The 72,089-nt window shown below is 43.9% G+C and overlaps 1 protein-coding gene across 1 annotated transcript; it reads left to right on the top strand.

The window, feature by feature from the left end:
* The first annotated feature begins 25,591 nt into the window (after positions 1–25,591).
* VSIG10 (V-set and immunoglobulin domain containing 10) lies at positions 25,592–68,946 on the top strand. Its single transcript, XM_083151474.1, has 9 exons — positions 25,592–25,877; positions 35,972–36,250; positions 39,569–39,874; positions 49,426–49,686; positions 56,276–56,569; positions 58,140–58,250; positions 62,406–62,418; positions 65,123–65,295; positions 66,326–68,946. The coding sequence occupies exons 1-9, from the start codon at positions 25,820–25,822 to the stop codon at positions 66,400–66,402; spliced, it is 1,572 nt and encodes a 523-aa protein (XP_083007600.1). The 5' UTR covers positions 25,592–25,819; the 3' UTR covers positions 66,403–68,946.
* Positions 68,947–72,089: the final 3,143 nt, after the last annotated feature.

Here is a 72,089-nt window from a genome sequence, read left to right as displayed (position 1 = left end):
CGCAGCCCTGTGATTTCGGAAGGTGGATGATTACTGAATGACTGCACATGCATACGGATTGCAAAGCTTGCGCAAGGCCATTCAGAGAAAAAAAAAATCATATTTTCTGATTGTAAGTTAATTCTCAAGAAGCCGTCATTTGTGGGTGTCACCTGGATGTTTTCTGGGAGTGTTATGAAAAATGCAGGTCTGTGGCGTCAGCTCTGGACTCGATCAGCCTGTTTCTACCGCACAAGCAGAGTAGGCTCTGCACTACGCACGCACTACGCACAGACTGGGAAAACCATTGGGTGGTGAGTGAGCTGCGTACGGATTTGCAGCAAGACGATGATTGTCGTGAGATTTGCAAGCCATTTTCAGACTTTCACAGAGTGGCTCTTTACTGTCTGCTGTGGTGGATATCTGATTGCAGAGCTTTGCTTAATCACCTCACAGCGATCAGGTCTGCATAACCCCCTACATTCCCTACCACATGTACACCCACATTACCTAGGGTGATTTGTATTGGGCAGGGCCGGCTCTACCATTAGGCAGCTTTAGGCAGCTGCCTAGGGCGCCAGGATCTGGGGGGTGCCATAAAGTCTGCCTATCAAAAAATGAAGGATGTCTATGAGGATCCTTGTTGTACTTAATGTTGGGGGCTGCTCTGGTACTTTCCCTTGAGGCATACTTTGCTGCACCCTCCTCCATGCACTCTGCTGTGGGTGGCAAAGGTAGGCCTCCAGGGAAAGCAGGGGACTTGCCCACTTTCCCGGGGAGCTGGGAGGACCACCTGACTTTTGGGGGCATCCCTGCCATTCCGGAATGTCAGGCAAGTATGCCTTAAGCGGTTGGAAATTGGGTATTGGTGGCAGTATGGGGGGGGGGGGTAGGTTGACATTTTGCCTAGGGTGCTGAGAAGTGTTACACTGGCCCTGGTATTGGGAGCCAATTAACCTACCAGTATACAGGTATTTTTGGATTGTGGGAAGAAACTGGAGTACCTGGAGGAAACCCACATATGCATGGGGAGGATATACAAACTCTACACAGTACAGTTAGACATATGGAGCCTTATTGTGGATGACTCATTCCAATATGAATTCGCACCGGAGCACAATGTTTTGCATCTGCGCATGCGCATTTATGCACATGTGCAAATGCCAGGTGCGAACGAGCACAGTAAGCTGAAAGTTCGCCTTCCCATTCGCACCCAACAGTATGGACGGGGGTCGGTGGCAGGTAGACATGCCTATGGGAACGCCCAGCGCTTCATGGGTGTTCCCCTGAATACCATGGGCGTTCCCAGGGAAATGAGGCAGGGACGTGGCTGCCGGGGGCGGGTAGCTGACATCACTGGAAGCAGCTGCCCGCCCTGTCCTCGCACAGGGCACACACAAAGCTAAGACACCTGAGTGTCTTACTTTTGCGTGCACGTTCCACATCATTCGATGGTCGGCGATGTAAATGCACCCATGACATGGGTGCAGGGGGGGACGTCTGCCCGCCGGCTTCCCGTACAGGGCGCTGGCAGACATAAGGGTACTTGTGGAGTATCAAGGCTCCCATCGTATGGCATCGTATGCCATATGTAGTGGCATACGATGGCATACGATGGTATACGATGCGATGCGATTTTTACTGATTTTTGAGCATTTTTGGTCAAAAATCGTATGCGATCGCATCGGATGCCATACGATGCCATACGATGGCATACGATGCGATGCGATGGCATACGTTTTTAATCTTAAATGCATCCAAATGCATTAAAATTAGTATGAAACATGTTAATTGGCCCCCAAATGTAATTTTTCACTGTGTACCACCCCCAATATCAACGCCAACCCGAAGCGTGGTGAGCGCAGCGAGCCTGCGAGGGGCGGCGGTACGCGTCCTACGACATTTCATACCCCCACTATCCACGTCGGCGTGGAGTTGAGAATAGAAAGTGTGGCGAGCGCAGCGAGCCACCGAGCCCGAAGCGTGGCGAGCGCACGCGTATAGCTGTAAAGCCCGCGAGGGGACGCGTATAGCTGTGAAGCCCGCGAGGGGACGCGTATAGCTGTGAAGCCCGCGAGGGGACGCGTATAGCTGTGAAGCCCGCGAGGGGACGCGTATAGCTGTGAAGGTATCCGCGTCCCCTCGCGGGGCTCGCTGCGCTCGCCACGCTTCGGCCTCGGTGGCTCGCTGCGCTCGCCACACTTTCTATTCTCAACTCCACGCCGACGTGGATAGTGGGGGTATGAAAAGGTCGTAGGACGCGTACCGCTGCCCCTCACGTACCGCCGCCCCTCGCGGGCTCGCTGCGCTCACCACGCTTCGGGTTGACGTTGGTAGTGGGGGTGGTACACTATGAAAAATGGCATTTGGGGGCATTTCACAAGTTTACTACACATTTCAATGCATTTTGATGCATTTCAGTGCAAAATCGGGTGCGATCGCATCGCATGCGATGCGATTTTTTAGCATACGATCAAGGTCGTGGGAGCCGTGATACTCCACAAGTACCGACATAAGACACCCTGGAAGAGTCTTAGGTCTGCGAGCGCTTGCAAAATCATTCAATGGTTGGCGATCAACAAATGATTTTGTCCCCTTGTGCATGCTTGGGAATGGATTATATGCAAAACATCTATTCGCATGCATACGGGGATATTCAGAGTGCGAAGGGGGGGGCGGTAGTGCTGGCAGTATTTAACCACACGCAAAGCTGCGAAATTAGCAGCTTTGCGTGTACGCCAGAATAAGGTCCATTATCACTACTGTTAAGTTCCTTGTTGTGTTCTACTTTTTCAATCTACAATCTACATGCATAGTGCTCCCCCTGCTGGCCAAAGTGCCACAACAAACAATGGCTCACTGTTTTACGCTGAATCCAAAAGTTAGTAAAAATACTAATAAATACACATCATAAAAATATATATATTTTTTTTCAATATGTGTTTTATTGAAAAATTTGCACATTAAACACAATGCGTTTAATACAAACTGAAACGTTTTCAGGCATCACAGTAAGGATTGCAGTAATTCGGTGGTACCAATCGTTGGTGTGAAAGTTTCATCTTAAACTACAACCATATGATTACAACAGATCCAATGATATCAGTAACCTTAAAGTTTTACGTAACTAAAAAGAAAAAAGAAATTGAGAGCTTAGCCGAAGAAAGAGGGACAGTCAACACATGCTACATGTATGTTTCCATCCAGCGGTCGGCTTGTCGGCAGGATGTGTCCAAGGTAGCATACATTGTCCGTTAGCTACATTCAGAATGATCATGTGCTAAAATGCAACAAAATTAGAGCTTATGTCTAGCAGGTTTTTTCGGTACTTGTGTATTTTGGCGGCGCCCCCGATGTCCGTCGTACGACGAACAGATGCGAACAGATGCGACGCGATGCGTCAGATGCGACGCGATTTTGACCCCCTATACGACCAAAAATCGTATAAGCACCCTAAAGGGTGCTTTTGAGCACCCAAATGGGTGCTTACAATGTTAAATGCACCCCCACGCCACCCCCCCACTATAAACGTGAACCCGAAGCGTGGCGAGCGCAGCGAGCCCGCGCGGGGCGGCGGTACGCGTCCTACGACCTTTTCATACCCCCACTATCCACGTCGGCGTGGAGTTGAGAATAGAATAGTGTGGCGAGCGCACCGAGCCCGAAGCGTGGCGAGCGCAGCGAGCCTCGCGAGGGGACGCGGATACCTTCACAGGTAAACGTGTCCCTTCGCGGGCTTCACAGGTATCCGCGACCCCTCGCGGGGCTCGCTGCGCTCGCCACGCTTTGGGCTCGGTGGATCGCTGCGCTCGCCACACTATTCTATTCTCAACTCCACGCCGACGTGGATAGTGGGGGTATGAAAAGGTCGTAGGACGCGTACCGCTGCCCCTCGCGGGCTCGCTGCGCTCGCCACGCTTCGGGTTCACGTTTATAGTGGGGGGGTGGCGTGGGGGTGCATTTAACATTGTAAGCACCCATTTGGGTGCTTAACATTGTATAAGCACCCATTAGGGTGCTTATACAATGTTTAATCGCATCGCATCATATGGCATTGTATGCCATGTACAATGGCATACAATTTCAAAATTGTATGGCATCGTGCACTATCGTACGATATCGCGTCGCATCGCATACCATCGTATGCGTTATGGTATGCGATGCGATGGGCGCCGCCAAAATACACAAGTACCGTTTTTTCTATTTTCATTTTAAACTAGTAACACTAATCATCTACTACTACTATAACCTATTGCCTACCCGCGTCCTAATAAAAATATTTTAATTAGGATGTTCAGTCCATCAACCTGGGCCAGTTGCGTACATATAAGGAAAAAAAATCACACATTTTCTTTTTTTTTTTTTTTTTTTTAAATATATTTATTGGATTTTGAATTTTTTTTCGTAGTAAAACAGTGAAAAACATACAAGTAATATAGCAATCAAATAAGGCATAACGTGAAAGTTACAGAATATCTCAAGCCTCACTGGGGTTTGTAAACAGAGTATGCATTCGGCACTTAGGTGCGCACATTTTCTTTAATACATTTTCTTCACTGAAATAACCTGAAAGTGATTAAACAAATTGGTATCCAGTATTGTTTGGTCTATATTTAATAAAATCATACTTAGCATTCGATTTTTTTATTTTACAGAATATTTAATATAATTATATAAAACAAATGAAAATGGCATGAAAAAAAAAGATAGGACATTCAACCTAATATTTTGTTGCACAATCTTAAAAGATTTAAAATGGCAACTCCTGCAAAACAGCGATTTGGTATCTGGCTGATCGGTCTACAGTCAAAAGTTAAACCAAGGTGGAATTATCCTTCACCAGAAGGAATAAGACTTCCCTTTACAAATGCCAGTATGCTTGTTCTCAACACAGTAAAAAATTAAGCAAGTGACGTTTATCAAGTCTCACATTTTGGGGGTTTATTCTGATTCAATCAGAAAGGCAAAATCACTCTCTAATGGACAAAAAAACCATATGCAATGCAGGTGGGGCTGATGTAACATGTGCAGAGAGTTAGATTTTGGTGGGGGGTGTACTTCAAACTGATATCTATATTGCAGAAACAATAAAACACCCAAATCTAAAGCAGCCCATACACGCTGCGATGCGGGCTGTGCGTTCTGTGCTTTGAGGTGCACGCTCCCGTGGCACCTCATCGCACAGTATAAAAAGTATGTGCTTGCACATACTTTTTGTACTTTGTTTTAATCACATTGTATCGCATTGCATGCACAACGCATGCACAGGCAATGCAATGCAATCCGTGCTTGTTAAGCACGGAACGCACACCCGTATCGGGGTGTGTATGGGCAGATTAACTCTCACTGCATATGTTACATCTGGTCCACCTGCCGTGCATATGTTTTTGTCCATTAGAGAGTGATTGTGCCTTTGCGAGTGAATCAGATTAACCCCCATTGTGAGATTCATTTAAACTGTTATGCACTATGATATAGATAGATAGATTAGTGCATTTTCACTGTGTTGAGAACAACCATACTGGCAATCAGAGGCGTAACTATAGCACCGCAGCCCCCGCGGCCGCGGGGGGGGGGCGCTGTGCATGTGTGGGCGGCAGGGGGCTGTGGTGCTATAGTTAGCCCCCTCCCGTCCGCCGCCCATCTGCCGCCCACCAATCCGCAGCCTTACCTGTCTTGCTGGTCCCGTCCCGGCTCCCTTGCTGGCTTCATTCTTCTGCTAGTGAGACGGACCACAATAAAATGTCCGCCCCATATAGCAGACTGTTCTCTGAAACTGTCTGCTGTATGGGGGCGGACATTTTGTGTTGGTCCGTCTCACTAGCAGAAGAATGAAGCCAGCAAGGGAGCCGGGACGGGACCAGCAAGACAGGTAAGGCTGCGGGGGGGGGGCGCCCAATTTATAGTTACGCCACTGCTGGCAATTGTCCCATTGGGGCATTGTGGTTAGTTGTGGGGGAGCACTGTGTATGCAGACAGCATTTACACATTGCTGGGAGAGCCTGGGGATAGACCAGCATCTCCAGGAGTGCTGAGCTTGTCCCCAAAGTGGTGATAATGGGGGCATACCACAAGGTCACACCCCATAAACCATATGTCTCTACTACCTATGTTAGTTACCTCAAATTGATGTAGAAATCACAGATCTAAACTTCAAGGGATTGGAATGTGGAACTTTGAAATGGCAAATATTTGCAGCAAAGGAGTACAAAAATGTCGCTGTTATATCTACAGTAAAAGCCGCTGTTGATAAACATGATGGGGGAAATTTACTAAGCTAAATTCGTAAAAAAATTATTGTATTTTCATAGTAAAATACAATTTTTTTGGCATATTCATATTTTTGGCATTTACTATGCCAAAAATAAGATTATTCATATTCGTATTGATGGGACATTCCTATTTGTATTTACAAATACGAATGAATACACCATCAACTGAATACGACAGGAATCACAATTCAATAGAATGGTGATTCCTAATTTGCTCATTTTCAATACAGTCCGAAATTAGCGGGATACGCCCTCTATTTGCTGGCCAAATACGCCAGGAAAATACACTTCATTTTCCTGGCGTATTTGGCTTCAGCCTGCACGGATCAGTCAGATCCGTGCAGGCTTCAGTGTGAAAAAAATACAGCCCCCCATGGCCGTAACCAGCACCAGGCTGAAAGAGCCGGGGCTCGTATTAGAAAATCATGAAACCGGGCAAATAGGGCTTCTCAGATTTTTTTTTAAACCAGCCCCAACCTCCACGGCCAGGCTGGTCCCAAATACGGGGGACAAAATGACTAGGGGCCCCCCCGTATTTTAAGAACCAGCCCCAGGCCCAACCAGCCAGCAGAGTAATGACACAGTCAGGGGGAGACTTTTTTTATACAAGTCCCCCCAGCCAAAGCATTCATCCCTACCAAACAGTCAGCTTAGCCAGGGATCCTGGGGAAGTGGGGACCCCCCCAATAAAGCTACCCCCTCCAGGACTTACCTGGAGGGGGTAGCTTTATTCTATTTTTTACACTTCAATCAGCTCGATGCCCACCACCCAGGGGCATCAAGGACAGCACCAGGCTGAAGCCTGGTGCTGTCCTTGATGCCCCTGGGTGGTGGGCATCGAGCTGATTGAAGTGTAAAAAATAGAATACAAACTATTGTCTTATACTGTGGAACTATGAGTCCCAGCAAGCCTCCCCCGCATGCTGGGACTTGGATAACCACAAGTCCCAGCATGCGGGGCATTAAAGGGCCGCTGGCACTTGTAGTTCCACAGTAAAATAAATGAAAAATGAAAGTTTAATACATACATTACCCATACATACTGATACTTACCTTTCTTGAGCCCGTAGGTAGGTCCCTGGGTCTGGGGTCCAGATTCCAGGGTCCAGGGGACCTGTGGAAGGAAAACCTACTCACCAAGGTCCTTCGGCGAAGATCACGTCCTCATCTGTCCGCCGTAGTCCAGGTCTTCAGAAAATAAAAAAACGCGTATGGTCTGGCCGGTACATTTTGGCCCTGGAGCCTGGGGCTGGTTTAAAAAAAAAAATCAGCAAATCCATATTTGCCCGGTTTAATGATTTTTTAATACCAGCCCCGGCTCCTTCATCCTGGTGCTGGTTACGGCCGTGGGGGGAGACCCCACAACATTTTTTTTCATTTATTTTTCGATTTTCTTTTTACACATTGCAGCCGCTAATATGAATGGATATGCCATCAGGGATTACAAAGCAGTCGTATTTGACTGCTTTGTAAATTACCCTCCGGAACACCAATTTGCATACGGCTGTTTCAGCCGTATGCATTCGTATTCATTCGTATTAAGAATTCAAATACGAAGTATCGTAATTGTATTCTTAGTAAATTTCCCCCTATGGGCGAGATGTACTAAGCCTTGAAAAGTGATAAAATGGAGAGTAATAAACCACCAACTAATCAGCTCCTACTTGTCATTTTGAAAACAGTCTGTGACATGGCAGATAGGAGCTGATTGGCTGGTGGTTTATCACTCTCCACTTTTCAAGCTTATTACATCTGGCCTGTGGCATAACTATAGTGAGGCAGACCCCGCGGTGGCTTGGGGGAGCCAGTGCCGTCAGGGTCTGAGGGGAGCTCTGACAACAAAAGTGCTTGCATTCTTGGCTCCTCCACTAGTGCCGTCACTGCTGCTTGCTTTCCCTGGTTTAAAGCCACCAGCGCTGCTCCCTCCCACCCTTCCTGGCCTCTGAGGATAGCGTCTGCTATAGCAATCACCCACCTCCGCCTGTACAGGACCGGCCCATTATGGAAAGTACGCATCTGCGTACCATACAGCTCTACACCAAGGGCCCCATCTCCCCAGACAGACCATACGCGGGGAAGCACAGCACTTAGGTACTCGGGGTAGGGGGGGGGGGGGCAGATGACCCCCATCACACATCACTCACCCTGCTCTTCTGGCAGCGTGCTGGAAGCTACATACTAGGCTAGAGGAGCATGTGCTGCTTATCTTGTTGCTGCTTGTTTGATGGTGTGAGTGGTCAAAGTAGACTGGAGCATCATTTCCCTATAAGTCATTTTAAATACACTGCAATGGTTCATAATTCCTATGTTGCTTGCAAATTGCATTGAAAATAATTAGTTTATCAGGCCAAAAAGGGGATTTTTGTAAGAACTTACCGTTCTAATCCCTTTCTCTGAATCCATTCTGGTGACACAGCTCATCCATGTGATGTAGGAGGGTCCGCAGGAGTCAGGCATCTATGCTAAATGTTAGGATTCTGTGTTGAGACTCTAGGAATGTCCCTGAACCAATGCCCTGACTCCGTTGCCCCTGACCGCTGTTGACAGTTGCGTGCAATACTAGGCTTCACCTATAATAGCCGCGTTCGAAGCAGCTGGTTACGCCGGCTCCGACCCTGATGCCACCAGGTCTTATGGGTGACAACGCAACCACCAAGGCAGGAAGACAGCAAGTCTAAACACTGACTAAAACCCTGAAATGGAATGGGGTATCCCCAGAGGAGCAACAATGCTCAGGAGATGTCACACAAATAATAGCAGACTGCACCGGTAGTAATAATAACACAATACACAGTGTGGGCGCAACAATGCACAAATTATGGTATATAAATAAATGACAATAGCAACAATGCACAAATGATGGGATATAAGTAAATAATAACTAAACCCCCAATCCGCTGCACTGGTGTGAACAACCGCAGGGGGCTGCACCACCCAAGCAGTGCGGGACAATACACACTATGCAGATGGAAATGCAGGTATACAGGGAGTTAGTAAGACTGCAGGGAGAACAGTAAAGCTTTGAGAAAGGCAGGCTCCTCCCATCTGCATCCCAGCATTTCTCAGTTCAACTTCCAGAGCACACTAGGATACATTACTCAGTACAACACCTAAACATATTAATATGCCCAATCACATAATAACAACCATATAACATGACAACACATGAAATGGTAACTTACTGAGCGTAATTGCTGTGTCACCAGGATGGATTCAGAGAAAGGGATTCAAACGGTAAGTTCTTACAAAAATCCCCTTTTCTCTTTCATCCATCCTGGTGACACAGATCAACCATGGGGCGTTCAAGAGACGGTCCTTTGGTAGGGTACGCTCAGGCCCACAGTTCTCATCACTGCTCACCCAAATGAAGCATCCTCCGACGCGAAGTCATGGAACCTGTAGAATTTGGTGAAAGTATGAACAGAGGATCAAATGGCATCCCTGCATACTTGTTCCGCAATTGCCCCATCACGCACAGCCCAAGAGGAAGCAACAGACCTGGTGGTACGAGCATTAATTCTGGAGGGCACTGGTCTGCCAACTTTAGTGTATGCAAATTCTATGACTGACCTTAACCATCTAGCAATGGTCTGCTTAGAAGCTGGCCACCCTCTCTTATGTACGTCATACAGTACCAGTAACAAGTCAGTTTTACGAAACTCCTTCACTCTGTCCACATAAACACGCAGCGCGTGAACATCATCCAATTTCTTCAGTTTGTCCCTATTAAGACCCTCCTCTTGAGGACACAACACCGGGAGCAAAATCTCCTGGTTTAAATGAAAAGTGGATACCACTTTTGCCAAAAATTTTGGAACTGTTCTCAAAACAGCCCTATCTTCATGAAATACCAAAAACGGACACTTGCAAGACAAGGCCCCCAATTCAGTCACACGTCTAGCCGAAGCAATAGCAACGTAAGTTTCCAGGTCAGAAATTTAAGTTCAGTCGACCTTAATGGTTCAAAAGGTGGTTTCTGCAGTACTGCCAACACCAGTGACAGGTCGCAAGGCGCGACAGGTTGTCTATAGGGAGGTTTAAGATGAGTAACCCCCTGGAGAAACATCTGCACCTCCAGCAACAAAGCCACTTTCTTTTGAAAGAAAACAGACAGGGCTGACAACTGCACCTTCAAGGATTGCAGGCCGAAACCAGTGTAAAATACATTCTGCAGGAATTCTAGAAGTCTAGAAACCTTATATCTGGAGGTGTGAACTTTTTGTCTCTCACACCACCAAATGTACGTCTTCCAAACTCTATAATAATTTGCAGCTGAAACTGGTAATCATAGTATAACTGCCTCCGAGAAACCTTTCTTCCACAAGATGGAGGTTTCAAGAGCCAAGCTGTCAATTTGAGCCGAGTTAGGTCCTGATGGAGAAAAGGACTTTGCTTGAGAAGGACTGGTCGAAGTGGAAGACGCCATGACGCTGTAGACAAGCTCAGTATGTTGGAATACCAAGACCTCTTTGGCCAATCCGGAGCTATCATTATGATCTTTGCCCCTTGTGTCCTCACTCTCTTGAGAACCTGAGCCAGCATGGGAAACGGTGGGAAGACATAAGCGATGCTAAAGCACCACAGAACCGTCATATCATCCACTGCCCACGCCATCGGATCCCTATTTCTCGAACAGAACTTGAGTACCTGATGATTGTGTCTGGATGCCATAAAGTCCACCTCTTGGAGCCCCCAAAGACACAATTTCCTGGAACACCTCCAGATGTCACTCCCATTCTCCTTCCAGCAAGTCTGCCCTGCTGAGAAAATCTGCTTCCACATTCCGAATCCCCGGAATGAACACAGCCGATAGAGCCAGAACATTTGCTTCTGCCCACCAGAAAATCCTAGAGACTTCCTGCATCGCCATCCTGCTGCAAGTGCCCCCTTGGTGGTTCAAATAAGCCACCGCCGTGGTATTTTTCGACTGAATTTGAATGGAATCCTTCAGAAACTCCTCCGCCTTCATAAGCGTCTTGCAGACTGCCCGCAGCTCCAGTATATTGTTTGGCAATGAAGACTCCACGCTGGACCATAGACCCTGCAATCTCAGGTTCAGGGTTACTGCCCCCCAGCCCCTGAGGCTGGCATCGGTTGTGATAACCACCCAGTCCCATGAAGGGAGCATCCCATCCGTCCACCACAGTAACGAGTCCCGAGTCTCCTGAGCCAGAAGAACTGTCTCTTGCTTCATGGACTTCGGATTCCCTGACCAACTGGAAAGTATGTTCCATTGAAAGGGTCTTGAGTGGAACCTTGCATACTGAAAGGTCGCAACCATCTTGCCCAATAGTTTTAAACACTGCCATACTGAAGGACCTGGCGACTGCAGAATGGCCAATACTAACAGATTAATGTCCCTGGCCTTCGCCTCTGGAAGAATAACCCGATGAAGGTTTGTATCCAGAATTACTCTAAAAAACTGTAGCCTCTGAGTGGGACACAGCTGGGACTTTGGCAGATTTAATATCCACCCATGGCTCTGCAAGAAATGAGTTGCGGCTGCTAGATATTCCTGCAACTTCTCTGCTGACTCAAGACATCGTCCAAGTATGGGATAATTACAATTCCCTGGAGTCTGAGAGCTGCCGCCATGACTGCCATTATCTTTGTGAACACCCTTGGAGCTGTTGCCAGCCTGAAGGGGAGAGCCTGAAATTGCAGATGGAGGTCGTCTATCGTGAAACGCCGCAAAGACTAATGTTCTTTGCAAATAGGCACATGCAAATAGACGTTTTGAATGTCCACGGATGCAAGGAATTCTCCCGACTCCAAACTCAACAGAACCGTACTCAGAGATTCCATCCTGAAGTGGTCCACCCACAGGTGAAGGTTCAGCAATTTCAGGTTCAGGATAGGCCTGAAAGAGCCGTCTGGTTTGGGGACCAAGAAAATAATGGAGTAAAACCCCTTCTTCCTTTCCTCCCGCACTACCGGAATCACCACACCCTTCTCTAGGAGAGACTTTGCCACCCCCAAAAGGGCATTTCTCAAGCACACCTCCATTGGCAAAGGTGTAGGAAGATATCTCTTTGGAGGAACTCCCTTGAGACTGCTCCTGTATCCTTGAGAAACAACACTGAGAACCCAAGGATCCTGGGCAGATAGAGCCCAAACGTCCAGGTATAGCAGGAGGCGACCCCCCTCTCTGTTCTCCTCCCCCTTGACAACTCCCCTTAAAAGCTAGTGCTTCAAGAGACTTCCTGGACTTGTTATCAGCTTCCCAAGCCTTAAGCCATAAGGCCCTCCTGGCCGTCACAGAAATGGCCGACACTTTTGACGCCATCTTAACTCCATCTTCTCCAGCCTCACAAGTATATTTAGCTGCAGCCTTTAACTTTTCTGCCAAGGCAAATGCTTCAGAATCAGGCTGAAGCAGTAAACACAGGGTATTTGCTCAAACCATCACGGCCTTAGAGACCCAGGCTGATGCAATGATAGGCCTTAAAGTAATACCAACTCCTTCAAAAATTGCTTTCAAACAACCCTCCAATTTCTTATCCATGGGGTCTTTGAACGTAGCACCCCCTTGTACAGGTAAAGCTGTAGTCTTAGACAACCTGGCCACCGGGGCATCCACAAGTGGAACTTTTTCCCACAATTTAACATGCTCCTCCGGCATAGGATACAAGCTCAAAAACCTTTTGGGCATAAGGAGTCCAGGTGTTTTCCACGCTCCCCCAGCAGCTCTTGTATGCCTTCATCTGAAGGAAAGGTAACTGCGTCTCTGCGCTGTTTCTTAAACAAACTTTGCTTCAGTGTCTTATCCACATCAGATAGATTTAATGCTTGTTTGACAGCCAAAATCATCACCAACACCAGGGACAGAGGATTCGGTCTCTTCCCTTTGATTCTAAAACATCTCCTCAACACACTCTGCTTCTTCTTCTTCAGAGTCTACATTAAGAAAGGGTGGTGTGGATAAAGGGTGTCTGGGGGAAACCTCAGGATCCTAAACAAACTGTTCCATAAAGGTATTCATTTTGTGCACACTTTGTGCAGTGTCCTGCATATCCTGTAACAATGCAGGGTCCTCCTGAGAAAGAGGAATAGAGCCCACAGAAGGTTGTGGGGAAGAAAATGGCCTAGGAGATCTAACCAAATCACCTCTCTGTCTATTTAGTGCCTGTACCAAGGCAGACACAGACCTTCCCAGAGCAGCTGCCCACGCAGGCTCAGGTTGCTCAGCCCTCTGGGCTTGCGCCCCATTTCGCACATATTCAGATGTAGGGCACAAATCCCCATAGTCCATTTGTTCAGCAGTTAATTTTACCCCTCAAAACTTGCAGTCAATTAACATGGCATATGCTCCACCCCCCAGCAGAGCAGCATTACACCTTTCTGTCATGATAAACATACACAGTCAGGCGTTGTATAAAGCAATACACCAGTGTTACTTAGCTGTCTGTCCATGTAATGGACCCTCAGTGGTCCCCGAGGAAAGCGCTGCCTTAGAAGAAACTGTCACTCTCTCTGCAGATAGAAATCTCCTTCCAGCTCCGCATAGTGTGGGAAGAAAGGGCGCCAGAGCAGAGTGAAGGACGAGACCAAGTCCCTGCTTCAGCGTGGAGGGGAACTGTTTTTGGCACCCTCTACCTGTAAGACACTCCTACCAAGTGTTTCTTCTGCCTTCCAGTGTCTCCCCTCCAATGAGGACCACTTGGAAGTGCCTAGCTGCGCTGAGCTCCTGTCACAGGCTTCAACACCAATGGAGTCCAGCCTGTAAACCCTTTCCAAGATGGCGGCCGCCATCGCAGAGGGTCCGTCACCCATGATCCCCCCCTAAGCAGGTCGCCGGCTAAGGACACCCCCAGGAGACCTCCTGTTAAGAGTTCAAATCGCTGTGCTGGGAGACCAGACAGCGTCTCTCATCACACAGGGACCTGACAGGATGCGCTTCTGTCAGCTTCTGCTGCGCTGTCAGTGTGAGGAAACTTTCCCTGGAAGCCTCATACTGTGTCCTGCACTAACTAGGAGAATATATTAATAAAAAAAAAAAACCCTAGCTACCCTAAAACATGGCTGCTTCAGCATAGCACCTACTCTGTTGGGCACCTAAAATGAACTGGGGAATGCTGGGATGCAGAAGGGAGGAGCCCGCCTGTCTCAAAGATTTAGCATAGGTGCCTGGCTCCTGCAGACCCTCCTACATCCCATGGTTGAGCTGTGTCACCAGGATGGATGAAAGAGAAAATGCAGCTTACTATTCAAATTGATTATAAAGACTCTGAGAACATAGGAGCTAGCTCTGTGGGTGATGTTGGTGCTTCTGCAACTTCAAAATCTGTTACTGTCTCTGAGAAATTGGAATAAAGGGGAAGATGTATGAAGTGTCATTATGGGGGGTATCTGTGCACATTATGTGTATTCCCATGTATTAATGTGGCAGTGTGTGCTCATTGTCTATAAGATAGCACACCAATATGCAGAACAATGTATGAGTATACACCTGCAGCTATTGATTTTGACAGCAGCAGGTGTTGTTGCCCTATCTCCACAGCAGTCAAAGGAGATCTCGCGCATACCCACTGGAACCAGCCAGGCAGGAAGACACAGCACATCAGTACTAAGATGATGTGCTATGTGCTCAAGCGGATTTATACATGTTAATACATCTTGTCGTTTTTCCTTCCTGCTTCACCTTGGTAATAAGTCGGAGTAAGAAGTGCTATAGTGGCATGATACGTGCTGCTTTAATGCATCTACCCCACAGCGTAATGTAAAAGAAAACTGAAAGCTACTTATAGTCTGCTACTGCCTAGAATCTACAGTAAGTGGTTGTCTTCCCTCACCCGTCTGTCAGCCCCTCCTCTTTATAAGCTCTAATGAACAGGTCCACTTCTCTCATGTGCTTTTGCTTCCCTTCGCTTATACCACCATCTCTGCCCTCCTGCGCTTATTTGGATAAGTGTTAGGTCTGATTCAGACCTGTTAGCAATACTGCACTTTTGGCAGATGGACAAAACCACGCTGCACTGAAGATTTAGATTTGTGTGGGGTGTGTTCAAATGGAAATCTAAATTGCAGTGTAAAAATAAAGCAGCCAGTATTTACCCTGCGCAGAAACTAACTATAGAAACTAAAATAACACCTGCAGCGTTGCATGGTTTTGTACATCTGCAAAAATGGCAGCCTTGCTAACAAGTCTGAATCAGAACCTTAAGCTTACACATCAACAGATTTATCTGTCCAATCTATCTGGTGGGAACAAAAACCTGGAAATGTATGGGAGCAAAGGACAATCAAAAATGTGCCCCCAAATGCACATTTTTGAAAAATTTTATTTTCTGTTTTCCAGCATTTGAGAGCAAACGTTGATTGTACATTTCCAGGTTTTTGTTCCCACCAGACGGATTGGACAGATAAATCTTTGTGTGTGGGCACAGCTTTAGAGCCTGAATCGGATTTGCATGCAATGCTGCTGATCACACACTCGAGCACTTATCGGTGGACTGCATTGAGGTACTCTGCACCTGCAATCAGCAACAAAAATGTAGGACCTGACCCAGAGATGTTCACTAGGCTGGGATATAAACGCCACCTGTTCCCAGAATCCCCTCACTAGCAAGCGAGCAGACGTGTTCGCATACACATCTGCTTGCATGTGGCCGCACAGGAGAGAAATCACTCGATGGACGCTTCCAATCTAATGATTTTTTTCCCCTTCGCTAATAAAAGTCAGTGTAAACTGACTTTTATTCTGGCCGGAGATGGCCGAATTTGTGTGACGTCAGCCGCTCGCCCCAAGCATGCATCGACACACCTGCGTTCGCAGTGGTACACCTACAGTTTCTATGGGCACGCCCAACTTTTTTTGTGGACATGCCAATGAAATGCTGGGCGGTCCCCTGCGTGAGTGCGGAACTCGCCGGAGGTGTTCACTCCAAGGGTTTGCAAATTAGCAAACCCCTAACATTGGACAGGGGGGCGAATTAGGCCTGCAGCAAGCGGGTCTGAATTGCCCCCATAGTGCTATATATTGTTTAAGGAGGGCCCCAAACTGGTACCTTGCTTAGCACCCCATGAGGTCTAAATCCACTTCTGCCGGGAGTTTTGAAAATGAATAATACATATATTATCTGAATATTACAAAGATGATATGCACAAATTCTATGTATTATTCTAATCCTTTTCTAGTCATAGTATGTATTGGAGTATGAGAGGTGAGGCCCTGTATGAATATCACTGCATTCCATTTGTATTTATACCGATGGGAGGGACATAGAAGCAAAGGTTCTCCAGAAGCAGCTCTTAGTGGCGGTGATGATGCATCCAACACTCCGGCATTACCTGTTCTTCATGAATTTCATGTCATTTTACATGGTACGCATGGTTTATTCTTCACTGTAGGAACAGAAATGATCACAAGCTTTGCATTAATAACAAAGGGAAATTCAACAGTAAATAATCACACCAGGAAAAGTGATCTCCGAGAAATTCATCTGGCAGCACATGGGATTAGGGCCTAATCCCATGTGCTTGACCGCTAATGTGAGATTTCGAGGAGTAAACCGCCGCCCAGACAGAAAGAATAACCGCCCCTTGCAAAATTGCGAGAGAATTGCGAATGAATTGCTAATCGGCATCCACTTATAAATCCACATACAATGTGAGTCTGAGGCTTCTACTAATCTGCGAATAAGACAGGCTGGAAGTGGTCATCGCTGATGTCACAAACCCTCCTCAAAAACCTCCTGTGCACACCTGAGTTTTTCCACCACAAGCAGAAAATGGCAGGTAACCACCCTGGACACCAGCTTCCTGTAGGTCAAACTGTGAAGGGATTAATGTACGATCCATACGCATTTTCTGTCGATATTTGCACTCGCACATGTGCGATGCGGACAGTACACATGCACCGTCATTCGATAATTGCTTGATTTGCGAATTCTCTAATTAGTGGTCAAGTCTGAATTAGGCCCATCATATAATATCAGTACATATATTGGTGTTTGAAACAAAGGGTGCTAGCGAGCAGCAGCAGATTTGCCACAAGTCAAAAACAGAGGCTGCTTATGGCCCTGGGGGTCCCAGGGAGCGTTGCTGGCTCCAGGGGGCTGGCCAGCAGGGCTGTATAAAGGACATTTCCAGCTAACCATGAACTCTGCTGAAATTGTCCAAGGGCTGGGCTGGCTGAATACTCCCATGTTAGACAGCTGTTCCAGGTACAGCACTTGTCTCTGTCTTGGGTCCTGCAGTATTGTGTGTGTGACCCATCATGTGTTACAGTATCTTTTAAATTTTTTATAAAATCCACATACTTCAAATTCCAATCAGGTTGGGGTAGACTGTTACTGTATTTTAAATATAGTGTATAAAACCAACCCAAGGGCGTAACTACCATAGGTGCAAGGGGTGCAGCTGCTATGGGGCCCGGAGCTGAAGGGGGCTCCGCTTTGCTGTCTAAGTAATATGTTTTACATACATTTATCACCATCAGTTGCTAAATAGGGGGCCCTTACAAACTTTTGCTATGGGGCCTACGAATATCTAGGTACGTCTCTGAATCAACCTACTACAATCATAGCTAGGGGTAAGGCACTGACTGGTGATATATCAATATGGTATTTTAATCTATTTAAGTACCACCATCTATAGGAGTTGCCGTCACAAAATCAGTAGGGACACTGATATAATATTAATACAGTCACACACACTGAGGGCTGTGGGGTATAATAATGGCTATCATAAGGGATGGGGGACCTGCTAGGCTGCTACAGTCATTAGGGGATGGGGGGAGAGAGATAGAAGGGCACTTATATATAGTGCAGTGAACACTAATGCGATTGGGTGTAATAAGTATTATTATCGAATCGCCCCCCCATATACACACACACACACACACACACACACACACACACACACACACACACACACTGATTGTAGCATGCCCCTCACCCACTATAAGGTCACCCATCTCTTATTATAACAATTATTGCACCCCTCAGTCAGTAACTGTATTGACTATAGTACAGTGCCCTTAGGGCGGGATGTATTAAAGTACATCGCCGCCCCTCGCCGCGCTGCCGCAGTGATGATAGCGCATATGTATTAACATATATGGCTAGCATCACAGTGCGGTGATGGAGGCTCCCCGCGATACCTGTGATGTGGTGTGCAGGGGGTCTCCCTCACATCCCGGCTCAGCGCGGCTGTCCCCGGCGCCTCCTCCTCCCCCCCTGCAGCTGGAAGAGCATCCGGCTATGACATATGCTAGGAGGAGGAGGAATTTCACAGAGGACGGGGAGGGGGGTAGGAGTCTGCGTCGAGTGGCGGGCAGCGATAGAAGCCCATAGGTATGCCCTGCGATGACATTATTGGTACATTTTAAAATGCCGTAAAACCCCCGAAAACAGGGGTTTTACCGCATTTTTCGCTTAGTACATCCCTCCCTAAGTGTGAATCCATTATACAAGGCCTGACAATTTAGTTTGCAAACCCGCCACCAGTGCTTGCTGTGGCAGCACTACACAGACATCTCAATATGGTTGGGTGACATTGGCACAACAGCGTTTCAAAGCTCTGTTGTTGTTGCTATGGCAACCAATCAGAATCTACTTCTTATTTTTTTTTTTAGCTAAAAGATAATATATAGTATCTGATTGGTTGCCCATAGCTACATCCCATGTGAAATAGTCCCATCCTAGTAAATTTCTGGTACTTATGTAATATCTGGGCGCCCGATTTTTTCATCGCATCGCAAACAAAATAGTGGCATACAATTCATGCGATGCGGTTTTTTCATTGTAAAGACCCGATTTTTAATTGTATAATACCCCCACTATCCAACTACGCATGAAGTTGATTTTAGATAGTGTGGCGAGCGCAGCGAGCCCTGCGAGGGGACGCAGAATACATGTAAAGTAATCCGCGTCCGCTCGCTGGCTCGCTGTGCTCGCTACACTATTTAAAATCATCTCCATGTGTAGTTGGATAGTGGGGGTATGAAATCACCCATGGTTGACTATACAATGAAAAATCGGGTCTTTACAATGAAAAATCGCATCGCATCACATGCCTTAAGTAGTGGCATGCAATGAAAAAATGGGGCACCCAGATAATACATAAGTACCAAATTTCCATGTGTGTGTTTTGTTGTGCCGTCAATGAACAAACATTACATTTCTTGCTAGATTTGGTGAGAGTGAAACTAAAATCAGAGAGATGTTAGTGCAAGTTTTCAGGATAATGCTATAAAGTGGATGAAACATTTAACTGAGGGAAAAGAAAGCATTAATGATGATTAGAGAGCAGGATGACTAGCAACGAGCAAAACTGAAGAACACCTTGCAAAAGTTTATGAAATTGTGATAAAAATCGAAAATGGTTGACTGTAAGGAGCATAGCAGAGCAAGTGAACATCAACCAAATTTCTTATGTCGAAGTACTGAAACGGCTGCGAGGAAAAGCTACACGGAAACAACCCTAAAGGTGCCCAAACACTAGTAAGATTTATCTTCAGATCTGGCTGGTTGGAACAAAAACATGGTTATGGATGAGTGACAGTTTGTCAGTTTTCCAGCATTTGCAAGCAAATGGTAAACTGTCATTTGCTCTCATCCATAACCATGTATTTATTCCAACCAGCCAGATCTGAAGATAAATCTGCGTGTGTATGGCCACCTTTACTTCTTGAAAATAACTTATGGCTCTTGCATCACGACAATGCACCTGCTCACAAAGAACTGTCTGTGAGGGAGTTCTAGCTAGTAAACAAATAACTATGGGGGTTTTAGACCTGATCGCTTCACTGCTAATTTGCAGAGCCCTGCGATGAGATAGACACTGCCTGCCACAGTGAAATCGCGCCCGATGTAAGGCTGTTAACCCCTTCCTGACAGAGCCAGTTTTTGCGTTCCTGACAGAGCCATTTTTTTCAAATCTGACATGTTTCACTTAAGTGGGGATAACTTTTTTTTGCTTTTACTTATCCCAGTGATTTTGAGATTGTTTTCTCGTGACACATTGTACTTCAAGTTAGTGGTAAATTTGGGTCGATACAGTCTGTGTTTTTTTGTGAAAAATACCAAAATGTCGTGAAAAAATGGAAAATTTTGCAATTTGCAAAATGTCACATTTTCTGCTTGTGAGACAAATAAACATACCACTCAAAATAGTTAATAACTAACAAAGACCATATGTCTACTTTATGTTGCAATCATTATTTCAACCTCCTTTTCATTTTTTTGGACACTAGGAGGCTTCAAATATGAATAGCAAATTCTCAAATTTTCAAGAAAATTTCAAACTCTGATTTTTTTAGGGACCAGGTCAGTTATGATGTGACTTTGAGTGACTTGTATGTGAGACACCCCCATAAATGATGCCATTTCAAAAACTGCACCCCTCACAGTATTCAAAACAGAATTTTGGAAGTTTGTTAACCCTTTAGGTGTTTCACAGGAATTAAAAGAAAGTGTAGGTGAAATTTCAAAATTTCATTTTTTTTGCAGATTTGCAATTTTAATACATTTTTCTAAGGAACACAGTAGAATTTACTAGAGAAATGTGACTAAAAATTGATTCCCCCAATTCTTTGGTTTTCATAAATATCCTATATGTGGCCCTAGTGTGCACGGTGACCAAACCACAGGCTTCATAATAGAAGGAGCACCTACTTGATTTTGGAGCCTCCTTTTTATGAGATTATTTTTTAGGCACAATGTAGGTTTCTAGGCACCATAAGATGCTAAAAGTTAGGTACCCCCCCACAAGTGACCCCATTTTGCAAACTACACCCTTCAGGGAATTCATCTAGGGGTATAGTGTACATTTCAAACCCCCAGGGGTTTCACCAATTGTGGTACAACTGGGCAGTGAAAATGAAAAAAATTAATTTTTCATTTTCACAGCTCAGTTGTATCAAAATTGGTGAAACCCCGGGGGGTTTGAAATGTACACTATACCCCTTGATGAATTCCCTGAAGGGTGTAGTTTGCAAAATGGGGTCACTTGTGGGGGGGTTCCACTGTATGGGTGTTTCGGGGGTCATTCAACCAGAATCTGTGCTGCAAAATCCAAAAATCACTCCTTCCCTTCTGAGTCCTGCCATGCACCCAACTGGTATTTTTTGGTCACACATGAGGCATTGCCGTACTCGGGAGAAATTGGGGCACAGATTTTGGGGTGCTTTGTCTCCTTCATTCCTTGTGAAAATGAAAAATTTTGAGCCAGATCTGCATTTTTGTGTAAAAAAATGTAATTTTTTACAGAAAAATGCAGTTCTGGCTCAAAAATTTTTATTTTCACAAGGAATGAAGGAGACAAAGCACCCCAAAATCTGTGCCCCAATTTCTCCCGAGTACGGCAATGCCTCACGTGTGACCAAAAAATACCAGTTGGGTGCATGGCAGGACTCAGAAGGGAAGGAGTGATTTTTGGTGGTGGAATGAATGGTGGGTGCTATGTCGCATTAGCAAGACCCCCGAAGCACCAATACAGTGGAACCCCCCCACAAGTGACCCCATTTTAGTCACCAGCTTTGGGAGGGGGGCTGGCGCTGCGGCTGGCGGGGGGGTGGGAGGGGTGCTGGCGCTGCGGCAGCCGGGTGGGTGGGAGGGAGGGGGGCTGCCGGGTGGGAGGGGGGGGGGGGCTGGCGATCGGTGGTAATCGGTGCGGTATATACACACACACACACACACACACACATATATATATATGTGTGTATATATATATATATATATATATATATATATATATATATATATATATATATATATATATATATATATATATATACATATATATACACACACATATATATATATATATATATATATATATATATATATATATGTGTGTGTATATATATATATATATATATATATATATATATAAATATATTTTTTCAGTGCATATATTTCATTTTTAACTTTTTCTGCAGCTTGATGCTGCTGCTGCTGCGGGGGGGAGGGGGGAGGAGGGCAGCGCTGCGTGCGCTCCAGACGCTCCGGGGGAGCCGGGGGAGCTGCTGCTGCTGCCGGGTGAGTGCCCGGCGGGTTCGAGGGGGGGCTGCACATCGGTGGTGATCGGTGCTGTACTTGACAGCACCGATCACCACCGATCCCTGTGTTACCGAGCGGCTTAGCCGCCGGTAACACAGGAAACGCTGTGAATGGCTGTTCAGATTTGAACAGCCAATCACAGCGATCGCCGACCGGGGGGGCACCCCTGCCCCCCCTGGGCGGCGAGGGGGGATGTCTGCTGTCAGGGACAGCAGACATCACCTAACTGTCACTGCGTCTCTAGACGCAGTGACAGTTAGAAGTCATGACGTACATGTACGTCAAATGTCGGGAAGTACTTCCCGACCATGACGTACATGTACGTCAAATGTCGGGAAGGGGTTAAAGGTCTGGGAAAATATTGCAGATCAGCGAATAGCTGCAAATCCATTCCCAACTCGCTCACCAGTGTAGTTTGTGCGTAAGCCAGAACCTACTCTGCCAGTGCGATAGAAACAGGCTGAATGATGCCAGGTGTGAAGTCACATGCCCTCCCTGAAAACATTAGGGCACATTTGCTTTTTCTCAGAAACTAGCCACTTACCACCCACAAATGCTGGTTTCCTGTCACTCAACTTGGGAACGGGTCAATTAAATTGAATGTTATCACAGGATGGCCTTGTGCATGCGCGCTAAGATCATACACATGTGCAATCAATTGATAATCAGCCGGGCTGTGAATTTGCAGCCCATTGGTCAGGTCTGAATAACCCCTATGTTCAAACACTGGGGGTGATTCTAATTCCCTCGGAACAGGGTGAATTTGGCCCCATTCCATGGACCATGCGCATGGTCTTTTGAAAATGGCTTCTGCGACTTGCATAGTAGCCGAGCCATTCTCAGGGATCCGGGCAGGACAGAGGTTGAACGGCGATGGGGTCAGGTGTCGTCCATGGGAACACCTAGCATTTCATGGGCGTTCAGTGGTGGCTGCGGGTCTTATCAGCCATAGCCGCCTCTGGGCCAGTCCCATTTTCAACATCTTTAGCCGCCTCTGGGCCAGTCCCATTTTCACCTTGGGTCGGACGCTGGTTGCTGAAGTGTTATATGCCGTACACTGTATATTGCCAAAGGCAAAATTAAGCTTCTGCAAGTACATTGTGCAGTTTGATAATGTCTGGCTCTCCCCCTTCCATTTTTGCTTACTGGTGACAAAGAAGCCACCTCTAACCATGCTCAATCACGGCTTGGCCCGCCTAGCAGTCCACCCCTCTTCTGCTACTAATATCCAGATAGGACTTTGCTTGATCCACCTGTTCCAAGCTTCCAAGTGTGGCGAGCGCAGCGAGCCACCGAGCCCGAAGCGTGGCAAGCGGCCGCGTATACCTGTGAAGTTATGCGCATCCCCGCGCGGGGCTCGCTGAGCTCGCCACGCTTCGAGTTCGGTGGCTCGCTGCGCTCGCCACACTTCATAAAATCAACTCCACGCCGACGTGGATAGTGGGGGTATGAAAAGGTCGGAGGACGCGTACCGCCGCCCCTCGCGGGCGCGCTACGCTCGCCACGCTTCGGGTTGGCGTCAATAGTGGGGTGGCGTTAACAATGGGGGACCATTTACCATACTTAATACCCATGAGGGGGCATATACAATCAAAAATCGGGCACATTGGCCCTTTTTACATTGTTCCCTATGTAAAATTGCGTTGATCGCGTTGATCGCATGCCATTATAATGGCATGCAATCGACGCGATCAACGCGATTTTACCATTGAAAGCTAATTTAACATTGAGCCCTATGGAAAATCGTGTTGATCGCATCGGTCGCATGCCATTATAATGGCATGCGATGGACGCGATCAACGCGATTTTCTCTTTGCTGGCAATAAAGCCAGTTAATTAAGAGAAAATCGCGTCCATCGCATTGATCGCATACCTTAAGTTACCTTAACTTAAGGTATGCGATCAACCCCGACGGGCGCCGTGCTAGGAAACAAGTACCATATTTTATACTGAATACAGTAAGATACAGGTAACCAATAGAGAGACTGGCAGAGTGGATCAGCAGACGATGAGCGTTTTGCAAGGAAGATCAGCCTAGCAGCAGCATTTAAAATGGATTGCAGTGGTGAGAGTCTGTTCTTGGGAAGACCAGTTAGGAGACTTAAGCTGTGTACACACGGGGGCGATTTCAGCACATATCGCTGGTGATTTCATGTGCTGTGGGAGATAAATTGCTAGGAGCTTGCTCCCGCTGCCAGCCCTTCATAGTCGCTGGTCACAGGAGCATTCTCCTCCGATTATGGCTAAAAATTGATGGTCGCTGGTGCACAATGTACTTTGCATCAGCGACCAGTGATATCTAGTCAAAATGAGGTAGAGATAGAATGAGACAGAATAGCTGCCAATTTTCAGCCAAAATCGCTGGTCACTGATGAAAACAGTACACTGAGCAATATATTGCTGAGAGGTATTGAAAGTACACTGAGCAGTATATTGCTGAGCGATTTTAAGCCAATATCGCTCAGCCACCAAATCACACCATGTGTACCCAGCTTATTGCAATAATCAATGCGGGATATAATGAGTGCATGGATTAGAGATTTAGTAGTGTCTTGTGTGATATACGGTCGTAATTTGGATATGTTTTTTAGATGCATTTAACAAGATTTGGAGACAGATTGAATGTGGGGAACAAAGGCCTATTCAGAGTAGACAATGACCCCTAGGCAACAAGCTTGTGGGGTAGGGAAGTGACAGGATAGGATCCTGCACCTTTTCAGGGAGTGACATGGGAAATGTAGACTGGACCAGCCATTATTGGGGAGTACCTCGGACGTTAACGCAGGCCCCGATCAGCCAGTTTCTTCACAGATCCAGAGTAAGTCCCTGGCACACACAACAGAAAACATTAGATGGTGAGTGTTATGCAAATAGATTTACAGAATTTTGCAATGCTACGATGCCATTCGCTGCCATGCACTTGGGCAGGATTTAACTCTGGTGGGTGGCAGCTAAATGATCACTGGGCTCCAAAGATTAGCAGCCCAAGTATTAGGTCTATATTACTCCCAATCTGGTATCCAACCCTCTGCTTACAAATGCCCACTAGCACTGCAGCAAAAGTGCCCTTGACTACATCTGATGCCTCCTTTTCCTGCTCCTTCATTAAATGATTATTTTGGAAGATAAACTTAGTCACTGCTAACACTGTGTAAACAAACTCTATAAACATCCACAAATAAAGCTGATCCTGAAAGCTCTTGCATAGCAATGCTGGGGGACAGATCGGCACACACACAGGTACAGTACAGCCATGGGATAGAGAGCAGGAGGAGGCACTTCCCTTACCTGGGCAGCAGGGAGTGGCCTGTGCTGTGCACACAGGGAAGCAGGAAGAGCAGGGGCTTGCATGGTCACAGACATCTGAGACACTGTAGTATAGGAGAGTCAGCGACAGTGGTGACCCAGGCTGCTGCACGTCCCATCCCCGGGCTACCCCCTTCCAGTGGATTTATGATCAGGACTGGACAGCACACAGCGGGGCATGGGAAGCCAACTCCAGTGAGGACGCACGTTCTCCATCTACCTGTTCCGCTCCCGGGGAAGAGCAAACATTCACTCTAGATGGGGCCCCGGGCTCTGCTCCTGGTGCTCTGCGTGTGCTTCTGGGGAACAGCTACAGGTAGGAGATTGGCACCACACCCCCGCCCCAACTCTGCTGTGGTGCTCCTGTGCATCGCATGCCATGCTCCCGCAATGCTCTGCCCAGTGTCAGGCTTCTAAGCAGCACTTACTGTACCTACAGTCTGCACAGCACTGACAGCAGAGAGCAGCATGCCCGGAAGTGTCTCTGTTCTCCCGGCGCTGCTAACTGGGGAGCTGTCAGACCTGTCTTCTGCCTGCACTGCCCCCAGCAATTCCAGTAGTCCAGAAGTCCCCAAACGCGGTCCACCCTCAACAGTCCAGGTTTTAAGTATATGGCCCAGCACAGAAATCAAATCAAATTTGACTGAAGTACTAATGAAGTCACTTGTGACCGAGCAGCATGGCTACACCTAAAACCTGGACCACTGGTGTGCCTTGAGGACTGGTCTTGGAAACCCCAGGAGTAGTCACTGGCACTTTGTGGATGTACTTGGATGAAAGGTCCTTGAGATAGATATGTGGGACCTGACTTTCTTTGATAGTGAAAGGTTGTGAAATGGTTTAGTTTAAAAGTTCAAATCAGTGAATGCGCTAAAGAATAAAGTCCCCGTCCCCCCCCCCCCCAAAAAAAAATGCCCTAGCTATCTGTATTTTAATTGTCGTGTTCCTTTTAGATTAGCAAGGTAAAAGTATTTACTTATGTCCTCACATGCGGTGGACTAATGCCAGCTTGTTGATGTAAAGCACATCTAGGATGTAAGGAGTTGTTAACGTAAAATCATTGTTTGTTTTCTTTCTTCTGTTTGGTGTAATCAGACATAATTACTGGAGATGAGCAAAGTGTTTCCACAATAGTCTGTTTCTACAAAATCAAGCTGAAGTGTAATGTAGGTGTGAGTGGTGCCCAACTAGTACCCAAGGTGTTGGAGATTTTGTGAATTTGTGTTCTATGTATGCTTGGTTGGAAAGAGCAAAGGTCTGCATACAAGCTGATACTCTTTATCAGTATGACACTCACCATAAACACAGGAGTCTGATGGTTCAGAGTGATTACTTATTTGTTTAACTTGTGCAATATAGGCCTCCGCTCACATGCCTTTCATATGCCTTACCCCCATATAATACACATTTCAGTTTAAAGAGGTCTTATCACATGAGAAATACTATTGCACAATTGTAGAGTTAAACACAGCAAAAGGTGCAGCCTTTTGTGCGTTAAAAATGCTTTTGAAAGTAAGCACCATCCCCAGCCTCCCACCTGACAGCCCTGGTAAGAGAAATGGCATTCAGCTCAAGGCAGCATTGTCCCAGTAATTCATACTACTTAGTGCTTCCTCTATCTCCCTGGCACAACCGTGCACCTGTGATTGCGTTTCGTAGTTACAGCTGGACTTTGTGCTCCTTACCCAATGCCACCAAAAATGGTTGTTTAATAGTTTCGGTGATATCATACACACACCTACAGTCTGCAGCAGTGGCATCTTCCTGATGTTGTGTGCTTTACTCACATACAGTACAAGTGAATGCCATGGACTGCGGATTAAAGCCCTCCACTCCTCCCCCCTTCCGTATCATGTTGGATATATATGTACCCTAACACCATTGGGTAACCAGTTTTCAGCAGTTATTGATAAATACATAACTACGCTATGGTAACGCTCTATTCGTAAGAGATAATTTTAATTACAATACACATCAGTCATCGCAATTGTTTTAGTAAATGCATCTAGACAACACTATGGATGGTCTTGCCCACCTTAATGCCTCGGGCTGCCACAAATGCCCCTAATAGTCGGATAGTTATAAAACTGTTGTTGTTGTGATACTCTCAGTTTTAATATAAACATCATTTTTTTTTATGTTAGTAATGTTGCTGCATTGCTTTTTGCATGCTATGTATTTCGATACAAAATCCATTCCAAACCCACTGGTACTATATTCATCAATATCACGTTGATGTATCAAGTAGTAGGGAAGAAGGAGTATATTTACTAAAGTATATGTTTATAGAAGTGGAACTGTTGCCCATAGCAACCAATCAGATTCTTCTTACCATTTATCTACCGATTTCTAGAAGAGACTGGCTAGAATATAGTTGCTATGGAAAACATCTCCACTTTTATAAGCCTGCAACTTAGTGAACACCCCCCCCCCAGCCTTTAGCAAACTATTGGACTATCGTTTTATAGAATGTACTTGAAAACTTCTTTCTCAATGTTGGTCACATTCTTTTCACAGCATTATACATCAAGACTCTCATTTTAATTGGTCCGTTCCCCTGCTCGAGGGAAGCGATGTTTAGCAACTGCGCATAAAGTTTTTTTGCGCATGTACAGCTTATTTGCCTGCCCGTTCGCACCTAACAGTGTGGGCGTGGGGCAGCAATGAGGGGCAGCGCCCATGGGAACGGCCAGTGTTTCATGGGCATCCCCATGAAATTGCTCTGTGTTCGTATGTACTATTGTTTTTCCGGTTCATCAGATTTTTGTTTCTGATATCTGTAATTGATTGTATTTTTGTTTCCCTGTCTATGCCCTTAACATTTCTTCTCCCCCAACCTTACGTCCTCACATACCCTCACCCTCGTCATCCTGGTCTGGAGTCAGGTAACAGAGATCACTGGATGAGTCTTTATTTCTCGGCACTACTAGGTCTGGATAGTTCAAACCCCTTACCACCTCATGGCCTCTCCAGATTTAAAATTGTGCTCTTTCAATGTGAAGGGGCTCAACATACCCGAGAAGAGGTCCACTCTCCTACACGATCTTAGGCATGAACATGTAGACATCGCCTTCATACAAGAGATGCATTTTAAATTTTAAGCAGCCCCAAAATTGAACACGAATTCCATCTTATAGACTTGTGGCGACTCCACCATTCTACAGTAAAGGACTACATTTTCTTTTCAGCACCACACAATATGTACTCCCGATTGGATTACTTCCTAGTAGATCATAAATTCTTACAATTTCCCTGTAGTTTAATTGGCTAAATAACTTGGTGGGATCACGCACCTGTATTTGCCTCAGTTAATATGTCTCCAACTACACCTAAGCCCCGGGCCTGGAGATTTGACTCTTCGTTCCTTCGGGACTCTGGAATCACAGCAGAACTCAAATCTGCGATGACAAATTGCAATGAACTTAACGACACCCCTGATGTCGGAGCAAGGACTATCTGGGAGGCTCATAAATGCATCATCCGAGGCAAGTGCATACAATTAGGATCACAGTTTAAAAAACAAAAAACGGCACAGAGGCAGCTCTTTAAACGCTTTATATCATTAGAATCTCAACATAAATCTACATTAGACTCTCAAATATTAAACGACCTAACCGAAACCAGGCGTGCATTGAACAAACTACTAAGTGACACAACCAAGAGAGACCTGGGTAAATGCAGACATAAATACTATCTATGGGGCAATAAACCCGGCGCCATGCTAGCCTGTGTTCTCCGAGCCCAAAGACTACAGTCTTTTGTGCACTCAGTACAGAGCCCTTGCAGAGACATGGTTCATACACTTCCTCAAATTGTGGAATCGTTCCAACATTATTATTCTACCCTCTATAACTTGAGATCGGAACAACCCGACTTGCCCTCACCAGACCCAAAGCTGTTATTCAAGAACTATGTACGTGAAATCAATTTCCCCAAGTTATCGGAAGGGGACCTGAACTCTCTAGAATAAGCCTTCAGGACAGAGGAACTTGAAGTGGCCCTGGTGTCCACCCCAACAGGAAAAATCCCCGGCCCAGACGGCCTCCCCGTCTGTTACTATAAAACATTTAGATCATCCTTAATGCCTTTATTTCTAAAGGCTTGCAACTCAATGGGTGGTATTCAATGAGAATACCTGCGAGGTGCAGCGAATCCTTTTTTGGAGCGGCTCCGGTATTCAACAAGTTAGGGGCAGCGAGCCCCTGACCAGCGAATATGAGCTCCTGCAGCGATTGCCGCAGGGAGCATGAGGACGGTGGCAGGAAGAGAGATGGAAGTCTCTCTGCCTGCCCCAGAACGTTTATGGGGGGGAGGTGGGCTCCCCGGGTGCCAGGCAGCACAGGCTGCCCCCCGGGGGTGCCAGCAGGGGACCTATATTCACTACACCCGATCGTAACGATCGGGAGCAGTGAATATATGAATATGTAATGAGCGGCTCGGCTCCGGCGCCCCCTGCTGGCTGCTGTGTAAAAAATAAATAATTTTTTTTTTTTTTTTTAAATTAAATATATATTCATGTGCTTACAGCACATGAATAAAAGTAGCATGCCCCTCCTCAGAATAAATTTCTGATTTTTTGACACCAAATGTAAAAAACAAAACACTTTATTTTAAAAGTTCACATTCCACTTCTCCATCAAAAGATAGCGATTGCTACTCGGTGAATCATGGCGAAAAAAACCTTCAAATGTATTCGCCATGTGGTCATTGAATAGGGTGATTCACCGTTTTAGTCCAAAATTCGCCAAACAGCACAAATTCGCCATAAAAACATGGCGAATCAGGCTCATTGAATACCGCCCAATATCTATGGAGTCTGGTTTCTCTACTCACACACTAGAAGCTCATATTTTTGTAATACCCAAGGAGGGTAAAGATCCCACCCAGTGTTCGAGCTACCGGCCCATATTCCTATTGAACTGCGACGTGAAATTATATGCTAAGATGCCAGCGAACCGACTGGGCCCACTTCTCCCTGGTGTGGTGCACGGAGACCAGGTGGGCTTCGTCCCGGGTCGCGAGGCTAAAGAGAATACCTCCAAAATGATTGATCTTATACATACTGCAAGAACCGGTGCTGCCCACGTGGTCTTCCTGTCCACTGATGCCGAAAAGGCCTTCGACAGAGTCGACTGGCTCTTTATTGAAGGCGTCATTAGTCATTTAGGCTTAGGTCCTACCTGTCTCCAGCACATACTGGCTTTATATAGCTCCCCAACGGCAAAGGTTAGAGTAAACGGAACCTTCTCCAATCCTTTCAAAATAAAAAATGGAATGAGACAAGGCTGTCCTCTCTCTCTGCTCATTTTTGTGCTCTGCATGGAAGCCCTGGCCAAAGCAATCAGAGCCAACTGAAATCGCATAAAAGCAGGGGCCCACGACTTCAAACTAGCATTGTATGCTGATGATTTGCTGGCCACTATCTCAGACCCTGTCACCTCCCTCCCAGCACTTATGTCCGAATTCACTAGATTTAATGCCCTTTCAAACTTCAAGATTAATTACACAAAATCTATTGCATTAAACATATCCACCCCGCCACATGTTATAGAAGGGATTTGTGGATCCTTTCCATTCACTTGGCACCATACACACTTCAAATACTTGGTGGTTTTTCTGTCACGTGAAGAAGGGGGGCTACAACTCCCACACTTTATCAGTTATTACCACGCAATACACCTTACAAGAATTGTTGAAATGACACGTTTCCCTGCCGATAAACAATGGCCACAGATAGCAAGCGCTACTACCAATACCCGCACCCGCATACTCCCATGGCTCCTAAAAATCCCACGTCTTAAACACCCAACTTTAGACCCAACCCTGAGTTTTTGGAAAAATTATAGACACTCACCTACCTTCAGCCCTAAATTTTCTCTGCCCATGCCCTTACTCTCTCACCCAGACCTACCACCAAACTCACTCGCCGTATCATCCCTCACTCTCTGGGCCAAGGCTGGCATCTCGAGGCTGGCACACCTTATAGGTCCCACGGGTCTCTGTTCTTTTACTGAACTGACTTAGACTTATGATCTACCCCCCAGCAGCTTCTGGGTATACTTACAAATATAAGACATCTCATAACTTCCTCGCCTACGCGCACCATAGGATGGACACCCACCCCCTTTGAAAACGTATGCTTAGCTAATTCAATACCCAGACATTTGATTTCACAACTTTATCAACTCTGTCTAGCCAACCTCCCCCTCCCGGCTCCCATATTTATTAAAGACTGGCATAGAGATCTACAACATGAACTCTCAGAAGACCAATGGTCCCGTATATGCAGATACACATTTGACAGCTCGCCCTCCATCCAGGTCTTAGAAACCAATATAAAATAATGTCCAGATGGTATCGCTGCCCTGAACAAGTACACAGAATGTTTCCATCCGTATCAGCTTTATGCTGGAGATGTAAGCAATCACCAGGCACTCCCCTCCATATATGGTGGCATTGCAATATGTTGTCTAGTTTCTGGCAACAGGTTCACAAAATTACCCGGGAACTCACTGGTTACCCAGTCCCAGAAACTCCTGAATTTTGGCTCCTCAGCCTGATGCATATGCCACTATCCCAATACATAAACTTGCTATTGCGAAACCTGGTAAACGCAGCGAGAGCTACCATCCCTTGCTTTTGGAGGACATCCACACAACCACCTATATCCCGTTGGATACAGAGAGTTGATTTCTATATGAATATGAAAGACCTCACCTCCACTTCGCTAGTGTCACCCACTAGGTTCACCACTACCTGGACGACTTGGCTCACCTTTAACAAATCTCCACTCTACAAAACCCATATGACACATAATTAGACACACCAGCACCACGATGACGTAACACCCCCCCCCCCCCCCCTTATTCTCTTCTCCTCCCCCCACTCTCTGGCTTTTTCTCATTTTTCCTTTATGCTCTCCCCCCTGTATCTGTAAAACTCTGTCTGTATCTCTCGTTATATATATGACTAATTGGTTACTATATAGAAGTAATACTCACTATACCAGACTTATACGTTATACTGTAACCACTGTTCTATACTTGTATTCTAATTTTTGCTTTGATAACCAATAGAAATTAGTTTGTGAAAAATAATTGCTGGGCATTCCCATGCTAATACGGGTGCGGGCAGCTGATGTCCACTGCCCGCCCTCTTCCCGTACAGGGACGCCACAAATCTAAGACCCTAGAGAGGTGTCTTGGGTCTGCGAGAGCTGTAGAAGTCATTAGTTGGTCGCCGACCATCGAATGATTCCACCCCCTCGCGCAAAGCTGCGAATGGTAATGGATGCTAAACATGCAGGAAAATCGGTGTGCGCAGCTTTGCGGGTCAACCAAAATGACCCCCCAAACCAGTGCAACGCATTCTAGAAGTCGTTGTTCTTCACATGCATGAGTCTTAAACCCCATACACACTAATTAGGCAACTTTTTAAAAGATATCGCTCAGCAGGGCCCTTCTAAGCAATATCTTAAAAAAAAAAAAACATTTAGTGTGTACACTCAATATCGCTAATAACCCCCCCCCCCCCATCGTCGGAACATGAAGGTCACATGTTAATGGTTGACACATGAAAACAAGTTTTTCATGATATTTTTTCTAAACTGACTTGGCAGGCATGTCAAGCTAACGTGTGACACTAATTGGGGGTTTATGTCGACGTAGACACTGAAAAGTGAACAAAAAATGTTGCCGACTTCTTGCTCCATGTCAACCTTTTGCCTGTCGACCTAGACACTGTTGACCTAACAATCCACACCCTCCCCTGAATGTATTAAAGGGCTTTTGGAGCAGTTCTAATGAAAAACTGCCCCAAACCCTTTCACAGAGGAGAAATCATTTAATGGTTACTCACGCCCAGACTTACTTTTATGATGGCCGCAAATTTGGGGCGGGCTCTGCCACCATGTGACCTCATCCGTCCACACCAAATAGGCAGAGCCTGCCTGTGTTCGCAGATGTCCGCCCCTACCGTTTTTGCGAGCACGCCAAAAAAACGACTTGCTTATTCCTCTCAACTCCAAATTAAAAGCATGCATTTTTTTTTTATTTTTTTTTTTACGAAAACCTTACCTTAAATTGCCAACTTATCAAAAGATACACAGGCACATATTATTATTATTATTATTATTATTATTATTATTATTGATTTTTTTTTTCATCGTCACATATGGGACATTGGGGCAGATGTATTAAGCTTTAACAAGAGATAAATCCAAGGGTGATAAGGAGAGATAAATGTCCAGCCAATCACCTGCCAACTGCCATGTTACAGGCTGTGTTTGAAAAAAGTCAGTAAGATGCTGATTGGCTGGACGTTTATTTCTCTTTATCACCCTTGCATTTATCTCTTGTTAAGGCTTAATACATCTGCCCCATTGTTACTAATGTTCATGGAATGTCCCTTTATCATCCCAGCACTTGGCTTAAATAAGTTATTTACATGTCAGATCTATCCCAACTTGGTAACTGTTTTAAATGTTACCGATCTATTATTCCAGCCATCTTCAGCATGATGGCACAGTGGAAGGCACCACCATGGTTTGCTGTGCAAATCACGTCCTTCCCTCAGTAGACCTAACCAGACATTCATCATGGTGTCAACTTGTTAGGCCCAGAGGAGACACTTTGACGTTAAGGTAAAGGGGTGGTAGAATTAACAAAAATCAATAAATAAAAAAAATGGAATAAGCCTTTATTACATGGCATTTTTCATTGAAGCATCTATGCTTTCCAGCATTACCTTTAGATGAGCAGGCAGAGGGGTTTATTTCTGCAGGATTGGCATATGCAGTATCACAGCACTGCTGTCTGAAAACAAATACAGTATATAGAAAGCAGCGAACACAGCAGAATAAATGACTGTTTAACTTGAGAACACCATGGCTACAGATTAGTGAAACTGTCCCTGCAAAATATAAAACAGCACTGTCACCCAAACATGCAACCCTTACAGGCAGAAAACAGCCCGAATAAACACAAAATTGCTCAGAGCCCTATTGGGCAGCAAGCTCGATTGTGCGAGTCTGGGCTACCGTAATGTCCGGCTGTTGCCGCTATGTCTCATGGGTGCAATTTAATCGCAAACCATTGGATTGAACCCTAGGAATCCTATTTCTAATTCTGAAGATAAAGCATCGAGGGTGGCATGGTTAAAAGGGTTGCAGATTAGTAGCAATGTATGAAAGTGCAGTGATTTCCATTCAGAGGGAATAAAAATCATCCTGTAATTATAACACATTCTGTACGTAGCACACTACTGCTCTACCTTGAAATGTGACAAATTATTTTATTTTTTAATTCGTAGTGGTATTTTTTAAATTCAGGGGATCCCAACCACTGTCCTCAAGGCACACCAACAGGTATATTCAATTGATGTCAGATCCATTCCGAAATTCTATTGAGGGTCTATTCAATGCAGCGGCCAAATCCGGATGTCGGATTTGGCCGCTGATTGATGTTTGTTTAACCGGCCCGCATGGGGACCGGGTGAGCGCAGCGGCAGGAGCCGGAGACGGGGTTGGGTGAGCAGCTCTCACCCGGCCCAGCGGTGGAACAGGTGAGCGCGGCAGGAGGGTGGGGGAGATGGAGGACAGCGCCGTATAAGCTGCTGCTGCTTACCTGGTGCCGTCCTCCCTGCCTCAATCCAACATCTTTTCATGTCGGAGATTGCCAGAAACATGGCCAAAACCTTTTGGTTTAGCTGTGTTTCCGTCAAAAGCAGGTGGTTTTGCAGCTAATCCGCCAATCCACCTGGTTTTCGGCAGGTTGGAACATTCTGACCTATCGGAAAAAAACAGCTAGCATTGAATAAGTCGGAACCCTTCAGACCTATTCTAGTCAAAAACTTCGGCAAGATGGCAGTTTTGACATCAATTGAATATACGCCCAAGAGTCCAGATTTTAAGGATAGACATACTTGAGCAGAGGTGATTTAGTTAGTACTTCAGTTATTTTGATTCAACCATCTGTGCTTGAGCATGGATATCGCTAAAACCTGGATTGTTGGGGGTTAACTTACTAAAGCTTCTAAAAAGATTATGTCTATCATTTCTCTATTTCAGTATAAAATATTATAGACATAGGGCCAGATTCTCTAAGCTTCAAAAGTGATAAAATGGAGAGTGATAAACAACCAGCCAATCAGCTCCTGCCTGCCATGTCACAGACTGTGTTTGAAAAATGTCAGGCAGGAGCTGATTGGCTGGCTGTTTATCACTCTCCATTTTATCACTTTTGAATCTTAGAGAATCTGGCCCATAATCTGATTGCTATGGGCAACATCAACTCTTTCCATTTTTAGAAGATTTAGTAAATGTATCATTTAGCATGATTGAGGACCATTTTTCAGAAATTTTTATAATTCATAAAAATCTCTCACAGAGCTTCTGTTATTACATATTTGCAGCCTCACCAAAAAACATTACTGGGGAGTTAGGTGAACAGATAGTTCTCAACTGCAGCACCGTGGCAGAGAATAAAACGAATGTGGCCTGGTTTAAGGAGAGCCCCACACAAGAACTACTAGGCTGTGACACGGGCAACTCCTCCGATGCCAGGTTCTCAAGATGGAACGGGAGCTCTCTTCTAATAACAGAGCTAAGCATGGACGATGAAGGAAACTATGGTTGCTGGGATTGTTTGCAAACGGCGGATTCTACACCTTATTTATATCTGAGGATCACAGGTAAGTACAGTACGTAGCAATATCACCATTTATGGTCAACTCAATAACTAAACTGTTTATACCTGATTTAAAGCAGCATACATTCATTATTGTATAGCTCACACTGAAGTGTCTGAATCAAGTTTTAATTGCAAGTTTATTATATGGGTGCTACAAATAGAATTTATATACAGCATTATAATTGTTGTCGCCACAACCCAATGTACAAACACTATAAAAATAGCATATAGAAATAGGAATATTCCTGCACATTATAAAATAGATGATGCCACAGTGTATCATTTACACATTACCTTTAAGGTTGGGATTTGGTGGTATAGACAAATCATAGTAAGGAGGGTGAAATGTGTACCCTAGCGCTGTAACCAACAATAAATGGCTGAGTGATTCCACATTGACTATACATGAAATTTTCATTTGGTTTAACCACCACTGGGTGGTGAAGTACAGTGACTATAAGGGAATGCGGTCCCTAGGTCTACAATCATTAGTTCCACCACTATAGGTTGACACATGAAATAGGTTGATATGGTCATTAGTCGACACAAGCATTAGGTCGACATAAATTTTTCATGTTTTTCAGGGTTTTTTTCACAAAAAGGTAGTTTTTCATACTTTTCTATCCAAGTGGGCATAGATGGAGAAAATAATAGTGCCCGAAGCATGGCGAGTAAAGCGGTACCTTTTCCGGTGTCCATGCCGACTTAAGTCAACATAGACATCAATAAAACCCATGTCGACCTAATGCTTATATCGACCTAATGACCATGTTGACCTATTTCATGTGTCGATCTATTGACTCTCCCTTGACCCATACCCACTGTAAGTGCCCTCTCCCCAGACACTGGGGCAGAGACAAATGTAAATTCTTCTCTGTGAAGATATTTTTTTGAAGATATTTTTTTAATAACTACAACAAATGCTGCAAATGAGTTCTGTCTTTTTCCATGTTTATAATTTTTGCCTGTAACTTTTTCAGGGGGTAGATGTATCAAACCTTGGAGAGAAAGTATCAGTAAATCATCTCCTAACTGTCACTTTACAGGATGTGCAAAGAAAAACATGTGGTGCAGATGCACACTCCATATTATTAATCAATCAATCAATAACAGAGGTTCTTGGTATATCAATTGGCCAAGAAATATTTGCCCACCAACCAGCTTCACGGTAACCTCATTTCTGGTGGGTCCCTAATACTAAGTTTGGATCTGGGGCGCGGAACCCCAAAAAGGCCAGCATAAGCAAGTCACCCCAGGGCAGCACACAAGTGAAAAAAACTAAGCTAGAAGTCTAGAAGTGTGTTAATAAGAAAGTAGGAGATGCTAGAGGTTAAAATGTGTAGTGCTAGAGACAGTATAATATTAGTGAAAATTAAATAGTGCTAAATAAATGTTAGGGTGTGCCACCCCGAAAGCAACTCTGTTACACCAACCCGAGGGGAGCCGTGCCCCAAATCCATCCCCAAGACTAGCAATAAGTTTCAATTTTTAGGTCTTACCTTCATTGTGCCTACAGTTTGCAGTCTGTGGCTACCAGGGACCAAACTGGTGAAATAATGATTAGATCAGGTGGGCGGGGTGCTACTCTAAGTTGAAGGAGTCCCAACCTTCAGGTGTACAGGTGTACACAATTTTAGCTTATGGGGGGGGGGGGAATCTTAGAATGCACACCCAATATACATGAGGTGCTATCTTGCTGGGACTTGTAGTTCTGCAAAAAAAACCATGTGGTGCAGATGCACACTCCATATTATTAATCAATCAATAACAGAGGTTCTTGGTATATCAATATTTCTTGGCCAATTGATATACCAAGAACCTCTGTTATTGATTGATTGATTAATAATATGGAGTGTGCATCTGCACCACATGTTTTTCTTTGCAGAACTACAAGTCCCAGCATGATAGCACCTCATGTATATTGGGTGTGCATTCTAAGATCCCCCCCCCATACACTTTACAGGATGTGTTTAAAAATTCAGGGAGAAAGCAGTCAGTTCTTGCTAGGCCTCAGCCCTGAAAGGGTCACCTCCTCCGTTGCCCCATCCGTGACTGGACCTGCGGTAATAGAAAGCCACTGAGCACTGACTGTGACCCTGTGTTTTACACATGAAATAGGTTTAAGTGGACAAGTTTGACACAAGCAAAAGGGCGACATGCGTTTTTCATGATTTTTTTTTTTTTTTCATTTTAAACCAATTGTTCATACTTCACCATCCCAGTGGGCATAGAGGGAGAATATAATAGTGTGCCGAGCGCAGTGAACCATGTGAGTGGACGCAGTATACTTTTATACGGTGTCCATGACGACACAGACATTAAAATATGAAAACCTTGTGTCAACCTTTTCCCATGGTGATATTTTCCTTGTGTCGACATTTTTTCTATGTCAACGTAAAGCAAGTTCATCCTTTTCATGTGTCGACTGATTGCCTGTCTACCAATAGTGGTAGACCTTTTTGACTGTCGACTCATACCCCTTTCACACTCTGCGGACAAGGAGTTTGGTAAACGGCAGGTGCAGACAGAATGGTTCTGGTATGACCCAAAGTAAGAGGAGGGGGGTCATGGCTCACACATGGATACGGGAAAAGGCATGTCTCACAATGGGGCCAAGGGAAGGGGGTATATGGCTCTTGGAGGCAAAGGAAAGTTGGACACAGACCAGTGTAAGGTGGTGGTGGTGGTGGTGGGGGGGGGGGGGGGGCACACAGGGGCTAAGGGAATGCCAATAAAAAGGGCAGGTATACCCAAGGCAAGGATAGAGGCAAAGGAGCGTAGGACACGGGATGAAACAGGTAATGAGAAGGGGAGAGACACTGTGCCAAGAGGGTTAGGACAGTTTATCGGAGGAAACACAGGGGCCTCTAATAAGAGACAGGTATCACTAATCTATTATAAGGACACAAATTTCTCTCCCATTCAGCCCCATGCGAGGGGATGTGTACTCGTAATCCCCTCACATGGTACCGAGCGGATTCAGCGGCAAGGGGGTGGAATCGTGCGTTTGGCCAGGCAGCGTTTTTAGACTCACTAAGCAGCTTATGTACACTACTTAGCGAGCCATGCTGTGGTTGGGTGGGGCATAACGTGCCTCCGGGAATCTGGAATGAAGTTATGACACTGAGAGGAGCTGATTGGTTGATACTTTATCTCTCTCCAAGGCTTGACACATCTCCCTCTTACTTTTATAAATCGTTTGTTTCTAAGATCTGTTAACCATTCTGCAAAGTATTTCAGAAACCTATTTTATTTATATTGGTACAGTATGTTTAGTCCAATAACTAATATATTACATTTTTGCTTTTTATCAATAAAGATGGGCCTAAAAATGTGACTTTTAGGATAACTTCCACCAAGAGATTAGCAAACGGAACACTGTATATCTCAAGTGGTTCCAACATAAGCTTCAGCTGTGGCAGTCTTTCTGTTCCAAAACCTAAACTGGAGCTTATTTTGTATGCACAAGATGAAAACCCTGAGATGTTTCATTGGGTAAACGGATTCTTCCTCGACTATTCTGTGATCAATGTGGCTCCAAATTACCAAGGAAACTATACTTGCTCAGCGGAGAACCCTCTTAATGGGCAGAAGGTCTCTTCAACATATGAGCTTCTGGTGTATTGTAAGTATTATGTACAATTTCCAGTGCTGTGTGATTTTCCTAACCTACACCTACCATTGGCTTCAGTATTAGCTGAGTAACATTAAAAGTTGCAAAAAAAGTCTGTCTTCTCCCAGTTCCTCGAAGGTGCCATCACATCATGAGTACATCATGCATTGCTGCTGGGAGAACACTGCAGAGAGGTCAACGGTGCTGGACCTTTTAAGGAAGAAGTGCACCATGCACTGGTTGGGGATATGCAGAGTTATGGTATGAAGTACAGTATGTCTGGTTCAAGGAGTGATACAAGCCCTACACGGATGCCCCACTATGCTAGTGCTCAGGGCACATATCCCATTTGCTCTACCCTGTTACGCCACTGGTCATACAGCCCAAATACTTGTAACTACTTCAGCATTAGCTGGTCTATATTCTTGTGGTCTTAGCTGCTTTAGATAGTATTATAGGAAACACTAAACAGTAATCAAACCATAAAGCCAACTCTATGCTCAAAGCATCTGTGTGTACACTTCAGGAGAAAGATAGACACCGTAATGAGATGTCTGTCTGGGGCGCTCAATGTGAGGGACTTTTCACAGCAGCTGCAGTACGGGTCAGTCGCACCCGGTTAAAAAGCAGGAAAAGGAGAGGTAAGAACACTAGGGGGCCGATGTATTAAGCTTTAACAAGAGATAAATCCAAGGGTGATAAGGAGAGAGAAACGTCCAGCCAATCACCTGCCAACTGCCATGTCACACCCTGTTTTTGAAAAAGTCAGTAAGGAGCTGATTGGCTGGACATTTATCTCTCCTTATCACCCTTGGATTTATCTCTTGTTAAAGCTTAATACATCTGCCCCTAGGTTCTTTGCAGCACTACAGAAGACTATTGGTGTGTATGTGATTCAATAGTGCTTATAACTAAAAAATTAATTGGATGATTAATTGGATGATTCTTTTAATACACATACTAAAAATGTATAATATATATATAGACAGTGCACAATGTTAAAATTAGGTATTAAAACAGGTGTGCATGTATTGCATGTTAATCAAGACCTCTGCATATGGACCTGTTCCTATTGTCCTATATGGGTGCTAGTATAACATAGATGGTTTATCAGTACGTTTGTCACTCCATAAGTCCTGATGCTTTGTTAGCATGGGAGTCCTCCTTCCAATCAACTGGCTGGTGTATGTTCAATCCCAAATGTACCAGGGAATTCTCCTCAGATATCGCAGAGTTGTGTGGTATATCCCGATGGGTTGGAGGATTTGTAGTTCCCAGCAGATGGAGAAGTGGATCCTCTCTACTAAATGGCCCGGAATGGTGGAAGTTTTCTGCGGCATCTGGAGGTTTTCCAGGAAAGTATCACACCGGCGAATGGATAGTGGAGCAATAGGAATACAAATGTGTCCAATAGGGCTGGTTCAGTGTCCAATTGAGCAGAGATGGGGCATAAAATGTTTGACCTCTCCTTTTCCTGTGTGTACACTTCACCTGTGGCTGACCGTTGTACAAAAAACAGGGTCCCATTATGAGGAAAGCTGCACAATATTCCTTGGACCAGATGTAAAAATATTGGACTGAGAATGTAGTGCGAATGGAATTCTGTCAATCTGGCGCAGGTTACGGATGATTGAACATGTTAAATGCAGAGTTGGATTACAGAGGAGGGAGTCTTCACTTGCCTCGGGGCAACCGCGGCGCATGCATAATGTAATAAGGTGTGACTCTTCCAGTCAGTGTAGATGCAGTCATGGTGGCGGGTTGTGAAATATATTGGTGAGAAATCCAACATCCCAGGGGCCCTCCCAGCCATAATCTGGCCCTGTTTAAACGTCACATTTGCGATGTTTGTATTTAAATTAATTGCCGTGCCTATTCTCATCCCAATATTTGTGTAGTGTGTATGCTCAAAATCATATGTTCTCTGACTCATTTTAAGCTCCATTTGGTGAATCTGTCAGGTATGTACCCATGATTTGGCTTTCGGGGGGATTATACTTACCTAACCTGATCTGTTATACCTTACATCTTCTGAGCAGCTGCCAGAGGAATTTCAACTCCTATTTCTGCCTTCTGCTCAACATGCCCAGTTTGGTGGTGTCTTGCCACAGCCTTCACCTTTTCCATTTAAGACCCAGCTTCTATTGCTGTCATTTAGAACAGTGGTTCCCAACCCTGGTCCTCAAGTACCCCCAACAGTGCACGTTTTCCAGGTCACCCGGCAGGTGCACTCATTATTCAGGCACATTTGAAAAGATCCACAGGTGGAGCTAATTATAGCACTTGTGATTCTGTGTGGAGACCTGCAAAACATGCACTGTTGGGGGTACTTGAGGACCAGGGTTGGGAACCACTGATTTAGAAAATTGTGTTCCTTTATAGTGAGCAGTACTCCTGTCTTCCCATAGGTACTCTCATCATTGAAATGGGAGGATCTGGGTTCCTCCACTGACAAAGTGGGGACAGTTTGTGTGTTTCAGTAGAGAGACTGCTCCAGGTATTAGATATCAACGGGTCTGTTATTTTGTGATTCTTTATTGTATTTGCAATTCTGGTTGACTGAATTGTGGAGCTTGCGGAAATGTTTGATGGCTCTGAGATAATTCTGATGTTTGACCTCTGAGTGGGGGTTTGGGCTAGATGTAGGGCTACTGCTCCCCTGGTCCTGCCTATGGATCCAAGGCTCTGTGTCTGTGGACTTTGTACCAAGCTATAAAGGACATAAATAATTTGTTTTCAAACTAGTAGCTATATACAGACAGGTTGGGCAGCGTGTTTTCCATAGACACTGCCGATTCGTTGTGATTGACCTCAAAACTGAGCTGTCAATCACCAGCTGCTCCTGCAGCAGCTGTACGGGTTGTCGGCGGATTGCTCCTACACACAGAACGATGGGCCGATATATCTTTATCTGTGTTGCATAGCCAATGTGATGATCTGTGAATAATGCTGTTCACAGATACAGTATATCGATGGTGCACACTGGCCATTCAATCAAACGGATGATATATCCAGTAGTTTGTATGCACTTTTACTCTCTACCCTTGCTAAGGTTGTAATTGCTATGGTCTGGTGTGCTCTGGGATGCATTAGTATTTAAAGGTGGATGCCTCTGGTTAATGACAAGGTGACCAACCATGAGATTTTGGTACCTACCGGTAAATCTGTTTCTCCGAATCCGCTGTGGACATTGGCGTCTTACACTGGATTTAGAGCTGGGAATGCTGGGAGCTAGGCACTATTTAACATTTTTAAGAAAGTCTGGCTCCTCCCCTCTAATACCCATTAGCCCTCAGTTAGGAAATTGGGAAATGAAAGGAGATGGAACAGAGAAACAAACAACACAACATACCATGTACAACTAACACCCTGTAAGACAGAACAATAACAGGCAGGTGACATGAGCAGGGAGGGTGGCCAGTGTCCCCTGCGGATTCAGAGAAACTGATTTACTGGTAGGTACCAAAATCCTTTTCTAAGTCATCCAGCAGGGGAAACAGGCGTCTTGCACTAGGGAGGTTCCAAATATATTCCTCTTGGTGGGAGAGCATGGGGAAGCCTGCTAATCTAAACGTCAGAAGATAGAGGACAAGGAAGCAAAGGTATCGAATTTGTAAAACTTGACAAACGTGTGGACTGAAGACCATGTCGCCGTCCAACAAAGCTAAGTGGCGGAGGCGCCTCGGCCCACAAGGTTCCCACCAACCTGGTGGAATGGGCCGACACTTCTGTAGGAGGAGATTTACCCACCTTGATATAAGCTTGATGAATAGTCAACCAGATCCATCCAGCAAGAGTTTGCTTCATTGCCGGCTAACCAAGGAGTAAAGCATCGTACAGGACGAAAAAACTGTCTGTCTTTCTTGCGCAGGGAAGCACGTTTGACATAAATTGTCAAGGCCATGACCACATCCAACAAAACAGAGTGTACGGAGTCATTCCTGAATGAAGGAACCACTATAGGTTGATTAACATGAAAAGCAGAGCCCACACTTCACGCGCTGAAGCCATTGCTAACAAAATCACTTGAACCCTGAGAACACCATGAAGGAAGGTTTGTACCTCCGGAATATGCGCCAACTTCTTTTGGAAAAGGATGGACAAAGCCAATATTTGTTCTTTCAGAGACCCTAGATGAAGGCCCAAATCCAATTCGGACTGCAAGAGTAGATGGGATAACTTGTATGAATGTACGAAATGGCCAGTCTTGAACAGGACAACAAGAGGCGTAAGCTTGCAAATGCGATGGTAATGAGCTGCGTAAACCGGTTTTTGGGCCTTTAACATGGTAGGAATGACAGTATCAGGAATCCCTCAAATGGAGTTGCTGGAGATTGGGATGCTGAATGGTCCCTGTAGAAGCAGTTTAGAGTAGAAGAGGGTAAGGTTCATCTGCGAGAATCAGAAGAATGTCCGTGAACCAACTCCTGCATGGCTAGTGTGGCGCGATGAGAATCACCTCGAGACTCTTTTTTTTTTTTTACTTTTTGAGAATGCTTCTAAGAAGTGGAAGAGGAAGGAACACAAACAAACTGGAATGGCCAAGGTATAGTGAGGGGGGCCACTGCGGCCGCCTCCGGGTCCCTGGTCCGAGACACATAGCGTGGTAGTTGATGATTTTGACAAGAGGCCATGAGGTCTATATGTGGCCTTCCCCATCTTTTGACTAGGTCCCAAAACACTTCCAGATGCAGTGCCCACTCTCCGGGATGAAACAGTTGTCGACTCAGGAAGTCCATCTCCCAATTGTCGACTCCAGGGATGAACACCACCAACAGTATGACCCTCAGGCGTTCCGAGCAATGCAGAATGCTGGACACCTCCTTAAAGGCTCAATGACTCTTCTTACCAACCTGACGGTTGATGTAGGTGACGGCTGTCGCATTGTCAGACTGAGCTTGACCCCTCAGCCTATCCTGAGCCTTGGTCAATGCATTGCCAATCGCCCTCAGTTACAACACATTGATTGACAAGTGACTTTCGAAGTGAGACCATCGACCCTGCAAACGAAGATCAAGGACCACCTCTCCCCAAACTGTCAAGCTGGCATCTGAAGTCATGAGGATCCAGTCCCACACCGCAAAACATCTTCCTGCTTGGAAATTGGCACTGTGAAGCCACCAGAGTAGCAATAACCTGGTTCGATGAGACAGGTGCACAAACCGGTGTATGGAAAGGTAGGAACCCAACCATTGGCCAAGAAGGTCCAGCTGAAATGTCCTGGAGTGGAAGCATCCCTGTCGGAGGGCTGGAAAGGCGAGGAGCAGTTGGTGCCTTTATGAGTAAGTAGTTGAGGTAGGGATCACCGTGACTCCCTTCTCTTGGAGATACATCATTACAGACAGAACTTTCATGAATACTTGGGGTGCTGACGACAATCCAAAGGGGAGAGCTTGAAATTGAAAATCATCTCGCCCGACTGCAAACCGGAGGTAGGCTTGATGAGGTCTCCAAATCTGGATGTGTAGATACACATCCTTCTTATCCCTGAACACCATGAATTCCTCTGGTTCCAAGGATGCTATAACAGAGTGGAGAGATTCCATTTTGAATCTGATACGTCACTAAAAGATTCAGGGTCTTCTAATTGAGAATGGGCTTGAAAGAGCCATCCAATTTCGGCACAACAAAAAGGTTTGAGTAATAACCATGACCCCTCTCTGATACCGGAACCGGAATAATTACTCGGGCTTGTAAGATACTTTGAATTGCCTCATGTAAGGCCAAAAAAGTGACAAGGTGGATGTTTTAAAAATTGAATTTTGTAGCCTTCTGCTATCAACTGACGTATCCAAGGATCCAAAGAGACGGTGAACCAGCTGTCTTTGAAATGTAGCAACCATGCTCCTACCTGAGGCCTTCCTAAGAAGGCTGGGAGACCGTCGTGCCACTGGTTTTTGGGGAGGTTTGGAATCCTGACGATGGGTGGAGGGCTGACTTTGGGCCCTACTACAGGTTCCTCTAGAAAAAAACCTCTACCTTTTTCACAAAAGGACTGTTGAGAACAAAAGGACTGAAAAGATGGGCAAGTGTACTGGCATCACACTGATGGTTGGAAGGCCAACTTACCACCGGTCGCCTGTGCTATCCATTTGTCCAATTCCGGTCCAAATAAAGCATCACCTGTAAATGGCAAGGCCTCAACTGCTCATTTTGACTCTGCATTAGCTTGCCAAGATCTTAGCCATAGAGTCCTGCATGCAGCCACAGCATTGGCTGAGATTTTCGCTGAAATGAGTGTAACCTCAGGACGCAGATTTCTTAATGTGCGCCGCCAAAAGGCGGAGATCCTGTCTTGGTGTTCTTGCATCAAGGCCCTCAATGAGCTGTTCATCCCATTTCGTAATGGCCTTATGTACCCAAGCAGACACTATTGTCAGGCGAAGCTGAGTTCCAGCAGCCGCATAAATGGCTTTAAGGGTCCTTTCCAGCTTACGATCAGAAGGATCCTTCAGAGACTAAGCACTCAGAACTGGTAGGGTAGTCTTCTTCAACAGTCTCGAGACTGAAGCATCAATAGGTGGCGGAGATTCCCATATGGATAACGCCAAAGAGGCAAATGGATAAACTGCAGCAAAACGTTTGGCAACCTGAAAAGGCTTGTCGGGATGTTTCCAAGCTGCTGTCAGCTCGTCCTGGTTTGGGAGGGGGAACACCATTGACTGTTGTGGAGTCTTTGGTAAAGGTATTACCACCGAAAAATCGGTGTGGAGAATGCCATTAGGAGCAGGTACGCATCCGTGAGTGAGAGTCATGGCATCGCATCACAGTACCCATCACCTCCAGCAGCGTGAGTGAGAGACACGCAGACCGGCTGTAACATCAAGGTCCGTCCGTCAGTCTCCTTCAGACGGGACACTCCACATCTAACACCGCACAGGACTCCATTGCACAGCAGCACAGGTGATGTATGTGCTTACTGTGACTTGACTTGTGTTTTCTCTACGGACATAATCATGAAGGATTAACCATTACGCAGAAAGTCCTTACACTGTGACCCGGCATCAATACCAATATCCAGTCGATAAATTGTTTACATATGCAAGTTTTTGTCTATATATACAAATTCAAATTTATGATTCTTGAATCCAGAGCTATTTTAGCCCGTTTTTCTTTGTTCTTAAAAATGTGCACACGATAACTAGTATCAGATTATGTGTTAATAGGTGGCCACCTTATTTAGTAGCAATTTGTTGTTCTATATATTTTCTACGCTATTAAGTATTAATTAAATTGTATTGGATTAATTTCTTTGAAGCAGTCTCCATCCTTTTGTTGTGGAGTCTTCCCAAACATGTCAAATTCTTGTGGTTCTGGATGCGGATCTTCAGGCAAGTTTAATACCTGTTTTACTGCCAGAATAAGGACTTCCACCCTAGGACCGTAGGATCTGGTTCCTGGAGTATGTCCTCCTGGACTTCTTCCCATTCACCGTCTTCTACCTCCTCCAATGGATCCAGATTATAATCTGAATCATCGGAAATATTATGGAGGAGGAGTAGTACTCACCACTGAAGGTTACTGCCGTGGAGGGTGTATGATGGTCCCTTTGAAAGAGGGCCCGCAGGAAGTCTGGGCAGAGGCCTTTCAATAGGCCCTGACCGACTGAGCCTGGAGTAAGCCAGGGGCATGTGAGACCTGGACCCCTGCTTTTTAGTATAAGCGGGGAAGGGTGTAGAAAATAGAAGCTTTATATCTTATGAAAAATTAGAAATTCCGTAGGGACCTGCAGGAGCAGGTGAAACTGTGACCTAGCTCCCTCGGACCCTCCGCACAATTTTCTAACTGAGGGCTGATGGGTATTAGAGGGGAGGAGCCAGACTTTCTTAAAAGTTTTCAATAGTGCCTAGCTCCCAGCATTCCCAGCTCTAAACCCAGTGTATGTTTGTTTAATTTCAAAACCAAGAAAAATGGGGTTTCAAAAAAATATAGATATATAGAATGCCTCGCGATTTGCTTAGTTTTCCACGTCCGCTCGCCACACTTCGGCTCGGTGGCTAGCGGCGCTCGCCACACTATATAAAATCAACTCCATGTCGACAGGGATAGTGGGGGTATGAGCGTACTTACTATAGAGGGCGCCCATCTAACATATAAGTACCAATGACCCTATGTAGTGCTACTTTAGAACAGGTGCAAAATTCACAAATAAAAATACTGTAGCCATGCACCGTTGTGCAGTGTCCGTAACATTTCATTTCTAATTTTGCACCAAGAAAGGAACTCTCACTTTTGCAGTGTTCAACCACACTGGGTGCAGTATTCTGTACTTCCCAAAGAACATCCTTTCTCTCTGCTCATTTCCTTCCAACAGCCAGTGCAAACAACTGTCATCATACCCTGTAAATCCAAGAGCTTTACTAAGATGGGAGTTCTATTGAAGATGGGATGTTGCCCATAGCAACCAATCAGATTCTATTTTCTTCTTCTAGAAGGTGCAAAATAAATAAGAAGTAGAATTTGATTGGTTGCAATCCCATCTTCAATATAACTCCCGTCTTAGTAAGTTTGCCACGTTGAGTCATAAAGGATAAATGTTATTGTTTGAAGTGAAACCTTTTCGGGTAAAAACGAATAGAAGTCTATTGCAAAAGGGTGGATGGGTACTGCTCCCTGGCACACAAAACTGTTGCTGCCTTGGTGCCACACACCTTACTACTCTGCACAAATGTTAATATAAAGCTAATCAACAAAGTAATTAAAGTAATTTTCAATAGCAGAGTTTTTTTTTTTTGTTTTTTGTTATCACATTTTTATGTTCGTATATCCCTCCCGACTGATTGTTTGAAAAAAATATTTACAGCTAAAAATTAATTTATATATTTACACCATTTTGTTCCTGAAACTCTGCATGTAACTTTAAGTTTGTGGTGCTACATTTAAAATGCATTGGAATGGTAATTAATGTTTTTATTGCTAGGTGGCTTATTTGTTATCACCACAATGGCCCTTATTCTGATTGAGTGGGATGGCTCCATGTGCGGTCAGACGGCTGATGTTTGGTGTTTGTGCATGTGCAGAGGCGTATCTGCGCATGTGCGAACGCCTCGCACGTCCGAACACGGCGTATGGAACCATCCGAGCAGGGGGTGGAGAGGGGCGTGAAGGGCTGTTTGGGCACATTACCATATGCGTACGCCCCGCGTTTCATGGGCGTTCCCATGAACACGATGGCCGTACGTATGGTAATGCGGCCGTGATGCACGTGTGGGGGGCGGACAGCTGACATAGCCAGATGCCAGCTGCCCGCCCATATCCCTGCTTTCACACGGAAAACATGTGTTCACAAGAAACATCCACCCGCAGTCCATTCGTTCGGCGTCTTACAGCATTCGGACGGTGTGAGCGATCCGTACGGTAGGCGGGGCTAAGAACACTCGGTTCCTGCCCGAAAATACTCATCCGTCCGAATCAACTAGAATAAGGGCCTATGTGTGATTTTATTTAAAATGTATTTTTTTATTGCATAGTTTCAACTCATTTTGCAAACAGCCATTTTACATCCACCTGATTCTCCGCAGTAAGTAGCTGAAATGAATTTCATGAATGTCTTTTACTTACAGACCCATCAAACTTTCCTATACAATGCAATGCGGGCAACACAGACATTTCCTCTGAGGTGTCACTGACATGCAGTTGGCCTGGAGGGTATCCATTCCCAATGCTGGAATGGAAAACGGATGACGAAATACTGTCAAATAGAACTTCAGAAACACTGGTGGTATCACTAAATGCTTCACAATATAAGGACAAAATATTCACGTGCCAAGGAAAACATTTGACAAATACCGATGTGAAAGTGAAGACCTGTCAAGTTCGATTGGGTAAGGGAGGAAACATTTATCTTGAATGGTACAGTAATAATGTGCTTCATAATACAGTATAATCATTTACACTCCCAGAAACAAAAAGGAAAGAAGTACACAATTCTAATTAGGAAGGACACAAAATGGCATGTCTTAAAACGCAATATATGATCACAAAAAATATAATTACATGGACATAAAATATGACTAGGTGTGTGTGTGTGTGTGTGTGTCATTTAATTTTTTTAAATTCTCAGTCCTACCAAACAGAGACGCTCACTTAAATTTCACAGGTTTTCTGCAATCTCCCATCTGTAGATGTCTATGGGCCTGATTCGGCATAAATCGGAAAATCGAAATCTTTCTCTTATGGGCAAAACCATGTGCATTGCAGGTGGGGCATTATATGTGCAGAGAGAGTTAGATTTGGGTGAGGTGTGTTCAAACTAAAATCTATACTGCAGTGTAAAAATAAAGCAGCCAGTATTTGCCCTGCACACAAACAAAAGAACTCACCCACATGTAACTCTCTCTTTGCACATGTTAAATTTGCTCCACCTGCAGTGCACATGGGTTGGTCCATTAGAGTAAGATTTTGCTTTTGAATCAGGCCCTATCCCTACAGCATAAATGCCCAAAGTGGGATCCCTCTCGGTTGTATCGCCAAATCGATCCATTTATCTTGTGGACTTGGTTGATTTTTAACTCTGAACCCTCCATACATTTTAATACGTTTTCTGTATTAACCCTTTGAGTGCCAACATCTCTCTGAGAGATGTACAAAAGATCCGCTAAAAATGCCGGCATCGCTCACAATTGTTATATAAATTCAAGTAAAATGTTGTGTAAAGAAAAGATTGTATTTCCTATATAAAGTCAACATTACAGGTCATTATGATGAATAAAAAAATTTGCGTGGCAATTTTAACACCTATTTTGACATTCACTTGGCACTCAAAGGGTTCATTTAGTCTTGTGTAATGACACTCCTTAGGGGCAGATGTATAATAATCAGTGCGTAATAAAGTGGAGAGATAAACTTACTAACCATTCAGCTCCAAATTGTCATTTTTTTTCATATACAGCCTGCAAGAAGGCAGGTACAATCTGTTACATTGGGTGAGATGTACTAAGCTTTAAAAAGTAATAAAACACCATCCAATCAGCTCTTAACTGTTATTTTGTAAACACAGGCTGTGACATGCCGGCTACGATCTGATTGGCTGGCACTTTATCAATCTCCATTTTATCACTTTTCAAGCTTAGTACATCTGGCCCATTATCGCTCTCCACTTTATTAGTCTCCAAGGCCTAGTTCATCTACCCCTTATTAGTCTTTGCTGGCAAGGTTTAGGTTGACAGCAAAAAGTTGACAAGTTAACACATGAAAAGGTTGACATTTCCTGATTTATTTATTTTTTATTTTGTCGACACCAGAGCACAGGGACCTTCAGCCTTCAATTAGTGTACCACATCCCCTCACATGCTTCAGGCCAGGTGCCTCTCTCTGCAGTCACTGCACTTGGCACACTTTACCTTTTTTCCCCAATAGGGATATACGTAGATGATAAAGTATGGAAATAATAAAAAAATATGATAAACTCATGTTGAACATTGCCATGTCGACATTTGGCTTGTCTCAACTTTTTATTAGTGTCAACCTAATGACTGTTGATCTGTAAAAGATACATTCATCTGAATACAGAGGGGATCAGATCGTATGTAAATCGTATGCAAATCGTACAATGTGATTTGCATCCAATCCAAATCGTTTTGGTGTGTACCCAGCATTAGACGTTGTCTGTCAGCCATTTGGTTACCTCTTTGGTGGAAGTCATTTCAAGGGATATCAAAGTGGTTTGAATATGATGCATTCTAGCTATATCTGGATCGCATCGGTATAATAAATTAAGTGATGCTAATTTATGTTTATGTAAAACACCTGTAATTACTATCTGTATGATCTTCAGGTTATTACGCCAGTGTTCGTTAGGAGAATTTGTGTATTAGGACCTGCTTACTGACACCTTTTTGATTTCCATGACTGGTATGAATTCACTTCAAGGGGAATATTGGCAGTTTTCTAAGCGATCTGTCTAGATTGCTTAGAAATTAAGCACAAATTGCTCCATGTGTGCACCTCCTAGCGATAGCTATGCCCGGTCCCACGTGTCACCATCGCCCGCTCAGATCTTTAGCAAATGCCGTCAAAATCTAGATAAATCTCCTGCGTGTGCATAAAGAAGACTTAGTTCGCTGCATGTTTATGGGCGGTCCAGCCCCCGGGGAAATTGCCTGCCTTACATCGCTTAGCACACATTGCTAAGCAGGAGCATCATGCGTGTATGCCCCTTAATTGACTTTTGCCTTAGTGATGGTTCATTTCTCAGCCAGGCTGATATTCCGAGCTATGTGGGGTGGTGTGGTCTGCCAATCATGTAGACACTGATAAAATGTTAGAAGTTCAGCATATGGCCCCGGTGGCCCAGCAGTGATTAACCCACTCCTTGCAGCTTCAGCATAGCGTCTGGGTGCTGGTGTGTGACCATCACTGCCAAGTGACTCTTTGACTCGCGAATCAGCAGCTACGTGAGAGTGACACACACACTGAGGCTGTGACTGATGCTTTGCTGGCTGCTGCCTGATGCTACGACTCCTGCTTTGTGTACACTATGCCTTTATGTGGGGGACCTATCATTTAGAATTATGTAGGTTCTTCAGTGAGTGTATGTAGGGGGATGCTGCAATGTAGCATAATTTATGTGCATTACAGTGTGGCATAATGTGTGGGTGCAGCAGTGTGGCATAATTTGTGGGTGCAGCAGTGTGGCATAATGTGATACCCATAGAAAATGTATTATTTTAAGATAAAATCTATTCCGTTAAGAAGTTTTCACTTTAATTTGGTAGGAAACATTTATCACTGCTTCTTCTATGGCACAATGTGTATAAGGTGCACTACTGGGTGGTGTAATATTAATCTCAGTGTAACATGCCCCATGTCCCTTCCCCCTGAAACCATATAGGCTCTGATTCTGGTTGGCTCGCAAAGCAACGGTAGTTCGCTGCTTTGCAATCCTTTTACTTCTGCCTGCTGGAATGTCCCTGCCGCACTGCAAATGGATGTTTTGCAGGGCCATAGTCCACTGGGTACAAAATATATATTTACTTACCAAAAAATTAGGCTCAGGACTGCCCTGCATAGGTGCACAAAATGGGGCAGCAGAACCTAAATTAGGGGGTAGGAGGGGCATAGATTTTTGGTGCAGACCCTGTGCATAATTCTGGAAAGTTCTGCAAAATGACATCATTGCGTTGCACAGGGTGAGGGCTACACCAACTCTGGTAAGTTCAGTCCTGACTGGAGCATCGTAAGGATGGTGCACAGGCTGCAGTGTGCCTGCTTATAATGTCCAAAGGACATTCATGCAGTGTTGTTCACCCAGACACCCTGCTGATCCAAAGCAGGGGCCATTGGGCTGCGACAGTGTGGCCCACAGAGCTTTTAAGCTTTTAACAGATGTGGTTTGCTTGAGCCCTCATAAGGAATAATGCATGCTTGGATTTATAGTCAGGGTGGATTATCCCATACACCGTTCAGTTACCTAGAATTTCAGACCATAAATAATTATGCAGATGTGTTCTTCTGCCTCTTCAGGGTCACAGAAGTTTCATAGCTCCTCATTTTCTAACACTGAGAGCGGAATAGCATGCAGTATAGATTATGAGAAAAGCCAGTACAGTCTGCAGGAGGGTTACAATTTTATCAAAAGTAGGATGGATGACATGTAATTACTGTGTAGCATTTTTTTTCCAATTAATATAAGGTAATGTATTATGAGACAGTGGTGTAACTCAGAGCCAATGGAAATAATTGCATTGGGATGCCAGGCATGGCTGTGTCTAGTACAGGAGAAGGGTGCACTAGGGAGGTGGGTTTCTTTAATGTTACAGACATCACATGGCTATTTACTGTGTACTGCACTGTGTGCTCATGTACATCTCTAGACATATGTTTCCTGGCAGGGGGTGGGGGATTTCGTGCATGTGGAGAAAGGGGGTCAACCTTGCATCCAGGCACTGGGTTGTAATTTGCATGACTCTGCTAACATGGACACTGGGATGTGTCCTTGCAGTGTTATGAAATACACCCTAGTATACTAAAAGAATTGAGTTCTGTCATAGCGCTTCCATTTTATCTGATAATCGAGGAATCCATAAACTCTGGGACGGTACCAAGGGACTGGTGCATAGCTAGCATAGTACCAAGAAAGGTAGCAAAACTAACCCAGAAAATTATAGACCAGTCAGCCTTACATCCATTGTGGGGAAAATATTAGAAGGAATAATAAGAGATAGTATCCAAAATTTCTTAGAACAGGAGAAGGTGATAAGTAAGGCTCAGCACGGGTTTGTCAAAAATAGATCATGTCAGACTAATTTAATTTAGCTTCTATGAGGAAGTCAGTAGGGGGCTGGACACGTTGCTTCATAAAAGGTTATTAATAAAAAAAATGACTTTGATAAAGTCATCTGTGGATGACGAAACGCGTCAGGCGTACACCCCCAATTGGACCCAGTGGATTACAAATATTTTCTCATCTTGGACCAGCTCTTATACTTATAAGGAGGACACTGGACTCTGTAAACAAGGGACACCACCACCTGATAATCTCTGTGAGGCCCTCCATTCCGTGAGACGTGCACCATCTTTCCTCACGAGGGGAGAACATTAAATCCGGCTCCAAAATCAGGTTTATGGACACCCGCCAATCCCAGTACATCAAATCCTATTACGAGAGCATCACCAGGAACAAGTGAGAGATACCCACATGTAACTTTAATCTCAGGTCCATATAGGGGTGAATACTGTCATTTTTTTAAATTTTTAATTATTGTGTTTTAATTGTGTTTTATCTGTATTCATTTATTCATGTTAAAATATATTAAAATAATTATTTACTGAATGTAATACCCAATTGGTCGATCACATATATACTAGTCAGCGCTCCACCATCCATTTTTTCCTTTTTATTCCAAGTCTGTCCACTCACCTCTTATATTTCCTTAACTAGTTTCTTTGTGCACAAAAAAAACCTGATTGGTAGTTCTGTGGGCAATTGTTATTAACCATAAAGACTTTAATGTGTAAAATCCAAGGAGTCCAGCAGTCCAGTTCCCAACAGTCCATCATCACATATGTCATTTCTTCCCCATTCTTGCATTTGGATTGCAGTGACTGAATGTCTTAACCATTTCTGCATGATTTTATGCATCAGTTTCTGCCATATAATTAGCTGATAAATACTTACATTAACAAGTTATACAGGTTTACCTGTATAAGGGATCACTGATTGTATACTGCAGAATGACTGTGAACACATCTAAGTATGTGCAACATTCCACACTACCTCAGCAGAGTAATGATTCATGTAGTTATAATATTTCAAAAGCAAAACACTGCAGCCATCCCTTTTCCAGGTGACCTGTCTCATCAGCATTAGGCGTAAGGTGAAGGACTGACCAGTAAAACACAACAGTAAATTCAGTACCCCCCCCCCCCCCAAAAAAAAAAAGCTAATTGTAATAACAGATAATTGTCTATTTTTGGGGAATTGCTGCATTAGCATTATGATTATTGATACATATATCCAACTGCAAATTGAAATATATAAAAAAGATTAAATGTACCCTAAATTCATGATATTGGTAAATATACAGTTGTATGATGTACTGTATACACAAGGTCTAGATTATTGGCAACCAGCATGTTATTGTGACAACTTCAGTGGATGGCAGAGAATCTGTGATGAGTCACACATGGCAAAATATTTCCCAACCTGTTTGCCATCATTCATTTAAGCATGATACCTAAATGATTTACATTATTATTCTGAGGTAGCGGTTCGGGATGTAGTCAAAAGGTCAACAATGGCCATATCAACAGGCATTTAGTGGTGACCATTAATGGCTCTTCTATCGAATAGCAATAGTTTCTATCTATTGGTTACCAGTGCTGAGACATTGATAAGTTTGTATTTTACACTTGTGAATTCACAAAACGCATTTGTGTCTCTCCATTGGACTCAACATCAATATTTTACTATCTGTTGCTGTTATGATGGTGAAACCAACCCGTTTTTGACCATCAATGGTCCATGGCCAACTTTTCTTTCACAATCTATTTTTAAAAACAAATGTCCCAATTGACTCTTTTAATACACAGTTCAACCCCCTGGACCTAGAAACATGAAATCTAGGTGGTATATGATGAAAACACCCACTTAGTAGGTTTTTTTTTTTTTTTTCAATTTGACTCCTAAGGGGATGAAAAGAGGTCAAAAGTTTCCTGTCAACTGAGGGGATTGAATGACAAAGCAACATGTCCCAAGTGCTGCAGGACTATAAGCTTATTCTTTGGGAAGAGTAGTGGCTTGAGTGGTGCAGCAGTGTTTGCGTGGATCCTCTGTTTGAATATTAGACTCTCACTTAGTACTACATATAGAGTGAGAGGCCAATAGTCGTGATTATAATGAATCTAAGGCTTTTGTTCTATTTTGTAATTCTTGTCATTTTATATGTTCTAAGCAGTCTTTGTCTGTTTCAGGAGCTCCTGTGCCACAGGCTCAGCCCATGAGGACGTGTCTAGTTGGAGAAAACGTGACTCTGTCCTGCTCTGCATCAGGCGCTGTCCCACATGCTAAGATAACCTGGTTGCGCAACCTGAGCAACCCCGATGTGGAAATCCAGTCAGGGAAAAAATACCAGATTGTATCAAACAGCACCGTCTCCTACCTCACCATTGTCAATTGCTCCAAGGATGGAGATGAGGGATATTACATCTGCAAAGCAGAGAATGCAGTCGCCACAAGAGACCTGTACATATCGTTAGAAGTAAAGCGTGAGTATCCTTCAGCTGTAGGCATAACAGTATTTCCTATGTTGAGCAAATTAAATAATAATTCAAGTACAGATATAGGGGAAATTTACTAAGGCAAATACGCCTAAAAAAATCGTATTTGCATAGTAAAATACGATTATTTTAGGTGTATTCGTATTTTTGCCATTTACTATGCCAAAAATATGCATTCCTATTTATTGCACATTCGTATTTTTATTGTATACAATAATATGTACGCCATTGGGAAATATGATAATTGCCGGCCAAATACGCCAGGAAAATAGACTTCAATTTCCTAGCTGGTTGGGCCTGGGGCTGGTTCCTAAAATATGGGGGACCCCTATTCATTTTGTCCCCCATATTTTGGGAACCAGACCCGGCCTGGAGCCTACTGAGGCTGGTTTTAAAAAGTCACTGGAAACTTAGTGGTTTCCTGATTTTTTTAACACCAGCCCTCGCTCTTTGAGCCTGGTGCTGGTTACGGCCGTGGGGGGGGGGGGGGGAGGGGGGGACACGCCGTTTTTAAATGTATTTATTTATTTTTCTGACTGATCGGTGCAGGCTGCCAATATGAATTTGTATTTAAAAATACGAATTTGTATTTAAAAATACAAATTCATATAGGAAAATATACGAATCACTACGCCATCGGATAATACGAATCAGTCAAGTATGACTCATTAGTAAATTATCCTCCGGAATATGAATGAAAATACGACTACACCAGTCGTATTCATTCATATTCATTCTTATTAAGAATACGATTTTTCGTATTCTTCGTAAATTTCCCACATAATGATCTACTGAACATTGCAAAATAGTTTCAGTAAAAAAATCCCTGACCTTTTTTTATTGCAACATTAAAGAACCTATTTTTCCACTTGGGTACACTAAAATAGACCTTGGTCCTAATTTATTTTTTGCTACCTTGGCCCTATAAACATTTATCATTTATTTGAATACAAAAAAGATAAATAAACCACTTAGCGCTCCCACTGAGGCAGCACTAACCTATATATGTACATCACTCCTAACCATTTGCGTGCATTACACAATAAAAAAATATAAACTGTAGGTAGATTTGCACCAACAGTGTCTCACAACTGATTCAAAAGTCCAAAACCAAAGGAATGTCCACTTTGAATGTTGTAAACTTCTCTTTGTTGTCCAAATTTTGCATGTGGGATATACATGAAACAAAACATAAATAAAAATTTGTCAAAAATAAACACTACCGATACTCACATGCATAAGAGACGGGTAAGTCCAAAGGGAATCTCCACCCTAAATAATGTACAAGAGCAGGATATGGAAAACACCGGAATGGATCAGACCTGAAGGGTGTCGCCGCACATACATGAGAAATATATTCACGTAAAGCTATCTCTCTCTCAAGAAAAGTAATTAATGTATATTTTTGGCAAACTTCAATAAAAAAAAAAAGTTTGAGCATTGGTCATGAAGTGGTTGAGTAACGGCTAGTTATTTTCAGTAAATATTCTTACGTTTGTAAATACAACATTGTTTGATTTACCTTTTATTCTGTAACAGACCTCTGTTTATTCCATAGAGCCCCATAACATTGTGGCATTAGTGACCAGCCTGCTGATCCTCTTCCTTCTGGTGGTAGCTCTCATTACAGGCATTATTTTATACTGTGATCCTCAAGTCTATCTGAAAGGTATGCTCATAACTTTCTGTAATGTTTCATTGCAAGCAGCTCATAACATTGTCCTTATGTTTATATGATTTACTCTACTTTTGTTAGAACGTAAATATATACATGGCTGGATGCAGATTGCATTTTGCAAGGGATAGATGGAGCGGTTATGGTATCGCGGATCAACGCTGTCTTGATCTACCATGTTACGGTCAACCATCCTTCGTATAACCTGTTTAGTTAGATGCCTAAATATAGTAAACCATGTCTAGATCAACAGTAACTGAGGTTAGACGCAAGCGTTAGATTGGGAGCGCGGTCCACGGTCACATTACCGCTGACCACGCGCCTGTCAATCTAACGCTTGCTTCTATCTTCCGTTACTGTGGATCTAGATGCGGCCAACTATCTTTAGGCATCTAGCTAGATGGGTTAGCTTAAGTGTGGTCAACCATAACCTGATCGATCTAGACATTGTAGATCTATCGACCAGATCCAGCTGGAACAGGGGAGAAATTGTACAACTGCACGCACAAGTAACACAAATGCATAGATGCCCGAGAAAGCTGTAAGGGTTACAGGTAGGTACATATAGTGGGTTATGATGACCATTCCCTGTGTCGAATGTGGGCCGTTCAAATATATTACTGTTCCCAACAACAAAAAAGTTTAGTAAGGGTATTATAAATGCAGAGTGCTGTGACTGCACTGCTGCCAAACATGGCTAACAATATGTGAATTGGTCCTAAGGAATTTAAAAAATCATTCCTTATAATAAGACTAACACTGCTCCTCACCTTTATGGGGGTAATTAAAGTGTTGTGAAGGATGGCAGCCACTAGCTGAAGTCTGTTGGAGTAATTAAAGTGTTGCTTCGCTCGGGTGTGCACATCTGCCATTGCTGACATTACTGTTTTATGTTCTGGTAACTAGTATAGTATATTCACTAAGTTAATAAAAATGTTACATTAATCTTTAAAACTCTAAGAACAGCAATTGAACTGAAAACACTACAGGGCTGATTCAGTCACACACTGCTGCGACCACATTAGCGAGGTTTGCCATAGTCACATCAGCGGCGTTATGCTAACCATTGTGCATAACTAAACGTCACCTTGGGATGCACAATTTAAAACTTGCACCCGCTACATTCTGGGATCTAGGTGCTTGGCCCCCATATAAGCTGAGCTCACAATCATTTCGGCAGCACTATAGGGTACATTTACTAATCACCTAAACCAGACAAGTGGAGGGGTTAGCTATCGTGTACAAACTGGTTCTAGCTATCCTTTATGCTTTAAAATTTTTTTTAGAATGTGATAAGTTACTATTGGCAAAAGCGCCATATGTCTGTTTAACAAGATTTAGTAAATATTCCCCATGTTTCTAAATACCCCCATCCAAGGAGCACACAATACATTTCTGAGACCTGGTATCTCAATCACAACTGTGACCCTGTGCGTGTTCACTGGGGGGGGGGGGATAGGCGCTACGTGATCAACTTACTGCCTGCGAAATGACCATATGTGCGAATATCCGCACTGCATGTGGCTACATGTACATCAGGCTGTGGGGGAGATTCTCTAAACTAAAAATGCAGTAAAAACCCCGTTATCGGGTTTTTACCGCATTTTGGGATGCTGTAAGCATCCACCGCCGGGTTAACGCGTCGGGGGCATCGCCAGAAAAATCTGGCGATGCCCCATAGAAGCCAATGGGCTTCTACCGCATCCCACCGCCACCCCGCACGGACCCCCGCCGCCCCGCATCGCCCCCTCCTCCCTCACCTGTGTCCGGGCAGCACAGAGCTGTGCTGCCTGAACCTGTGACCTCCTCCCTGCACTGATCCTCTTCCGGGTGCAGGGAGGAGGAGAGCCCGGCGCAGCAGCAGCAGCGCCGGGTGTGTGAGGGAAGGGGGAGCCGCCGGGACCTGCTGGGACCCGGCGACTCTCACCGCAAAGAACAGCTCTTAACGCAAGAGCTGTCCTTTGCTATAATTATTGCATATGTTAGAACATATGCTATAATTATAAATGCGATGGGCGGCGAAGGGGGCGGAGATTCTTAGAGAATCTCCCCCTGTATCTGGATGTAACCTCTGAGAATTCCTTGCACTTTTCACAGAGATTAGGTTTTAATAGCTCAGTTCTTATACTGTGGATTCCATTAACAGCAAATAATCACTAATGTACACCAAAATAGCCTTCTTACTGACATGTATTGTTATACTCTCACACAGGGCGAGATGTATCAAATGGAAAATGTATCAAAAATGATACCGCACTGAAGGGTATCGCCACCTTTGGGTGGCGATACCCTATAGAAGCCTATGGGCTTCTTTTCGCCGCACGCCGACGCAAACCTGCCGCCTCGCCGACCCCCCCTCTGGCTTACCTTCCTGAAGGGTCCTCCTGGACCCCGGAAGGTAAGCCCTGCCTCCCCCTAGTAAGCCCTGCCTCCCCCCTTCCGGCTGCAGGGGGGAGGAGGAAGCGCCGGGGACAGCATGCATAGCTGTCCCCGGCGTGAGGGGAGAGCGTGGCGGCAGGGAGGTGACGGAGACCCCCCGCACACCAGTGTACAGGTATCGCGGGGGGCCTCCGTCACCGCACCGCGATGCCAGCCGCATATGTTAGTACATATGCAGCAGCATCGCGGCGGGGGGGGGGGGCGAAGGGCGGCGATGTATTTTAATACATCCCGCCCACAGTCTGTATAGGGAGGGGCCCTAGACTGCACACCCTGTGTAATGAGAGGTCCTACCTTGCTGAGGCTTATGCCAGACACACTGAGAAAAAAAATGTAGGTGCGCTATTGAAGCCTTAATAATTAGAATTGTATATTTTGCAATAAATAGAGTTGTTGTTGTTTTTTTTTTTTTTTTTTCTACATCTTGGTCAGTATTACTATATGTCCTGATAACTGTCTTCCATCTGCCATATCAGCTTCTTTTAGGGGCATGCCCAGAAAAAAATGTATGCAACATAAATTGGCATCCTTCCAACTCCACCTCGGTCCCCATATGTTTTCATTGAAAAAAAGGTTACCGGGGTACTTGTTTATTTGCAGGGCGCCCAATTGGCATATTTACATAGGCGTAGTGAAATCGTATCGCATGGTACCTTTTCATGGCATGCTACGTGAATGTGTTCCTAAAACACCCCCACTATCCACGTCACCCCGAAGCGCGGTGAGCCCCGCGAGGGGACGCGGAACGCGTCCTCCCGACCTTTTCGTACCCCCACTATCCACGTCGGCGTGGAGTTGATTTTATAAAGTGTGGCGAGTACAGCAAGGGGACGCGGATTACTTTACATGTGATCCGTGTCCACGCCCTGCGAGCGGACGCAGATTACTTTACATGTGATCCGTGTCCCCTCATGGGGCTTGCTACGCTCGCCACGCTTTGGGCTCGGTGGCTCGCTTCGCTCGCCGCACTCTACAACATCAACTCCATGCCGACGTGGATAGTGGGGGTATGAAAAGGTCGGGAGGATGCGTTAAGCGTCCCCTCGCGGGGCTCGCTGCGTTCGCCACGCTTCGGGGTGACGTGGATAGTGGGGTTGTGCTAAATACCATTGCATCACATAGACATGAACACTCGGGTGTTGTACTAAATCGCATTGCATGCAAAACCGTGTGCGATTGCATGCGATTTTGCGTGTGATGCGATGCGAACGGCGGTCAGGGTGCAGTGAATAAAATAACTAGTGAGATTGCATCGCATCTCATCGCACAGCATGAAAACGTGGCACGCAATGCGATTTCACTACGCAGAATAGCCCACTAAGCAAATTTCTTAGTGGGCGCCCTGCAAATACACAAGTACCGTTACCGGTACTTGCCTAAAGTGCTGAAGGTCCTGTGGACAGGAAAGTATCTGCCTCGCCTATATGTTAGATAGATAGAATGGTTTAGTCTGGTAATACAAGATGGACGCAGGACTGCCAGTAGTCATTATTGTTAAGTACCATCATAAAAGAAGCACAGAGTAACATGAACATGAGTAAACAGAACATTAATAAAAGGTCATTTAAGTAGAATGAAATATTAAAGTTGTTGAAAATTGTTTGCTTTAAGTACTTGCATTGCAGATAAAATATAGTATTTTGGTTGAAATTTTGTTATTTCTCTAACTCTTATTCTCTTATTTTTTTGTGATTTCCTTCACAATTACAGCAAACCCTTTCCGGTGAGTATTAGATATTTTTGTGCCCTTTTGTATCTATAGATTGTAAATTTGACAGGAGGGCCCTCCTACCTTTTACTGTATGTTAATATCTGTAAATACCCAGTTTGTTGTATCACTGTTTACAATTGTAAAGCCTAACGGAATTTATAGGTACAGCAAATGGTTAAATATTTCATGTTAGCAACTAGCACTACACATTAAACTGACTCAATTCTTGCTAAATTGCATCATCCTAGGGGGTAATCTCTGCATTGTATACCGGGAGTGTAACTTTCACTGTACTAGTTACATCTGCCCCGCCGCCAGTGCTCATGGTTTTGCCCATTTTCAGAATAAATTTGCCCTGAGATCAAGTCTGAATTAGTGCCCTTGTCCTTTCATTAACAGCACACCATTACACAGAGAGAAGCATACGATTATATTTTCCCCAGTTGCCATACATCTACAGATTGATTGTCAGATTGGGCTGGTTGGAACAAACACCTGGTAATATCTGAATGACAGTTTTCCAGCATTTCAAAGCAAATGGTCAAACCTGGTAATGGATGAGAGCAGATGAAAGTTGAACATTTGCATTGAAATGCTGAAAAACTGTCAAAAACTGTCACTCCGATAGTACCAGGTTTTTGTACCAACTAATCCAATCTGACAATCAATCTGGAGATGTATGGCCAGCGTAAGATAGAACTAGTGGTACTAAAAGCCAGAGTTACAAGAAAAAGTGGCGTTTGTTTGATGAAAGATTTATTTATTTAATACCAACATTAAAAAACATATATACATATATACCAATCATACAACAGCAGTTACAATGCTCATTGTGGGCTAATATTTACCCAGCGCCGCTCGAGGACTCAAATCCTTTGGGATGATGCTGCAGCACTTGTGTCCTAAGATATATCTGGCCAAATGGGAAAGAGGTGGTATATTTGTAATCCTGAATCTTTCCCATTTGGCCGTATGTATCTGAGGACACCAGTGCTGCAGCATCATCCCAAGGGATTTGAGTCCGCGAGCGGCGCTGGGTAAATATTAGCCCACATTGGGCATTGTAACTGCTCCAAGTTGTATGATTGGTATACCACCATCAGATCTGTATTTGAAATGGGACAGTCAGTATTCCCCAATTTATCCTGTACCAAGCAACCGACCCGGTCCAGATTCATATACCAGTGGATCAGCTATTTATGAACCATTATTTTTAATCATTTATATTGTCGGTGATTTATGTGTTTTGTGTATATATGTTTTTTAGTGTTGATATTAAATCCATAAATCTTTCATCAAACAAGTGCCACTTTCTTGTAACTCTGTCTTTTGCTACTGGGATTAACAACCCCATTTTTAGTGGCAGCTATTAGGGGATCACCTCTGGTGGCGCCTACTTGAGCTACCTAGGTAGTCTCAATCCCCCTTGGTACCAAAAGCCACCATGTACTGCTCATTTCAGTAGCAAACCATGATATTAAAAAAAGAAAATTATTGAAAAACACACTATGTGAAACGGACCCCACTGGATACCTGCAACTCCTATTCTGCCAGACTCTTTAGCCATTGTAGAATTTCCTGCAATTAAATATGAGTACCATAGCCCCAGCGTTTTGTAGCCCCTAAACAGCGGCGTAACTATAGCACCGCAGCCCCCGCCACCGCGGGGACCAGCGCGATAGGTAAGGCTGCGGGGGGATTGGGGGGGGGGGGGTTTGCATGGGCGGGGGGGCGCCCAAAACTTAGCTACGCCACTGCCCCTAAACCCCTGTTTGGATCAAAGTCTCAAAGAAAGAAGGACTTGCAAGTAACCAGTGGGACCTTATACCTTTTAAAAGTATATTACCACTGCATACCAAAGTATATCAGTATTGTATGTCCTGTCCTGCAGGTGCATTGCACAGTTGTAAAGTGTATTTGCATATTGCTCAGCTCACACAGAGTGTACAAAAGGCATTACAGGATATAAACCATTTTTGCTACCACTATACCAAATGCCTTGATCATGGAAGGTAAAGAACCCAAGCACTATGCAGAATATTGCGAATGCAGTACATGTTTTCACTATAGTTAAACATTTTAGATTGTAACCCAAAAAATATATATTTTATATTGACCATTTTCATGCGACATTATGTCTCCTTCGACCTAATGCATTTTGACCATATGGTGTGGACCTAATGCCTTTTTATTTTTATAAATCCACCCCAGCAAGTGCCATGGTGGGAATCCAACCCATGACCTCTGTGCTGTGAGGCAGTAATGCTAACCATAACACCATCCGTACTTCCATGCTGAAGTAAAATAAATAATTTTGTATTTCTTTTTTTGGTACTTATATGTTAGTTGGGCACCCACTATAATTAGTACGCTCATACCCCCACTATCCATGTTGGCATGGAGTTGATTTTATATAGTGTGGCGAGCCACCGAGCCCGAAGCGTGGCGAGCGGATGAGGAAAACTAAGCAAATAGCTTAGTGGGCGCCCAACTAACATATAAGTACCCTTTTTTTAATCTCATGTTTTACACAGATACTGTCAATCCTGCGAACACCTTAACCTTACAGTGCATCATTTAGTTTCATTCATGCAGTTTAACTCATGGACAATTAACTATTTTTTTTAGTTGTTAACAGATTATGTTGCAGTGTAGGGTTTTCAACAGTAAGTGATCATGACTGGCCTATTTAACAGGCTTTTGTGGTGTTCTGCAGATCAGGAGACTCTGAGGTCTTGGTTCTAGTGGAATCTGAAGAAGAAGAGGAGATGGAACCAGTAGGCAATTCAACTGTAACCACAGATTACAATGACACTGCTACCAGTAACCCTCCAGCTGCAAATGGAAATCTCTATAAACATCAAGTTTTATTCCACCATCCACCTGACAGTAAGTGCATGTGACATGAAAGGTTCCATAAAAGCTTTGGGATCAAAACATCATTTAAAACCGAGACTTCAAAACATTCACATGTTCAAAACATCAACATGCAATATGTGGACAAGGACATACCTTAGACATGGTCACAAGTTAGACAATCAATATTTAGACCGTTTGAAATGTTGATTTGATATGATCAAAAGGTCCACATTCATAATATAGACATTACAAAACATAGACAGCCTAGATCAGGGGTAGGCAACTGCAGTCCTCGAGAGCTACCAACAGTGCACGTTTTCCAGCTCACCTCGCAGGTGCACAGCTGTACTCATTACTCACTCACACTTTTTAAATGATCCACCACTTGTGATTCTGTGAGGAGATCTGGAAAACATGCACTGTTGGTAAAGTAGCTCTCGGGGACTGGAGTTGGCTACCCCTGGCCTAGATATAGGCAGGTCATCGGTTGCTGAAACACAGTGTAACCACTGGTGTTTGTTTGCCACATTGATACTTGAAACAAATAATGTGATAATCGATAGTAATTGCATTTGATCGATCATCTAAAAACACTGATCGCCATTGATCATCTTAACCCTTTGTATCAATGATATTCTGTAAATGCCTAAACCAGTCAGTGTAATGAAATAATGATATGTTATGATCTGTCTCAGACTTTTTTGTCATGTCTATACTATGAATATTGGCATTTTAATCATTTGATGAGATATTTCATATGGTATAGTCTGATGCTCATATATCAAGTACTCTCTCTTTCCAATCTTCATATACCTCGGATTAAAATTCAATGCTCCAAATAGTAGTCCACTTCCCAAAATAGCTCCAAGGTGTTAAAACAAAAGGTCCAGTCCCACAGTCTCTATCTGCTTTTGTATCATTTCTGCTTGATAACAAGGCTTCCTCAGGATGGATTCCCCACTTACTTCATATCCCAAGTGGGAGCGCCTTATCCGGTCTTTCTATTTTGTTTAATATTCTCTGAAATCCTGTAAAAATGTCCCTTTTTATTCCTCTTTAGATCTCATACCTGACCTGATGAGCGAAGTCTCGGAAGATACAGAAGGTGAAAATGCAGAAGACCTTTGGGGTAGATGAACTGCACCTTATCCCTAGCCTTTTCTAACGTGAATTCAGGGAGCACACAGACCACCATGTCTGAGGGTAACTCTGCGGTGCTGGTCCCATTCCAGTGGAGACTTTTGTGATTTCCATGATCTTAGATCTCAACAACTCTTCTTACTACAGTTACTCTTTACTCTTTTAAGTGTCCCCCATGTATTTATCTCTTCTCTTACTGTATGGTGTATGTCTATGCCTATAGCCATATTTATTTCCTCCTAAGGAGGGTCATTTGCTGTGACAATAGTAGTCAACTTTTTAAATGGACTTTCTCTCATATGTACAATATTGTTTAAAAGCGCCATTGCTTGGGAAGGTTATAGAATAACTTACCAGTGTGAGCATGGTTTATACTCGAGTAGTCATTGTTTACTTCATTTAAGGGTCTCTCTTTTATTTTCTTCAGAGGACTGTTTGTTCGATATACATTGTAAGATACACTCATATTAAATATATTAATATTTGTCCCACTTAGACTAACTAAACACCACAGTTGGATGTGTAAGTAACACTTTCAATTAGATGATATGAGCGGAATGAGTTAGCGGGCAATTGGCAGCCGACTATTGGCTGTGTGAGGATAATGACTATTTGGAGGAAGCCATGCAATACTGGGAATTTCTGTAACTCAACAACCAAAATAGCCATATTGGTGCTTCTATTTAGGAAAAATACATTTTGGCCACAACTAAGATGCAGTATTCCATTTTCTAGCTAAGACCACAGGGTAGCTATAGTGAATGTAGGTGGTTCCATTTATATGGAGCCCAGAAGTTTAGGGGTCTCCTGACCTAGCTCATATAGTTGTCTACCATGTTCCCAAATTGGCTGCAAAGAAAGTGAAACCAGTCCGTTGTCCAGATCTGAAATGGGGATGTTGCCAGTGGCAATTTCTGTGTCTCTCCCTCTCAGTAAATCTCCTCACTGATATTATTATTATCCACCTCCCACAACACTGTTTCATGCTTGGGGACCCAGCTGAGCTGATTAGTAAGCACAGCACGGTCTGAGAGTGGGATTCTCCTTGTTTACAACCTTTGTCAAGCTTGGAGGCAGGGACTGAGTTCTGAGATTAGGACTGTCCCAGGAAGGGAGAATAAACTAAGAAGCTTTCCACTCATTAGGAAGTATCCCCTCAGGTAGGAGTGGTTGGTTATTGTCTCCTGTGTGGCATAATGTGTGCCATCAGCCCTACAGTGTGGCATATTGGGAACTGTTGGCACTACATTGTGGAATGTGTGTCATTATTATTAATAAGGCATCAAAACTTGGAAATCTGCAGTTAGTGACAGACTTTGACACAAGCTTCAAAAAGTGATAAAGTGGAAAGTGATAAACGCCAGCCAATTAGCTTCTACCTGTCATTTTTCAAACTTAGCCTGTAGCATGGCAGGTAGGAGCTGATTGGCTGCCTGCTTATCATTCTCCATTTTATCACTGTTTAAAGCTGGATACATCTGGCTCTAAGCCTGTTCAAAAAGGTACATGTAATAATTAATAGGTTTATTTCTTAATTTCTTTTTAAATTAATTTATATGCTACAGTACATGCAGACTAATATTCAATTAGTCACAGCGGATTACCGAAGCTAATTAATCCTGCTGGGGTTGTCCAATATACCCAAGCATTTGGCACTGATTTTGGCAGACAAAACCAAATTCCCAGTAGTCAGGTAATTTTTTTCAACGAACTTTGACGCAAACAAAAAAATAGGTCCATGATTTATCACAGGATTTTATTTGTGAAATGAAATATTTTTCAGATGTAATTGAAGAGCACGTAAAAAAAACAAATACTGGAAAAACATCCTGAAAATGTTTGTTCTAATTTTTTTAATCATTTTATAGTGTTCCTGTGTGGTGCTCCTAAAGTAGGAAGACACTGGTACTGAACACACCTATGTTTCAAACCCACTTTGTTTTTTTTTTAATATTGATCATTAAAGGTCCCCATACATGGATCGATGTGCTCTTTACTTTTTGTACTAGATGAGATGCAATACGCACTGCACATACAGTACTTTCTGTGCTGTGCGATGTGATGTGCACTGGAGCAGGCATCGCATTGTATGGGTAAAACACGCCGTGTATGGTCAACTTCACACTCTTGTTTTGTTCTCAATCTGAGTCCATGGGTGATGGTATAGTATATATATAAAAAAAAAAAAGGAAACCTATTACACACACACACACACATCATACATACATACATACATACATACAATACATGCATGCATACATACATACATACATACATACATATATATTTCAGCAGTATGAAGAAATCTCTGAAATGGTAAATAGGTTCCCTTTGGAATGTTGCAGTATAATACTTGTGATTCCAGGGATGTATCTACACTTCTTTGCTTCATGAAATTCCCTCATGGCCTTGATAAAATAAGACATTATCTGTATTTATTTGTCTCTGTTAATATATGTATTTCTTATGTGTATTTGTTGCCATCCTATTTTCTTGTTATCTCTTGTGGCTGTGTTTGTTTGTTTTGTTTTTTTAATATATATTCTTGTGAATCATTGGAATTAATAAAATTCTAATTTTTAAATACAGCATTATAATTATTTTAAACCTACATTGGTGTGTGTGTGTGTGTGTGTGTGTGTGTGTGTGTGTGTGTGTGTGTGTGTGTGTGTGTGTGTGTGTGTGTGTGTGTGTGTATGTATATATACATACATATTGGTTTGTCAATGCACTCACAGTAATTCTCCAACGGTGGGGTGCTGCTGTAGTAGTCCTTTTAAGGTATGTATAGATCTGCTTGGAGGTTGCTTTGTGATGGACTGCACCATGACTAAGGTCCATGTCCGAAACGTTGGGAGAATGCAGCGCTTGTGAGGAATAAAAGCACTTTTATTGCAAAAAGCTTTGGTGAGTGCCCTGTTTCTGGATATATATATATATATATATATATATATATATATATATATATATCGGCAATACTTATTTGCTCTAGGTAAAAAAAAAGTCGGCAATCCACGTTGAGTAATAAACAATCACTTTTTTTTTTTTTAATAATGCAGTGATACATTACATGAGACCTTGTCTCCACCAACGTTTCATGGCCCAGCGGCCATTTCATCAGGATGTGGTCTGTTAGGGGGATATGTCCAAGTGCAGGGAGAGTGACGTGTAAAAGGGGTATTATTGTGTCCAGAGGCTGACGTATCAATTCAAGTGAATGCAATATAAAGTACAATCAGATTAAATGGCATTGCATGACGGTATTCTTAAGGTGATAAAATATTATATTCTGTAATGTGATTTCAGAGATTGTTGTACGTGCAGGGACCCGTTTAGATACTGGGGCCGTATCTGGATTGCCAAAGTAGTTGACACAGCGTGTCGATTAAATGTTAATAGCTACACAAGCTAATGCACACGATGTTGTTAAATGATGTGGGTGCATGCATACATACAGTATTTAGACTATATACGCCACATGTAATTGGCAAATTCTGAAATCAGCTTGATTTTGAATAATGCACTGCAGTTTTGCATATCCCCCGGTCACGCCGCTGGGGGAGTGCTATATTGCTGATGTTAGTTAAGCAAGTATGCTATGGTGTGCACTATGAATAATGAGGTTCAGTACATGTTACGAGTTAGTGCATTACGTAGCATTTAGAACTCTGGTGTGTCTCACTAAAATGTATACATATATATATATATATATATATATATATATATATATATATATATATATATATATATATGGGTCTAATACCCTAACCTCATTATTCATAGTGCACACCATAGCATACTTGCTTAACTAACATCAGCGATATAGCACTCCCCCAGCGGCGTGACCGGGGGATATGCAAAACTGCAGCGCATTATTCAAAATCAAGCTGATTTCAGAATTTGCCAATTACATGTGGCGTATATAGTCTAAATACTGTATGTATGCATGCACCCACATCATTTAACAAGATCGTGTGCATTAGCTTGTGTAGCTATTAACATTTAATCGACACGCTGTGTCAACTACTTTGGCAATCCAGACACGGCCCCAGTATCTAAACGGGTCCCTGCACGTACAACAATCTCTGAAATCATACAAAGTCAAAGGTGCAGGTGCACAAATCAAACTCCCAATTTCAAATATTGCAATAAAATTTTGCATTTTTAGTGAGGTTCTTCACTTATTTATGGCCATAAGTAACGGCTTGCCCACCGCGTCCAGGTGACCTCATTAGTCGGGCAAGTCCCTAACATTTTGGGGGGTACAAATCTAGGGCACAGGGCACCCAAAAACAGTGCAGCCGAGTGACCCCAGGGCAACACAAGACTGAAAGAAATATATAGTGAAACAAAGTGAGGATAGGTTAGTGAGAGAGGCTGCTAAAAATAGCAGTGGGAAAGTAAGTGAGAGGTAAAAAAATGAGAGATAAAGTAGTGAGAGGTGAAGTAGTGAGAGGTGAAGGTGAGAAATGAATTACATTGAAATAAAACACACAATAGGGATGAAAGTTTATTGCAATATTTTAAATTGGGAGTTTGATTTGTGCACCTGCACCTTTGACGTTGTATGCAGTTCTACTGAAAGGTCTCCGCAGGGTCGCACCTCTCAATTGGTGTGCACCCCAGGACCCCACCCCTGTATCTCTGAAATACACTACAGAATATAATATGGAATAGTTACAGAGGGATCCCATTCCAAGGAGATCTAACTCTGTCTACCATTTAGATATTCTCATAGTTTAAGGAACAAATTGTCTTCAATTTAACAGAGACACATTGTATACATAAAGAGTCCCCGCATATGCTGTTTTTAAACACGCACTATCTTCACCTTGTTAGTCATTATTGTATGTTTTTTAAATATTTCGCATCTTTTTAAGAATTAATTCTAATAAAGGTTACATTTTATTGTTGTTTTTACTTCTCTTTGGTGCACCACACCAAGACACTTCTTTTTCTTTCATTATTAAAATCTAATTCTTCCAGTGTCAGTGGTAGCACACCCCTACGTACTTGAATTAAACACCACATTTATTTACTCATACTATCAGGGGGCCTAAACCAAACTATCAATATATTGTCTCGATTTGGTCCTGTGCGGCAGGATTCCCCACCCTATTTGTTTGCATACATGATACACAGTATAATGTAGTTACACAACTCTGTGACACTGGGCTTGATTCCGATGTGGAAGCTGCTGCTATCTCTGCTGATGACATAATGCAGCAGCGATAGCACCTATATTTTAATGCAGCAAGAGGCTCCACATCTCCTGCTTATGTTACTGATCCATGCTGCATCCTATGATGCTGTACCTTTATCACCTGTGACACAACCAGTCATGGATGTCGCCTGCATATACTGTACTGTAAATTTAATACTGTGTGTACCCACACAAATACTCTGTACGCCAAACCATTGCTGCAGAATACAGGGGAGAGGGAATAGAGGTCATGGAGTGGTGCTGCCTTCTGAAGGTCCTACCAAGAGGCCAATAATTCTCTGTCCTTGGATGCAGATCCTGGCCTCTTGTCTCCCCCCGCAGTGCCGATGTCCACATACATTTTGAGAAACTGATGCCATTGCTGTTTACACATTGCAACAAACTGTCAATACAAGCTCTGCTCTTCTGCCAAAAAAATGACCAAAACATCATTAGCTGAATATCCTTTGTGGTGGGGAGT

Source organism: Crinia signifera, chromosome 1 (assembly GCF_055691185.1).
Source record: "Crinia signifera chromosome 1, ASM5569118v1, whole genome shotgun sequence".
NCBI classification, from domain to species: domain Eukaryota; kingdom Metazoa; phylum Chordata; class Amphibia; order Anura; family Myobatrachidae; genus Crinia; species Crinia signifera.
Note: the sequence above shows the minus strand (reverse complement) of the source record. Positions and strands in the feature narration are given on the sequence as shown.

Coding starts and splice junctions, on each gene's coding strand:
- VSIG10 (XM_083151474.1), top strand. CDS start 25,820: ATGGGGCCCCGGGCTCTGCTCCTGGTGCTCTGCGTGTGCTTCTGGGGA. Junction 39,875..49,425: donor ATATGAGCTTCTGGTGTATT/GTAAGTATTATG, acceptor TTTTACTTACAG/ACCCATCAAACTTTCCTATA. Junction 56,570..58,139: donor CATATCGTTAGAAGTAAAGC/GTGAGTATCCTT, acceptor TTTATTCCATAG/AGCCCCATAACATTGTGGCA.